Raw genomic sequence first — 72089 nt, 5'->3', positions numbered from 1 at the left:
AATTTGGTCAAATTTCTGTTTGAGAGATCTCAATCTTACTAACTGTTGGCTTTTTCAAAAAACCATCTTTGTAATGTTTTTCAACTTAGCTGTTGTAGTAGAGAGACCATTGATAGAGTAATGCAGAAAACTTTTTAAAAATCAATATACGTACATATATATGATTATGCTTTATAATTTACAAAAAAGCCTTCAAAAATATTTACAGAATCAAAAATTGGTTTGAATACCAAATTAAAACATGATTAGAGAGCTAATATACAAAAAAATTAAAAAAGGTAAATGATAAAAAGGGAGTTAAAAATATTCATAAACATGGTTGTGGTTTTTATTACTAACTTGGGAATAAGCATTAAACTTTGTATATTGTTCTTAAAAATAAAGATTTACTTCAGGTAGTTGCACCCTTGTGTTATCCTTCAATTTTAAAAAAACAAATATATCTTCACAATCAAATTATTTTTTGAATAACGAGTTTAGAGTTTAACATCAAAAAAAGTTTTTATATTAAATATTCTTTCTATTGGTAGATTTTAACCCAGATTTTTAATTGAAAATTTTAACCCAATCATAAATGATTCTGCCTTGTACAATTTTTTGTCTTCTGCATCCTAGAAAAACTTCCACTATAAACAGAAAGTATTAGTTAAACAGAAAAGTTAATTCATGTAATTCAAATCATCAAAATATGTTCTAATTAAAAGAGTTTTTGAATTATTGGAGTTCATTCTTAATATTAAAAGCAGAATGGACCGAAGAATTTGTTCAAGTTAAATGATCTTTTGAATTATAGTAGTTCATATTACTAGAGTTTCCCATTTTTTTCTTGATTATGTAAACACCTAGCAGAATTTTGCATATGGAGTGGATCTTATTTAAGGAATCAAAGTAAAAAAATATTTAAAAAATTCTGTTAAGAATCAAGTTAATAACTAGTTAATATATTAAAAACTTTTATTACAAATCAGCTTTTGTTAGAAATCAGTCTCGCTTGTCTGTCCTCTAAATTTATAAAACAGGTAAATGCTTCTGTTATTAATAGAGAGGCATCGGTTTGAAATTGTTAGCGTTATTGTATTGCATATTTTAAATGGCAATGGATAAAAAAGTATATAATTGAGTTAAACTACATTTATTTAAAACACTTCATTTTTTGTAAAACATTTCTACACTTTAGGCAACTTTGTTGTATAAGTGTTCAATGAGATATATATACATATATATATATATATATATATATATATATATATATATATATATATATATATATATATATATATATATAAATATATACATATATATATATATATATATATATATATATATATATATATATATATATATATATATATATATATATATATATATATATAGATACTAGTATAGAGGCTTAAGGTACTCCGCATGTTATATTTAACAAATTAATTAAAACAGCTGCATTTCTATAAACAGGCTGTTTTCGAGTATTTTAATAATTTTTAAGAATTATAAAATTGTTTCCTTTAATTCTATTATATGAAATTTATTCGAAAATAGTTTTTTAATCTATCAAATAAATTTTAATCTATCAAAATTTCAATAATTCAATAAAGACTCCCACGTATCATGGGATTTTTATTCGGTAAGTATTTGGTTCCTGACTCAGATATAATAAATAATACTTAAGTTAGGAGTAATCCTAAATATGTTAATTAATCCCGTAAAGCAAATCTTCATCATCAAAGTCTTCATCAAAAAAATGCCTACATACGGTAAGGTTTTAAAAGCAAATACCGCACGATGTAAACTTAAACCTTTCATAGAGTACACAGCAAAATAAAAAACGTTCAATAGATATAATCAGAATCAAAATCATTTAATACTCAATATCAGGTATTTAATACCAGTCAATCATTCAATATCATATATTTAATACCATTTAATCATTCAATACTAGAAAATACTATACATACATATATATATATATATATATATATATATATATATATATATATATATATATATATATATATATATATATATATATATATATATTTTTTATATTTATATATATAAATATATATATATTTATATATATATATATATATATATATATATATATATATTTATATATATATATATAAATCTATATATATATTTATATATATATATATATATATATATATATATATATATATAAATATATATATATATATATATTTATATATATATATATATATATATAAATATATATATATATTTATATATATATATAAATATAAATATATATATACTTATATATATATAAATATATATATATTTATATATATATATATAAATATATATATACTTTTATATATATATAAATATATATATAGATATATATATATAAATGCTTGCTACAGGCCTATATACTAGGCCCCGCTTGCTACAGGCCTAGTATATAAATGTATATATATATATATATATATATATATATATATATATATATATATATATATATATATATATATATATATATATATATATATATATATATATATATATAATTACAGTACTGTGAATAAGTTTTAGACCACTTGTATAATTAGACCTTTTTACAATTGTTTTCTTATGTAATTTTTTTAAAGCGTACTTAAGTTTAATAATATATAAGAAAAGTTGAAAGAATATATCACTTTGAATAAATAAACAAAATTGATGAGGAAACATAAGGGATTTGTTTGTTTATTTAATAAAACGATGTGTCATAACAACTGCATCCAAAGCAGGATATTCGAAAAATGCTGTTACAGAAATCATTAAAAAGTTTAGAGAAACTCCCATGAAGATAGAAAGAAAAGTGGTAGACCTCCTAAGCTAACAAAAGATGATAATAAATATTTAAAAACCCTATCTTTAAGAAATACAAAAAAAGGCATTAACCGAGCTGGCAAAAGACATTAACACAGCAACTGGGAAAAAAGTCAGCTCTTCTTTTATTTGACGGCACCTACTTAAATTGGGATTAAGAGGATGTGTTGCAATTTGAAAACCATTATTATGGTGTGGCAATAAAAAAAAACGACTTAAATATGCAAAACAACACAAAGATTGGGCCCAGGAAATGATTAATCGGGTTCTGTACACCGATGAGTCCAAATTCAAAATTTTTGCAACGAGAGAACCAATATGCTTGAAGAAGAATTGAAGAAGCCTATCAGCCTGACTGTTTAAACCCGACTGTTAAACACAGAGGAGGCTCTTTACAAGTTTAAGGCTATTTATCTTTATCTTGAGTAGGTGATTTGATCACAATAGATGGGCAACTCACTGGGGAACGTTATCTGGGCATCCTAAGGCATCATGCTACATCATCCGGAATGAGACTAATAGGTCATAATTTTATTCTGCAGCAGGACAATGACCCAAAACATTGTTTCCGAGTGGAAAAAAATTATTTAAATGAAATGGCAGAGGAAGGAGTACTAGAATTGATGACCTGGTCTTCCCAGAGTCCAGTTTTGAATATAGTTGAGCATATTTGGGATTACCTGGACAGAAAGAAGGTCGAATATGCTCCCCGAAATGCTGAAGAATGTTTTGAAATACTGCAAAGAGAATGGCACAACATACCCCAGGATTTTGTAACTAATTTGTATGAATCTATTACCCGGCAAATATTGGCTGGGATTGAGCCAAAAGTTGGAGATTTTTTATGAAGTTGACATTAAAAAGTTTGTAATTGCTCCATATTTTGTATGGAATACATGTGTTTTAATAAGTTTATAATTTAAAACTACAAACTTAAATATTAGAGAAGAATTCTCCGGGAATTTTAAAAAAAATGTAAGTGGTCTAAAATTTCTTCACAGTACTGTATATTATTATACCTAAATTCCATAGGAGAGGTTTACAAGGAACAGTTTTATTGATTTATTTTTTTATTATTATTTTTATTGTTTTATTGTTTGTTGTATAGTTTGCAAATATTAGAATATATAACTCATTTAAACAAAAACTTAAAGAATTAAATTTAACAACTGATGTTGGTTATATACTTTTAATACATATATTTTTTTTGTATATCTCTTTTTTACGTTCTACGAATCAAAGAACTTTTAAAATTTTATATATATATACAAAGACTTTTATGCAATTTTTTATTTTTTTATTTTTTGGACATATAGTATATATAGTATATATAACAAATTTAAAAATTTTTATCGGACTTTTCAGTAATGAAAAAAATTTGTAATTATCTTGTTTATCTTTTACCAATATTACGAGAAATTATCACGTTTATGTTAGCGGTTTTGGACGACAAGATTTAACAGTCTTCTACGAGTCACCGCGTTCTTTTATTTTATTTATTAATTTAATTTTGTAAATTTATTATTGTTATTTACTTTTTTTATTCTTATCTTGTAAACTTTATATTTTATAACAAAATGTTATTTAAAATGTAATAAAGAAGAAAAAAACAAAAACAAATTATTTATTAGATTAAATGCAAAAAGTGAATCATTGATTTATATTAGGAATAGCAGGGGTCCCGAAATTGAGTCTTGACGAACCCCACAGGTTATAGTTTTTTTTAGATGTTTAATTATTATTGATGATTGATGATCAGTGATTTTGTAGATGATGAACTGATGGTTGATTCATGATGAATATATTGGTTTTAGTTTGCCAAGTAATTTATAAACCAAAGTAAATTGACATTATTTACTCCGTAGTATTTGAGACTTTTGACAAGAATAAGGGGATTTTCGCTGTCAAAAACTTCAGACAAATTAATATAAACCCTTTATGTAAAACATTTATCATTGAACCCATTATTTAATACTAGGTATTCAATAAAATAATGAAACTAATCAAATTCTTCATTAAAACAGTGCAGTTTTTTTGGTTCAGTTTTGTCATTGTGCATTTTTAGAACATTTAGGAAGTATATCGCTTTATAGGTTATCTTGTTATAACTCCACATTTTTTAGTTTTGTAATAAAACGGTTTATATAACATTTTTTGTTTAATTTAGTAGCTGGTAATAGTTTTGGTTGCTATCAAAGTTTTATTATATTTTTTAAAGCAAATAAAATGCGTTGAACTGCTCTAATTATTAGTTCAATCCACTTTAACAAACTAGCTGGTTCCAATTCCTGTACGTTTACTATTCAGTTTTATTTAAGCTGAGTTCTATTTACGTTGATTAAACAGCGTACATCACTATATTATTGTTATAGATTTAGTATTGTAAAAGTAGTAAAACCCAGTAAAAGACTTCAATATACTAAATGAAAAAAATTTACCAATAAAAAGTTATAATGCTTTTGTCAAAGTTTTTTCAGCTTATTTTTATTTTGTTTCTATTTCTTAAAGTACATTTTTTATATTTAAGTCAGGCAGACCTTAGTAAGCTATTATTTGCTTTTGTTGATTTGAGTGTAGTAACCTTTTTTAAAAGGTCTTATTCCATTTTAAATTCAAAAAATTGGGCTTAAATTAGTTTTTCTTTTATCAATATAACTTTTTTTAATTTAGGCGCTCTATTGAGCATAAGCTACTTTGGGTCTGTTGCTTATATAAAAAAAAATGGTGTTGTAGTACATGGAAGCAAAAAGCTTTTAAAAAGCAAACTTAAATAGCAAAAGACCAGCTTGTTGAGCAATTATGAGTAACATTATGTTACTCATAATTGATTAAAGGATTATCAAGTCCACAGAAGCATGCTTCTGTGGACTTGATAATCCTTTACATCTTTGGAATACTTGTAAAGTTTCATTAACTTAGGATTTCATTTTCAACATAATGTTACTCATAATTGATCAGCAAGCTGGTCTTTTGAAATTTGAGTTGATAATTAATCAGAATGATAAAACCTTATATGATTATAATCTGCTTAAGATTGTTTTTAAGACTTTATCACTGAAAATGATAAAAAGAAATTTAACATTCAAAATTTTTTTATTACTTTTTTTTGATTACTCTGGAAATGATTGACTCACAAAGATATATATATATATATATATCTCCAGCAATCATAATCAGAAAGTCTGTCAGCAATCCTCATCCAATTTATGTAATTACATAAACTAAATTAAAATTATTTTTTCATTTTACCGATGACGACAGCTATAACAAAAAGAAGTTTTTTAAAACTAAAATTAATCAAAAACAATATGCCACAACATCGTTGCAACAATTTTCCCACTATATCGATTGAGAAAGCAAAAGTTTTTCAAGTTGATTTTGATAAAGTGATTAGCCGATTTTCAAAAGAAAAAGCAAGAAAAAGAAAACGATTTTAAACATGCATACAATTATTTTGTCTAGATGAATGTAAACATATACGGAAGCGCTAACCATATGACTGAACGCTTAACTTTTTCCATAGACAGACGAGCAACGTTGAATGATATTTTGCATCGGAATGGCCGATGTACTTTTTAGTTTACTTTTCTATTGATTTATTAGTATCAAGCTCGCAAACTTAGATATAAATATCATAATAACTAAATATGCAGCTGCTATCGTTATTATCGTTACTACAACTTGTAACTATATCGTTACTAGTTAATATAGCTAACTAAGTAAGGCTGCTCAACAACAATCAATTAAAATATGCGAACGAGGCCAAAGAGGTTTTGTCATGGGTGCAACAGATTAACGGGGCATCAATAAAAAAAAAGCAAAATAAATAAAGGCCATAATTGCAAAAAAACGTCTTTTTTAGCTATAAAAAGACGTTTTTTTGCAATTATGGCCTTGCGCGTAAATGACCCTTGCCACTGGTCTCTGTTGCGCTATGATCTATTTTTGCTTATTCTGAACTTTAAGTTAAGAATGTTATTCATTTTTCTTTATATTAACTTATTATCAGTTGTTAAAAAAACAAATCATTAAAAAGATGGAGTAGAAGGTTTAACTTGAGTTCAAGTGATACCTGCGTTAATTGCAGAAGTATGTTAAACTCACATAAGTAAATATTGCCTGTGTTAAAAAAAATAAAAATAATTACAGTAAATATTTTTGACAACGCAGTTGATTTTTTTTAATATTTTGTTATGAATAACTAAAAAAAAAAAAAAACTATTGATGAAGATTACCTAAAATGCCATTATAATGAACTCAAGGCTTTATTAACATCTTCAACTATAAAGGCTTATCTATTAAAGAACCAACATACATTGCCAGAAAATCTTATCTTTGTTTCAAAGAATCACGCTACATTATCTAAAGGTTTATTCTGTCCAATATTTTGGACAGATATTGAGATATCTATTTTGGACAGATATTGAATAAGCACCAAAATATATCTGTCCAATATTTTGGACAGATATATTTTGGTGTTTATTCAAGCAATATATTTTATAACAAAGTTTTCCTATCAGTAAGAATAAGCAAGTAATCCATCTGTCTCACTTAAGGCGCCAATCTATCTTATGCAACCCTGCCCTATATATTTTATATTTAATATAAAATAAAAAATTTTGTTATAAAATATTGTTGGTTTTACAAGGGAAATGCATTACGTACAAAAATACCATTTTGAGATAACGAACAAATAAGTTTTTGCGTAGTAGTTAAAATAATAAGTTTTTGGTTAATAGTTGAAACAAAAAACATTAATAACTCCTTAATAACACAGGTCAACAAAAAAAAAAAATTCTGGTACTGAGCAAACAATTTTTTTTTTATATAGCATTTTTTTTTTTAATTTCAGATATGCAACTCATTTTTCACCATCAAGTCAAGTTGTAAAGATATTTGGCTTCAAATCTTTAGCATTTGGGGTGAATACCCTTATATTGTCAAACAAAATTGTTGAAAAGTATGTTAACCTGGGTCTCAAAAGAAGCGTATTTTCATAGAGATTTTAAAAATAATATTCTTTTGTAATAAAAATAAGTACTTTTTGTATTTTTGCTAAGAAACATTGAGTTAAGTTTAGGAGTCTTAAGCATTTTTTTGCATAATTTTTTAGGTAATAAACTTTAAGAAAAAATATTTTTGTTTTTTAAAATTTCTATGAAAACACGCTTCTTTTAAAATCCAGGTTGACATACTTTTAAATAATTTTTTTTGGCAATGTTAGGGATTTTACCTCTAATACTAATGATTCGAACCCTCTTTTATATGATATGAAAGCACTCAATATATATGAGTTAAATGTTTTTAATATTCTTTGTTTTATGTATAAATGCAAGACCCACCTATCACCCGTTTCTTTTCGTAACTTGTATTTACAAAGAGATAGAAATAAATATATTTTAAGAAACGATAATTTAATTCGACAACCATTTTCTCAAACTAATTTTGGAAAATTTTTTATTTCATTTCGCGGACCATTTTTATGGAATAGTATAGTTCTAAATACTTCTAAAGATTTTTCTCAAGAATGTAATTTTGATTCTTTTAAACAAAATCTTAAAAAACTCATTTTTTTTAACTGATAATATACTAATCTACTTTTAAATTTTAAAATTTTTTGAAAATCCCTTATCTATATTAGTATGTGTATATATTTAATGTATATTCTTTTTTATTTATTTTTTTGTTTGTTTTCTTATCCACAAGTAATTAGCAGTTTCTCTGTGACAAGACCTGATGGTCTTCTTTGAGTAATCCGCGTTCTTTATATTTATTTTTAATATTTATTTTCTTAACGATATCTTGACTTGTTAACTTTTATTATTGTAACAAAGTTTTCTTTATTTAAATTTTAATAAATATTGTAATAAAGAACAACAACAAAAAAAAAAAAATAAAAACCCAAATATCTTTACAACTTGACGTGATGGTGATATTTGAAACTAAAATGAAAAATGTTAAACAAAAAACAAATTGTTTGGTCGGCACCAGAAAAAAATATTTTTTTGGTGACCTGAGTAACTGATTTATTTCATTTGTGTGGTACATCAAACGAGAGAGAATTTAAAATACTAAATAGTGGTATAAGTAACTCCATACTGCCAAAATTGGACTGTGGTATACAATCGGTATACAAGGGAAAGTGCATTTCCCTTGTATACCGATGATATTTTATAAAAAAATTTTTATTTTAGTATAAAATATATAGGACAGGTTTGCATAAGATAGAACGGCGCCTAAAGGGAGACAGATGGATTACTTGCTTATTTTACTTATAGTAAAAGTGACACATTTTATTGATAGATTATTTTAAAATAATTAAAAAAACAGCCTTAAATCATTTAAGATTAAATTTTTTTGTTCTTAATGAAGCTCTTTTTGTTTTACCGTGTTTTTACCTATTTTATAATTCACCATAAATGTTAATTTTTTATATTTTTTATTTTTTTTTTAATTTAATATTTTCTTCAAATAAACATACAAAAACGTCTATAATAATATATTTTTTAAGAAGTTAATACATTTTGCAAACAACTATTAAAAAAGTAATGTTTCTATAAGTTTCAAAGTATTTGTTAAAATAAAATGGGACCAAATTTATTAGCATTATAAGTTTACACTAAAGGCACAAAATATTTTAAATAGTTTATTATTAACCGAAACAATATGATTAGTGCAAAATTTTGATTTTGATGGTTTTCTGAGGGTTTGTTTATAACATCACCTTTTCCTTGTAATTTTCTGTTATTTTTATTATACGTGTACATATTATTGTGATAATAAATTACTTATAAAAACTAAAATAATAATTCTTTGTTATCGCATATAGTATAAAGCTGGTTATTTTTTTTATAACCTCCTTAAAGTCACAAACTATATTCAAGACACGTATTTTTAGTTTTTTGTAATATTTGGTTTTTTCAAAAAATTAAAGAGATAATATAAAAGTTTGATAAAATATGACGCATTTTTCAATAGCTGACATATAAATATCTCAGGGTGCCTTGTCCTATATTAAGTTTTTAGGTTATAATACATTATAAAATATACTATACTATGCAGAAATAATATTCTTAAACAATTCTTATAGTTCAAAATATAAATACAAGATCAATAATAATAACAATAGTAATAAGACGTAATAAAAAAAAAAATTCTTTTGTCCTCAAAGTTATAAATAGCACTATAAACAATAAAAAAAGACAATTCATTTAATTAAAAATAATTACTGCTAAAAAAAGGTTTTTATAAAAGTATTTAAATATATTATTAATCATTATCAGTTGAATTTTGCAAATTTTTATTTAAAGCCACAAAAATGATTGGCAAGTCATAATTGGATGATGACTTTATTCAAATGATAAGGTGCATGACGACTGACACAAAATCACCTGACTTTTGTTTTAAAAAAAGTTTATTTAAAAACTTGTTTCAAAATGAAATGTAAAATTTCGTTTTATAGTAAAAAAGTTTTGTTATTTTTATAAGTGGCCATTTAAATAATACGCAAAAGTCTTAGGAGATGATGTGGGCATGGGAAAGTACCATTGATTATCGCTTAACGGATGGGATGATGTTAGCTACAGTGTGTCTTGACAAAAAACATTTCAATTTCAAATTCTTATCATATTGTAATTAACTAGTAATATTATTTAATTGAAATAATATTCAGAAAGTCCATAATGGCAGTAATTATGAGAACTTTGAGCGTTAAAAGTGGTATATTTGAATTATCATTATAAAACAAAAGGTAAATTAAATACCCTTTTGCACTTATGTGTAAAGTAGTGTTTTGTTTTCGATAACCGAATTACTTCTGTTTTTCAAAAAACACAAGTTTGCACTCCAACTGAATTTTCAACAGGTATTCATTGTTTTATGTAAAATGTGCCGGCCATCCAAAGCATTTGAACGCAATTTCAAATCTTTAGCTATACTGTTTTGAGTTTATCTAAAAAAGATAATCTTGAGCGACTATCCAAAAAATTACAATTGAATGCTACAAAAAAAAATAGAATCATTTTAAAAAATGTTATTTAGTCAGTAAGCAGTTTAATATGAATCTACTATTTCTTTTTCTTTCAATCTTGTTACCGAATCTTTTTCATCTGGCTTGCAAAAATACTTTTGGTACAAACGTGGTGTAGTGGTTATAACCAAAACTTCAGTTCTGCATTCAGAACTCTATAGTGTTCTGACTTCAGAACTGAAGTTTTGTGGTTCTAAGCCGGCTCTGGCCATATAGGCGTGTACTTTCTGCAGATATTCCGCGGTGCTCTATGATGAGACCATCAGGACTTCTTTCAGCAATAATATTAAAATATTAAAATTCACGTTTTTACGCTTCTTATCTGGGAAATTCTACTTCATTCGTTAAATGCGCAATTTTTTTTTTAATTTGCTGTCATAGCTTTTGAAATTTATCTTTTCAAACCAAATTTCTGGAACCTTCAAGGTTTGCCAGTTATACGTATAATACTTGAGAAATAAATAATGAAACGAAATCGTCTTAAAGCACATTTGAATGCAAAACATAAAGATCATATTAATTTAAATTTGAATCATTTTTGAAAGTAAAGAAAAATCAAAGTTTATTTTTACTGCTTATAATATTAAAATCAATCGGACTCTCGAATTTAGTTATGAAATTTCATTACCCATCTAAATCTAGAAAAAAAAATCATACGAAAGGAGAGAAATAAAGCCATCAATATCAGCGTTTGTTAAATTCGTTTTGGGAAAAAATGACCACGACATAAACTGCATGTTACTAAGTAACAATACTGTAAGCAGAAGAATTGATGAAAGAAGATGATGAAATATAACTTATCGAAAAATTAAAACACAACATTTTTTAGATGCAACATCTGTTAACAATCAATTCTAAGGCGTATGTGTGTTATTTAGCCATCATTTTTGTTAAAATTATATAATATAGTAATTATAATATAATAAATAAAAATAGTATAATAATTATAAAAATAAATAGTAATATAATAAATAAAGAACATTTATTTAATGATAAGAGAATGACGTATACAAAAAAAACTTGTAAAGTTTTATTGGTTTAAAAATATGAAGTGACTAATGCCGCTATACTAGGGATTGCAATCCCGGGATCCCGGACGTTTTTGGGTCCCGAAAGTCCCGGGATTCTATACACAAAATCCCGGGATTTTCGGGATTATAGCAGGATTGAACTAATTAAATTATTTTGTAAAACAAAATGTTCAAAGTTGGTAACTATACTGAATTATAACGAGTTATATAATGCTACAGAAACACAAACTTCAAATTTAATGTCAATCATAAAGAAAGAAATGTATCTGTTTGAAAATGGTGGAAACCGGGGGCATAATTTGGAATTAGTATACCAATATTTGTTATCTATTCCACCGACGAGCATCGAACCTGAGCGGGCATTTTCTGCAGCTGGGTATTTGGGAAGTAAAATAAGGAGTAGGCTAAATGACCAAACCTTAAATGCTCTACTATTCCTCCGGGCATATTTTCAGACAAAAAAAGAAAGTTTGTAAATAAAATATGCATTTAATATGAATTGTTTTTTTGTTTTATATTTATTTTTTAGCTACCATTTATTTATAAATATAAAATAAAGATTTTCTTTAATTTTTGTCTCTCAATAATAACAAACAACTTATTATGTTATTTTTTACAAAGTAGCTTGTTGCTACAGCAGCTACATCGGTAGCCAAGTTTAAGAAAATTTATGTTTACAAATTTATTTTGAAATTTGATTGTTCAGTTACTTTAGTCAAATACACTTTAAATGTTCAAATGTTATTTACATATCCAATTATTTGATGAAGGTTATTCTGTAAAGTCTGTAATCTTAAAACATAATATGGACGGTACCGTATATATATTTCTGCATTATTTTAAGATCTTTATATACACCTGCTGCCTGTTACACAATTAAAACAATTTAAGGCGCCATAGAAAATTAATTTAAGTCATTAAGGCATAATGAAATTAAATAAAAAATTGATAACATCAAAAAGTATATTCATATATGCAGTATTAAGTTCTGTTTTTTAGCAAATATCTCACATTATATAAAATCCCGGGATCCCGGGATCCCGGGATTTTATTTACTTCAATCCCGAAATCCCGGGATCGTAATTCATGCCCGGGATTGCAATCCCTACGCTGTACTTAATATTGTCTAACATCTAAAAAAGTTATTGACTGTTTGATTTAAAAATCAATTTTCTAATTTAAAAGAAAGCGATTTTCTGATTTGAAAGAAAGCGATTTTCCGACTTGTTGATGCTGTCAATGTTAGTTAATTTATCTGTATTTCAAATATGTATATACCAAAAAGTACTAACAGAAATGCAGAATGATTAAAGTTTAACATTTACTGATGATTTTTACTTCTCAAGAAATAAAGAACTTTCCTCTCCTTTCTTGAGAACTTTCGGGAATCTCGAAAATATAAAGTATGACATATTTGTGCAAAGATGTTGAATAAAAGGTGCAAAATGTATATAAATAAACTTGGAAAACATTTAAGGCAAGAAATTGATAATAAAAATGGAAATTACATATGTATTTAAAAATAGTTATAAAATACGTTATGTAGTTAAAAAAGAATAAATTAGAAAAATGATAACCATTAACTAACAAACACATTAAATAAGAACTTACATTGTAGGGTTTATTTAAGAAGTACGAAAAACTAAAACATAGTTTAAAAATTGAAAACGAATATCAAAATTATTTTGCAAAATTATTAAATGTAGATGTGGAACTATTTTGTTTTAAAAAAGAATTTATGAAAACATAACACATTCAATGTTTTGCTTGATAATCTATTTCTTTTCTTTGTAACAAAAACTCTGGCAGTGGAAAATTTTTGTTTGTTTTTTGTTGATGGAGATTTTAATGCATCCCTAAGAAGTTTTAAATTTTTTGTTCTGGAACCAGTGCTTTGAAAGATATTGCATTCTTGTCTTATTGTGTTACTTGTACTTTTTTTAATTCAATCCTCAATGTTAATTTCTTTAATACTATCTTCAATTGATAAACTAAATTGTACTTTGAGAAATAATTTTACTTTATTATTATATTCTAATTCAGCTTCAGCATTAGCAAAATCGTTGTTGTTTTCCTCCATTTCAGAGGAATTGGAGTACAATCAATTGGAGTACAATCAATTGGAGTTCAATCAATTGGAGTACAATCAATTAGAGTACAATCAATTGGGGTACAATCAATTGGAGTACAATCAATTAGAGTACAATCAATTGGGGTACAATCAATTGGAGTACAATCAATTGGAGTACAATCAATTGAGCATTGTCTCCACAATTTTATAAATTTCTTTTTTTAAATTTATTTCGTTCCAATAAAGTCTTTTTAATAGCATCCTTTGTTCTTAAAAATCATTTTATCATAACTTCAGTGTATTCCAACTTGTTTTGCAATCCAAAAGTAAAGCTAATTACATATCTCTGATTACATCATTTTTTTAATAGGAGATTTTTTGAATATCTTTACAATTTTCCGTATACTTTCAGTTGTATCTTTAATTGAAGTATTTAATTGCAGCACTTCCTGTTCTTGTACATTATTTCCAAATCAAACTCATTTTCTAAAAAAATTATCTTCATCTTCAACAAATTTATTAAAATAAAAAAAAATACTTTCTAAATTATTATTTTATTTACCTAAAAATACTTTCTAAATTATTATTTTCATAAAAACATAAGATGAGAATCTGATTAACTATTATATGTTATATAATATATAACATATAATATAATAAGTATTCATTTGGCAAAAAAGTGTTCAAAATATAAGAATGTGTCTTCAATAGATAAAATGATTTCTTTTAGTTTTTTTTTTAAATAAAGGGTCCATTCGAAGGAAAAATCATATTTGATTTTTCCTTCGAAGGGACCCTTTATTCAAAAAAAAACTAAAAGAAATCGTTTTAAAACTAAAAGAAACCATTTTTGAGGAACTTATCTTTGGAATAGTTTTAAAAAAATTTTCAAAACAATTCTGTTCCAAAGAAAAGTTCTTCAAAATGAAATACTTGACTTTCCAAAATTAGTTTGAAAAAAAGGTTATTGAATTTAATTATTATTTTTTAAGTTGTATTTACTTTCAGTATTATATTTACCTGATGAATATTGAAAGGCTTGGCATGAACAAATTTATCTTTAAAATTGATCATACGAGCAAAATGCTTCTGCTGACGATAAAGTGGTTACAATTTAGACTTATTGGTATTACCCCAGGAATTGTTTGCATAATTTGAATGACAATGAATAAAAAAGAAATATTATTGTGTTAAAATGTGTTTATTCAAAGTATTTCTTGCTTTATAAATTATTCCTATAATTTTAGCAACATTGCTGCACAAAAATTCAATGTAATATTTTCACCTAAGATTTTCATCAACATAGACACCTAAAAGGTTAGTATATATTTCTCTTTTTATTTGCATTTTGTCTATAAAAGGAACGGGTATTTCATTAGGCAATAATTTCTTTTTAGAAGTTGAATGAAAAAGTTTCCATTTTGTTTTATCAACATTAAACGACAACTTATTCATTTTAAATCAGTCACAAATTTTTGTTAACTCAATGTTCATATTTTGAAACAATGTTGTTATGCATTTATTAGATAAAAAGAGATTTATATCATCGCAAACACACCTGTCATTAACGTAAATACGAAAGAGAAGGGGTTCTAGTATAGAGCCTGAGGGACTCCTCAATTTAAATTTAATAAATCGGAAGATACAGTTAAATTACAATCAACAATCTGTTTACGGTTGCTTAAAAACTTTTTAGTAGCATCAAAACGTTTAGTTTGATTACATAGTACTATAACTTTTTTTAATAGAATTTTGTGATCAAAGGCTTTTGATAAGTATATCAAAACTCCCAACGATTATTGGGATTTCTCAAAAGATTTATTAATACTGCAGGTAATTTGGAGTATTGCATGTTCTGTTGAATTTATTTTTTTAAAGTATTTTTTTTTTAAATATACATTTTGATATAGTAAATTTTTCGAAGATAAATGATTGAAAACTACGTTATATAAAATTCTCTTTAAAACATTAGAAAAAACGGGCAATATAGAGATTGGGCGATAATTAGAAACATTGGTTGCATCACCTCCTTTAAAAAACGGTAAGACGGTAGCTAAAAGATTTTTAGGAAAACTTCCCTTTTTTATTGAACAGTGTAAAACTTTAAAAAGAACATTTTTAAAAACATCATAAGAATCGATAATTACGCTACAATTAATAAGATACCAACTGAATTATTAAATGTAAGCATAATTAAAAGGAATTTAAGTACGAAGATATTGAAAGAGCATAACCATTTATTCTGTTTGTCAAGATAGGAATTTGTTGGGCTGGATTAGGACCAACTCATTCAAAAAATTTCTTTAATTAATCTGCTATTATACTTTGATTATAAGAAATTTCATCGTTATTTTTAATAGCAATGTTTTAATCTAAATCATCAGTACCAATCATCGTTTTAATTATTGCATTTCTTTTTGTCTGTATAAATATTTTTATGAAAGCTAGATGTAAAGCATGGTTCAACCATTATTGCGGATAAGCAGGAGACGATCTCCTGAAATTTTGCATTACAAACGCTTCATTGTTCATTAATGCTACAATATCTTTGTCTAAGCATATATCAAAGACTTTTAATTTTCTGTTGTACCTTCAATATATATTAAACACAAATTGTACGAATTTTTAAAATTTACTTATAAATGAACATCTTTTATAAATATTTTATTTTTAAAACAGGTCCGATCATCAATAGACACACTAAACTTTTTTTTTTCCTCTTTTAAATTCTTAAAATTTTTTACTAGCTTCTCTTTCTTAATATCCCAGTGGACACGGCACGTTAATAAAGACGTCTTTTAAACGTTTTGGACGTCTTTCGAACATTCAAAATTTAATGATGGATTTTTATTATCCTTGTGTGCACAGGACATAAAAAGAGCGTCTTTTAAACGTTCAAAACACGTTCATTTTAGGTCATGTGCCCACTGGGATAATGAAACTTCATCATTATTTGTCCTATTTCACTGGGGTTTTGTGGTTGCTTGAACCTTTAGCCATACTATGTCGTATAAAGAGAATTTATCTGCAACTGTTATTTTAGATTTTAATTCATTCAGAGCTGCCCGTTTCACGAATGTTTAAATTGTTGTACTACTCAATTATCGTTTTATTTGTTGGCAAGATGTCGATGGTGATGATGTGTGACAGGTGTTTTCGACTTCAGTTTCTTTCCTTTGGAATTTGCAGACACCTTGTAGTGCTAGTGTAGGTCAGTAGTTGACGAATTTTTGCATAATATTTGTTTGCTGCAAATGTTGCACATAGCATAATCTGTTTTTATTTTTTTTAATAATCTTATCTTTAATACTTTATTTGTTTTGGTCATTTCTGTTGATAAAAAACCAAATATATAAATTAAATATTTAAATGGTAAGAAAAAATCTACGGAAAATTCAGGTTCACTAAATTTATTGTACCAAATATTTTAAGAAAAATATTTTATCTTTTAATGGTAACAAGCATAGTTGCTAAACATAAATAGAACAAAACATATTTATTAATACTTATTATTAATAGCTATTAAATCTTACAAAATACTTATTTTGTTACGCTAAAAATTATATCCCTAATACGTACTATCTAATTTTTTGCAGATAGTGCTGCATTATCGCGTTTATAATTTTTAACTACCGCTTTAAAATTAAGAATTTGTTCCTTTTTTTTCGCACAAGATCTTTATACAAAGTTAAACTCTCCTGACAGTTACTTATAGTTGTTAATAATTACTTTACAATCATTAAAACGTACCAGTTTTTGCATCCATTTAAAACAACCGTGACATCCTAACAACCAATTAAAACAATCGTGATTTTCAATTAAAATATTTAACGCATGCGCAATCTCAACATTCTATATTATTCGGAAAAAAAAGTTTTATTTATATATTTATTTATTTAAATTTATTTTTTATTAATATTATATTAGTTTATTTTAATGTCATGGAATTTATTTCTAACTTAAATGGATATCATGTTTGTTTCCAATGGATGCAAAACCCGCCAAGGCCTACACACATGTATACATATTTTATTTATTTATTTATTTTTTTATTATTTAGATACCCCAAGAAGACCTAACTGTCTTGTCGCAGAGCACCGCGGAAGTGCGTTTAACCAGGAAATATTTATTTAGCTTCAGTTATTCTTTTTTTTATTTTTTTATTATTTTGTTTCTTATCTTTACAATGCTGTGATTCTATATAACTTGATACAAATTAACAATCTTTATAAAATATATAATGTTAAGAGAAAAAAAAATAAAAATCTCACAATTTTATAGAATACAAAAAAAATAACTGCAGGGTATTATTAATATTAAAAGAAGGCGGGAAACTTGCAGAAGACCAGATAGTCTTGTCATCAAGAAACCGCTTGTTTTAGTCATGTTTTTTGTATTTTCGTTTTACATGTTTCTAGTTTCACAAAATATAATGGTAGTTCATTTTATATTGGATTCACATATAATAAAATGTCAGGGGCGGATCTAGGGGACGTCTGGTACGTCTGTGGACGTACCCAAAAATATCAGAAATATAATTTTGGTCAGAGAAAAAAAAGGGTTATGCTCAAATAATAAGTTACTAATAAAATATACTGCATTTCAAATTATATATTTTTTTATATTATATTATATTGCAGTTTTGTTGAATCGGGTTAAAATTATATACTGTTAAATCTATAGCGTAACGGGTTCTTGTTTAAAGCGAGTTGTTTAAGCGAGATTTAAAGTTTACATAAAAATAGTTATGAACCGGAAGTCAAAACAATTTTTGATAAATTTGTTGAAAAACATTAATTGACGCTCCCAATTTTAATTCACTATGAAATGAAAATTGTTGTAAATTTTGGATTTAATTTGTTAAAAAAATTATTATTAGAACTCTTTACTTAAAATAAATTTTGGACGTCCCTTTCGACATACACCTTAAGTAAAATATTTATTAAAATCTTTTGTTATACGATTATCAGGAGGTGAAAAAAATTATAATAACAAATACACAATACAATACACCAATGGACGTTCCCAATTTTATATGATTATATAGTGTATCTTTTTTTAAATTTTAGTGTTCGCAATTTATTTTTTATATATATTATTTATTTGATAAAAAAAATTGTCAAACATTTCCTTCGACATACTCCCTGAAATATATAAAATTTACAAAATTAATAAATGGAATCATAAAATTATCAAATTACCAAATATACATAATGTCGCTCGAAATTGAAATCACGAAGCTTAATAGCGAAGTCAAAACAGCTATGCTGCAAAATGACAAAACAAAATGAATCTCCTGGAAAAAAAAGTTGGAAACAAATGTCAGTTTTTTTAAAGATGCCAATATTGTTGACTCTTTTAAAGATGAGACACTTAAAAGTTATGAAATCTTTATTCCAAAGATTTTCAAAGAAAAACATAATGGCAATTTTCTTGTTTTAAGGTACTGATATTTTTATTATAATGTTTTGTTATTGATACAATGTATTGATTTTTTTAAGTAATAAATATAAAACTAATAAATATAAAACTTAAAAATACACATAATAAATTTAATGAAAATTAAAAATAAAAAATAAATCTATGCTAGTTTCTAGTCAATCATCAACATCTTTATCCAATTTTAGTAAAAATACTTTTTGTGAACCATTTTCTTTACCCTCCAATAATTACGATATTGGTTATTTGGTTTCTAACTATACTAGTTATTCAAATGTTGCAAAAACCTTAAATAATTCTGAACTTCAAAATTTAGTTCAATCTGTTTTTGTTCCTAGTTAGAAATTTATTTTTCTTAAAAATAAAAATGGACGAAGTTTTCAATTTATATGGATAGAAAAATTTCCATGGCTTACATACTCAAATATATTTGATGGAGCTTTCTGTTTACCATGTGTACTTTTTGGGCACAATTTTCCATCTGAATGTAGTTTAGCTAAACGATTATTTAGTAAGCCTTATGATCGCTGGAATGATGCTTCTCGTTACTTTCAGAAACGTGTTTGGCAAAAACAATAAGTTTGTCTGCAGAAATAACGGTTTACATGTAAAAACTGCTCAAGTTTTATTTTTATTATCATCGATTTAGTCTTGTAAAACAGAATCAATAGACATTATATCTCAAAAAATAGTTCAATCACAGATTTCCAAAAATCGACAGTTATTGCAACCTATTATTGAAACAATTATTCTTTGTGGGCGTCTTGGGCTTTCTTTACGTGGGCATAGAGACGACTCTAAGTTTCATCCTGAAAATGGTGAATTTTCTAATCACACTGCAGGAAATTTTATTGAATTGCTACATTTCTGTGTTCAAGCTGGTGATAAAATTCTTGAAGATCATCTCAAGTATCATCAACAAAATGCTTCCTACATATCAGACATCACAAAATCAACTAATAAAGTGTTGTGGAGAAGTTGTTACTTCTCCACAACACTTTATTAGTTATTTATTGCTTTATTAGCAATAATTGGAGAAATTAAAAACTCTAAGTATTTTTCTATTATAGCTGATGAAGCCTCAGACAGTTATAATAAAGAACAACTATCATTAGTAATACAATCATATGATGGTGCTAGGGCAATGTCTGGACACACCATAGGGTTATCATCTCGTGTTTTAAATCTTAATGAAAAAGCTATATATTTTCATTGTTACAGTCATAGACTTAATTTAGCCATTTGTGCATCATGCAATGTTCAATATGTCAAAAATCTTCTGGCGCATGTTAAAGATGTATCATACTTTTTTATTCTTTCACCTACAAGGCAACAAAATTTAGAGGAGCACATTGAAAGAACTGCTCCAGTTGCTGGTAAAAAAAAATTGAAAGATGTTTGCAGAACACGTTGGGTAGAAAAAGTTAATGGTTTGGATACTTTTCAAGAACTTTTTATTCCTTTGGTTTCTTGTCTTGAAGAAATGTCTTTAAATGTTAATAAGAGTTTTAATCACTCAACGTCTTCCAGTGCATCCTCGCTTCTGAAGTTAATAACAAGTTTTGACTTTATTGTTGCTTTATGTATAACAAGAAATGTCTCTGACATTACTCTTCCAGTAACACGAATGTTGCAGTCAAAGAGTAATGATATTTATGATAGTTTAAATCTTATTCGGGCGTTAAAAGATGTTATATCTTCGCTTAGAAGTATAGCTGATCAACACCATCAAATGTGCTATGAACAAGCTCTAAAAATAGCCCATGAGCTAAATGTTACTGAAGCTAAACCAAGAAGTTCATTTATTTCAAAAAACAGAAATAATGCTCCTTCGGAATGTGTTTCTGATTATTTTAAAATAGCAATCACAATTCCTTTGTTAGACCATCTGAGTACTGAGCTAGGCACAAGGTTTGACAACACTACCATAAAATTTTATAAAGCGCTTGTCCTAGTTCCTACTAAAATGATTTCAGAAGTTCGAAGTTCTCATGACACTAGTTGGAAAGAATGTATAGTATCTTTTAGTGAATTTTACAGGGCAGATTTACCAAAATCCACTAGCTTTACCTGGTGAGCTTGACTTATGGGAAGCTTATTGGTAAAATTTTGAAGGTAATGTCCCTTCTAATATTACTGAGACTTTAAAAGCATTAAATTTTCCTGGCTTTGAAAAAAATAAAAATTATTCTACAATTACTTGCTACCTTTCCTTTAATTTCATGTGAATGTGAGTTCACATTTTCTTCGCTTCGGCGCCTGAAAAATTATACGCAAAGCACAATGGTAAAGGAACGCTTAAATGGTTTAGCTTTGATGAATATTCATACAGAGTCAGTAATAGATATCGAAAAAGTTATTGATAAATTTGCAATTAAAAAATCGTAGATTAAGTTTTAAATAAATATTAAAAAATAAAAATAAAAAATTAATATATAAATAATAAAAAATAAAAAAAGTAAAAAAAAAAATTCATTACCGCTAGGTAAAAAGGCTATTTTCATAGCCACACATTTTTATAAAACATAATTTGGCATGAACTAATTATTGGCATACAATGTTTTTGGCTGTTACCTTCAAGTGTATCGATTTTGTTGCGGTTCATTATTTTAAAGTTTTGTTTTATGATTACAAATGTTATGATTTTATTTTTTTTAGATTTGTTTATCAGCAAGGTTGAAAAGAATGAAGATGGGTTTACAATTTTTTTTTAGCTAACTGGAATACTAGAATGTGACACTAAATATATTTTTATATAACTCCATATTGATTGTTTTTTTGTTTTGTTTTTAGGTGCCCTTAGTTGTAACAGTCTTATCACAGAGCGTAACTGAAGAGGATTTACTCGGAAATTCGTGCCTTCTTCTTTAACCAAAGCTTTCTTTGAACCAGGGATATCTTGCTTATGAAACATGCAGCTATTACATCACGGCTGTTTATTATAATATTATAATAGCTAATGTAAAGAATTTTTAAAATAACAAATATAAATTTGAAACAGTAATGTGTAATCGTATAACTTTATAATGGGGTATCAGCCAGGATCCAGGGGGGATGGGCCCCTACACCATAATCTTAAAGTCCTAAATGTACTTAGAACTCAGAACATTTAGAATTAGAGGACCTTTTTTTTTTTTTTTTTTTTTTAGGGCGTACCCAAATAATTTTCTGCATCCGCCCCTGAATGTAATATAAATAATTGATATATGCTAGATTTTGTACACATTAATATATAATTAGGCATAAATAAACTTATTTTTGATTTATATGCTTTCTATATTAATATTTGTTAAAGTTTTCTGGGATTTTCGTTTCAACGTTAATTTTGGTTCTAGTTTCAGTATTAGTTTAGTGTAAGTTCATTTTTTTTTTTTTTTTTAACATCTTCGCTTCCAACAAGGCTGCAGGCAGCCACTAATTAAAGTTGGAAGTTACTGTAAGAGAAAAAATGAAGCTTGTAGAGCAAGATAACGATTGACGGACGATTTAAAAGATTGAAAATTATATGAGTCAGGAAAGCAAGAGGAAGGAAGCGAATTCCAAAGAGCTGATGTTCGAGGAAAAAAACTAGACGAATAAGCGTTTTTGGAGCACTTAGGAACAGTCACAGAAAAAGGATGACACTTAATTGAATGACGAGTAACACGAGAATGAATTTTAGTAGATGGCACAAGAGACGCTAGCTCTTTAGAGCAGTGCCCATTATAGTATTTGTAGAAAAGAGAAAGAGAAGCAACATTACGACGATGTGATAATGGTTGAAGATTGGCTGCAAGAGCAGGTCCAACTATGTTTACAATGCTTTTTTGCACCTTGTCTAAAAAAGAAAGGGCATCATTAGAAGATCCGCCCCAGATATGGCAACAGTATTCCATACAAGGCCGGATTTGAGATTTATAGAGATAGAGAATAGAATCCAGAGTAAGAAACTGGCGAGCTCGATAAAGAGATGCAACCTTAGCAGATGCTAATTTTGCAACCGATTTGATATATGGTTTCCAAGAAAGATTGGAAGTAAGAGTTAATCCTAGAAGATGAAGATTAGGTGACTCATCGAGTACATCACCGTTCATAAATATAGGAAGATCTAAATTATTGCGATAACGATTAGCTAAAAAAAATTGAGTTTTATCTGAATTAAAGTTCACCAGCCACTGTGATCCCGATGCTGTAGCAGAAGTGAGATCCTTTTCAAGCTCAAATGCCCCCTCCAAGCAATCAGAAGGTGTTGGTTTCTTATCACGACAAGAATAAATGGTAGTATCATCAGCAAACAATGCCACCTTAGATGTGAGAATATCTGGAAGATCGTTAATGTAAATTAAAAAGAGTATAGGGCCAAGGATAGAACCTTGAGGAACCCCTGAAGTTACAGAATAAGAAGAAGAGTGTTGTCCATCGAGGACAACTTTTATGCTACGATTGAAAAGGAAGGATTCAATGATCTTTAAGATGTTGCCGGATACACCATAAGAAGAAAGCTTATGGAGAAGACCAGCATGCCAAACTTTATCAAACGCTTTTGAAATGTCAAGAGCGATGGCCTTAACCTCTCCACCTTCATCTAATGCACGATAAAACCTGTCAGTTATTACTGTTAGCAAATCAGCTGTAGAACGAGAAGATCGAAATCCATATTGATTGTCAGAAAGTAAGTTATTAGATTCAAAATGAGAAATGAGGTGTTTGTTAATTAAAGATTCAAAAACCTTGCTTATGATAGGAAGAAGACTTATGGGACGGTAGTTAGACGAATCAGATCGCTCCCCAGAATTTTTGAAGATAGGGATAACAGATGCGGCTTTCCAGCAGGCTGGAAAACAAGACTCTGATAAGCACTTGTTGAATAGTTTTGAGAGTATAGACGACAGCTCCGGAGAGCACTTCTGCAAGACAATAACAGGTATGTTGTCCGGGCCACAAACTGTAGAAGAGTCTAGGCAGGAAATTACTTTAGATACAGATGCTGGAGTGATATGAATGTCAAGCAATGGATCAATCTGTTTGTTGGCAATATCAGGTAGAACGCAACTAGTGGAATCAAGAGATGATATTGATGAAAAGTTTTCAGCAAACAGTTCGGCTTTGTCTTTAGGTGAGGTGACAAATTCTGAACCATACAAGAGAGGTGGAATTATAGATTTGCCCTTATTATTGATATTATTAAAGATTCTCCAGAAGTCACGAGAGCCTAATTTTTGAGATGAGATACGAGATTTCATGACCTGAGAATAGCGGGTTTTGGCGTTAGACATAACCTTTTTACAGTTGTTTGTAGCAGTAATAAACAGACGTCTGTTTTCTGGAGAATTGTTTTGCTGATAAATATGGAAGTAACGGTTTCGATTGGCAATCGCAGCAGCACAGTGTGAGGAAAACCATGGAGGAGAGTGAGGCTTGACCTGGAATCGTCGAGAGGGAATAAAAGATTCCATGCCGGCCTGAATCCACGAAGTTATGTAAGAAGCACATTTGTCGACAGGAAGTTGAAAGATTTCTACCCAAGGGCCATCACGAAGAAAATCACTGAAACAATCCCAGTCAGCTTTACTGTAGTTGTAAGAGGTTCGATAATAGGGGTATTCAGGTGATGAAGAAGAATGAGATATTAGTTTTAAAGAGATCAAACTGTGATCAGAAGCACCTAAGGGTGAATGTGGGGAAACTGAGCACTGACTAGGATCAGAAACAAGACATAAGTCGAGTAGAGAAGGTAAATGATTAGGGTTGTCAGGAAAGCGAGTTGGAAAGTTGACTATTTGAGTTAGGGATTGAGAAAGGCAAAAGTTGTGGGCTTTAATGCCTGCAGAGTCACTGACACTAGAGCCAAGCCATTCAGAGTGGTGAGCATTAAAGTCACCGACAACAACTATATTAGCTGATGGATAAAGAGAGAGGGCTTGGTCAATATGATCAGAAATAACATCAAAAAGGGTGCAGTCTTGAGAAGAAGGAGAGCGATATAGAACAAAGAGAAAGGCAATAGAGTGAAGTGGTGCTAAACGAAAGCACATGAAAGAATAGTCTGTGGATTCAAACCTAGTTTCACGACAAACAGGTGAATTCTTACAAATGTAAATGCCCAGGCCAAGCATGTGACTATTGGAGTCTTTACGAATCAGAGGAAGATAACCATCAACACTAAGATCACAAGATGAGACAGCCGAACTCAAATAAGTCTCACAAAGAGCAAATAGGTCTGGTGAACTTTGCAAGAGATAAGACTCAACAGGAGAAAAGTTACTTCGAAGACCACGAATATAAGTGAATGATAGGTTTAGAGGACTAGGTGATTATGATGGTTTTTTGTGTTTTATAGTTTTTGGTACTTTATTCATTTTTAAATTAGATTGAAGAACTTGACTCAAAGCATAGATAGTACTCAGAACACCGTTTAATAGCCCAAGCAATTGCCTCATTACTACTAATAAACCCTAAGCCGTAACAAAGGGCTCCAAATGTGGCCTCCGCAATGCACACCAAATGTACAAACAAGGACACCATCCATGCGCAATATGGCACTGTTAATACTTTGATATTTTTCAGCTGTTGATGGAATCAGCCTCTCTGAGAGCTACCACAGAGTTCGGGAAACCTGACTACCAGCCGGCCTCAGAACCATAAAACTGAGTTTTAGAGCTGTACCCTCATAAGGAGATAATAGAATGAGTTTCCTAGTCATAAAAACAGTGACACAGGCAAACCCATGCATTGAGTCAAGAAGATCCAGCATTCAACATCCTAAACTGGAAACAATGTATTAAAAATACATCTGCCCAGCCTAATAGATGAAGAAGGGGTGCGAGGCTGGTCAACAGATAGAATCTGTTTACCCCTTAAGTCTTTGCCTAGGAGGCCTTCTACAAGACAGTAGCTGGGTGCATTTAACATCTGCCCAAGATTAGTATTTTTATCGAGACACCATCTCTAGCCTTTACTCAACCAAGAGCCCCAAGGCAGGGGGTGTTTTAAATCGGAGTTGGCATCTCCTAGCCTTTGCCTAAAAAGGCGTATCCTACAAGGCAGCAGGACATGAAGCAGATTGTATATATAATTGTTATCATATAATTGTTTATATCATTCAATTGTTATTCAATCATATAATTGTTCAATCATATAATATTCAATCATATAATTATATAATATTTATTCATATAATTATATAAATCATTCATATAATAAATTATATAAATTATAATATATAATATAAATTATAATAAATTCTAATAAATTATAATAAGTTATATATAAATTATAATAAATTCTAATAAATTCTAATAAATTCTAATAAATATAATATAAATTATAATAAATTATATAAAAAATATAAATTAATATAAATTACAATAAATATATAATATAAATTATATAAATTATAATAAATTATAATATAATATATAATATAAATTATAATAAATTATATAAATTATAATATTTATATAATAAATTATATAAATTATTCATATAATTATATAATTATATAAATCATATAATCATATAATATTCAGTCATATAATTGTTCAATCATATAATATTCAATCATATAATTGTTTATATTTAAAACGAATTTTTTTACTAACTTTTTCAAACAATTTAGGTTATCTAATTTTGTAATTATGGCATTTCTGGATATCAGTTTATTATAAAGATCGGGAGCGCAATATGAAATTGTGAAACGCGATAGTTTTGTTTTTCTAAACGGTATATTAAAGTTTCCTATTTCTCGAGTGTCATATCTATTTCTATTGCTTTTAAACAAATCATTTGAGAAATGTGATTTCAGCATAAAGAATAAGTTTTGATAAATGTTTATTCTATAGACATTTAGTGCATCAAGGAGTTTTAACAAAGGTTCAGCATGAGTGAATTTATCTTTTTTATAGACAATTCTAACGGCATGTTTTTGACGTCGATAAAGTGATTTCAATCGGAATTATTGGTACTTGTCCATGCTATATTATCATATGTATAATAGGTTTGTATAAATGAGAAATAAAGATGTTTTAGATTTTCTTGGTATAACATTGGTCTAGTTTTGTATAGCACACCAATGTTTTTGGTTATTTTAGTATTTAAATAGTCAATGTGTGCTTTCCATGAAATATTTTTGTTAACTAGTAAACCTAGAAATTTAGTTGTTGAGGTTCTTTCATTATTTTTGTTTTCTAGTACTAACAATGGTAATATATTTGGTATTTTTTTTCTTTTTTGATTGGGATGGAATAAGATGTAATTATTTTTTTCTGTGTTAAAAGATAATTTATTAGATTTTAGCCAGATATTAGGTTTTTCAAGTTCAATATTAATTGTTTCAAAGAGTTCTTTAATATACTGAGATGAATAAAAAAAATTAGTATCATCTGCAAACATTACGACATCAAGTTTATTTAACACTTTCGGAGGATCATTAATGTATATTAGGAACAATAAGGGAGCTAGAATGGAACTTTGGGGAACGTCACATTTAATCTTTAGCGTTTTTGAACAGGTATTTTTATCAGTATTTACACATTGCTGTCTGTTTAGCAAAAAAAATTTAAACCAGAGTAATGCAACATTTTTTACGCCATATTTTTCCAATTTTTATAGCAGGATAGCATGATCAACAGTATCGAATGCTTTCGATAGATCTATAAAGATTCCTAGAACGAATTCTTTATTAACAAATGAGTAACTGATGCTATTTAAAAGAACTACGATTGCATGTTCGGTTGCATGTTGCTTTTGAAAGCCCAATTGTTTTGTATTTAAGATGTTGTTGTTTGTTATGTATTTGTAAAATTTATTATAAATTATTTGTTCGAGGAGTTTTAAGAATACAGGAAGAATTGAGATTGGTCTATAACTTATATTCGATGCCGCTTACGTACATATTTTTACATGGCCTTATCTTAATGGTAAAATAACCATAACGTTCATTTAAAACATGCATGATGACCAACACCTTTTCTTAATAAAATAATATTTATTTTGTCAGAATGAGTATTTATGTGCTTAGCTGGTTCGGATAAGGCGCCACATAGACATCTTTACTTCTTTTTCTTTTACATTTTTTGCTCGTATATTTGCTGTGACATCATTCTTCATATGCTTCTCTACGTGACAATCAACACTTACAATATTTATTCACCAAATTCATAAGTACATAATTTACATAAAATAAAAAATATTTTAAATTTCTCTTTTTAATATTCGAAACTTCTTTTAATATTCGAATTTTCATTTTCTCAAAAAATATCAATAATTTTATATTGAAGTCAAATTCCTAAATCTCACTTGTTTTGCAAATTGTCCTGCAGGAAACTTACGAAAAAAAATCCTCAACCATTTCATTGTCAGAGAAATTTAAAATAACTTGCATAGACATACAGTATCGGACAAAACGAGTGCAACCAAATAATGCTAGTTTAGTTTCTTTATATAAAAGTGCTGCATTTTTTCAATTTAGAGAAATAACAATGTAACTGTTTAGAGATAAAGTTCTTCAAATTTTATTCATCGCAAAGTTCATTATTTGTACACGAAAATTAATAAATTAATCAAAAGTATTAAAAAAAGTTGATTTCCTTCTGGACAAAACAAGTGCAACTCGACAAAATGTTGACCAAGCTGTATTTCGCTATCAGTATTTCGTGGCGAATCTTTTGTTGTTGATCACAGCCTTGCATCTTCGAGGCATAGATTCGATCAGGTGATTAATGAAATTTGTGGAATCGCTGCCCAGGCCTTTTGGATTTGCTCAAACAGTTGATCCTTATTACGAACACCTTCACGATTAATTCTGCGGTTGACGATCTCCCACAGGTTCTCGATAGGATTGAGATCCAAAGATTGAGGCGGCCAATCCATCACCGATAGGTGGTTGTCTTGAAACCACTGCTTCACTACTTTTGCAGTGTGTTTCGGATCGTTGTCTTGCTGAAAAATCCATTTTATTGGCATATTTCATTCAGCATGAGGTAACATAACATCTTTCAGGATATTTTTATACATGAAACAGTCCATTATTCCATCGTTTCGATGTATTGGACCTAGACCGTTAGCAGAAAAACACCCCCCCCCCAGACCATTACATTGCCTCCACCATGCTTCACGGTCTTATGGCAGTAACGTAAATCGAGGCGTTTTCCGGCCGGTCGACGTACACGGCAAATGCCATTGCTCCCAATGATCTTGAACTTCGATTCATCACTGAACAGGACAGTTCGCCATTTCTGCACATTCCAGTCAATATGAGATGTAGCAAACAGAAGTCTTTTCTTCTGGTTTTTTAGTGAAATCAGCGGTTTCTTTGCAGGGCGTCGAAAAAACAATCTAGCTTCAACAGCATGTCGTCTGATTGTTTGGTCCGATACAGGCAGCTCTAATTGCTTTTGTATCTCGACTGATGATATCCAGGGATCCTTCTTGACGGATCTGACGATCATAGAATCCTCTCTAGAAGTGGTGGAACGCGGTCTTCCACCTTTGTTATCTGCTGCCAACTTCCCCGTAGAACGATATTTGGAACATAGTCTTAATACGGTCCATTTTTTCACGCGATATTTATCACAAATACTTTTTTGTGACATTCCACTTACGTAATCACCAATAATTTTCTTTCTTAGTTCCAATCCAAGACTGTCGGGAGCCATTTTTGCGCTTGAAGGCATAAAAATAATAAAAATAAATAATCACGCTTCTCAAAACTTACCGTGTTACATTTACCTTGTGATGATACAATAATGCTCTGTGGAACACAACGTCTTGGTTGGATGTGGACTGTGTTGATGTAATGAAACACTTATTGTATTTCACTTTTTGTATTGATGTTCTTCGATAAAACACTTTGATAAAACTCACTTCGATAAACTGTCTTGATAATACTGACTGATTGACTTCCATATACTGACTGAATTACATGTCAATTTACATGTCTCTTATATAGTAAAATGAACCTGTGTGAACCTGTTCTTGAAGATTCTAGATGTTTCTTATCGATTCTTCTGGAAGCTTCTGGATGCGTCTGGATGCTTCTGAATGTTTCTGGATACTTCTGGATGCTACTGGATGCTTCCAGATGCTTCTTCTGGAAATTTCTGGAAGCTTCTGCATGCTTCTGGAAACTTTTGGAAACTTCTGGATACTTCCTTTAATTATTAAAAAACTTCCGTGACGTTGACACGGACCAGACTTAAGAAAACCAAAAAAGTTGCACTTGTTTTGTCCGCTGCAAAATGGCACTTGTCAACGAAATTCTGCCTGTGTGCTGTCACATGTCAGCTGATTGCTCATGTCATGGCATGCTATGACTTCAGACTCCTGAACTGTTTGCTGTGGTTGTATAGTTCGTTTCGTTTTTAAGACATGTAAAATTAGGAACACTTTTTGGCATTGTTCGATGTTGGTTGCAAATGTTTTGTCCAATACTGTATGTCTTTGCAAGTTATTACTACTTACCTAATAGAATTGCATCCCAATGGAATTCCCTTACCTTCTTCTATTATTTCCTCACATTTTGTCAACGAATTTAAAAACAATTACGATAATTTTTGTCGCTCAACTAGATCAAAGTCTACTCTAGCAAGGCCTCGTTAGATGTCCTGTTTATAGAAGCTAACTACTTCTATTATAGATTATTTATAATAATAATGATAGTAATAATAATTATAATAATAATAACAATAATAATTTCTCGAGAAATGAGAAAAATGAAAACATTAAACGGCCACCGATGGCTTCCCTCCCTATCAGCGTCGATATTTCCAAAACATTTTTCCTCCAAAAATGAATCTAGCTTCGGCCGCTAATAGAAAGATGGAAATCTCTGGAGGTGGATTAAAAAATATTTTGCCGCTAAGAATTTATTAAAAGGCCACCTTTAACGGCTGCCGCCTCCCTAAAAAGTCGGCCTTTTGGCAGAAAGTTACTTTGCCGCCGGGCGGCATTATCGACTCTGATCTAAACGTAACACTTTTATTTGAATGGGTTTGCATTTAAAAACAAAGTTCAAAAAAAGTAATACTATTTATTATTATTTAAATTACGGACTTTTAAAAAGGAAGAACATATTTAAAAGATCGAAAATTAAAAATAAATGCAAAAATATATAATAGTCGTAAAATAAGATTTTACATTCTCGTTGCGCTACTATCTTAAGTTATTGCATTTATTTTTGATCCTAAATGAGACTACAAAAAATTAAATAATAAAACAAGTTAAATCTCTGAGGTCAGATCGCTATAGTATAATTATGAACAAAACGACAAATTCCAGTTCGCAGGATTTCTTAACCCAAGGTTAAGAAATCTTAACGCAAAAACTCAATTATACACGAATCTACATAATACAAAAGGCTATACTTAGACAGTTGTAGACAGATGTACAATAGAAAGGAATATGTGTACCTACTTCTTCTACATAAGCTTTAGTTTTTTACTGGACATCTGTCCAATTTTAATAATCTGATACTTACACTTAATCTTTCTAGTTAAATCTTCCATACTTCTCTCAGGCTATTACGGCTCAAAGTGCTCCAACCAGTACACGAACCCTGTGTAATTTAACTTAACTGGCTATCTAACTTTAAAAAACATGATCGCAAACTCAAAATTGCCAAAGTAACAGTAGATGCAGAGCCATCGAAAAAAAATTAGCAGAAGTGACAAGATCAGCGAGTGGTGCACTAGTAAGAGTAATGTCAAAACCACAAGGAGTTTAAGTAGTATCAAATAAAAATCAATAGCAGTGGTATTTACAAGGCTAGAAAAAAGATATATTCTTAACAGTAGAGGCAGTGTTAAGAGAATTTGATGAGAGAACAGTTTTTGAATAGAAAGAAGTAATAGTGCGATTTTTATCTATCCCTTATATTCTTTCCTTTAGTTGTTTGAAACGCTTCGCTACCGCACCAGAAAATTTTCGTTTTAAAAACACTGAAGTTAATCATTGAAAACATTTTTATGTAACATTACTACAATCAAGACAAAGTTTTTTTTAGTTTAGTTTGAAACTAAGAAATGCATAAATAACATGTAAATTGCTCTAAATTATTCGAATACAAACGTTTTTAGAACAAGCCCGTCATCAAGTTCAATACAATGTTTTAATGACTTTTATACAATGAGTTATAATTTTTATAGAAAAGATGGGGTCGAATCGGTGCATTTAAAATCATTTGCGACATTTTTATTTTAAACATTTGTTTAATTTCGTAATAGTTTTCTTTACATATTTAAAAAACGAAATTTCTATAAATATTTTCAAAGTTAATTAGAGGCGCAACAAAAATAAAAACCGTTATTTTTATTAATCGTTATGTTAATAACGATTAATAAAAATATATAATTTTCATATATAAAATATATAGTTTTTGGTTACCCAGTAAAATAATTTTCGTTCAATGTATGTCATACTTTTTAATACAATGATAAGCACTATTATCTCTTCTCCACCACATTGAACTATTTTATCAGAGATAACGGAACAGAACAAATGTCACATAAGATCAAAAACGGAACATTTTTTTCAAAAGATTTTAAAGGGAGGGGAGGTAAAAAAATTTTTTTGCCGAATTTGTCCAAAAAAATTTTTTTTTCCGACTAAGACCTTAATAAAAAAAGTTCTTGTTTGCTGATATTTGTCGACTGGCAACTTAAGATCTAAATTTGCCAACTCATTATCCAATTTTGCAGACTTATATTTAAATAAAACTTTTTAAAGGGCGTTAGAAACCCCCCTTGCTCCTCCCATATCGTACGTCCCTGTTTATATTAACTCCCTTCCTTGAAAGTTGTTAATCCTTGGTCTTGGCCTTGCTTTAACGACAAAAACTACTTAACTTGACTTGAAAGTTGTGTTTGCTAAAGTCGTAGACTTGCAACCGAATAAGTTAAATCATTTAGAGTCTCTCATTAAATTGTTTAAGAACCCCGACTTTGATATAGAAAAGTTTTGCTTTACATTAAAATGTAACCAAGCAACGCTATTGAAGAAAATGATTTACGATAATATTACTAATTGAAATTCTAAGTGATTTTGTAAAACCGTGTTAATCGTAAAGATTTTACGCTCATTATAAAAAATATTTTGAGGTGAAAATTAAAAAAAACAACACATACCTGACAACTTTTATATTATTGAAAATGACTACTAGAACTATTGAGAGATTTGAAACTTCTATCAAGACAAGAGAAGGTGGGGGATTTATGGTTCGAAGGCCAGTTGGAGACAAGATTTCTATAGTAGACCCATTCCTTATGTTAGATCATCTAGGTCCAACTGTTTATGGTCCTGGAGAAGCTGTCGGTGCACCAGATCATCCTCATAGAGGCTTTGAAACAGTAACATACGTGATAGATGGTAAGATAATTGTTGTAAAAAGTATTTTTTACATTCTAGTATTGAATAAGTAAACAAACATTTTTCTATTTTGTCTTTGCTATTTGTCAATTAAATAAGTAAATAACAAAAGCAACATCAAGACTGTCTCTCATTTCCCAAATCATGTAGATTTTGTGGTAAGATGACAATCATAATTTTTTCTACATGTTAGTATCATTCAACTGGGAAACAATTATAAAATGTTTTTTGTATTTCCAGTACATCATTGTCTTAATTGGGTTTTTTAAAAAAAAAGCTGCTTATTTTATTTTTCGAAGCTTTTTATTTCTTCTTAGTGCTTTATTTACATAAGAACAGATTTCCTTTGTTTTAAACCAGCATGCTTTTAAGACTCCTAAATACTTTAATACTAAAATGCTAAATCAATTAAACATTTTATTGATAATTTGAAAAGACAAAAAAAGCAATATTAAAATACCTTGATAATGGTTTAAGGAACTTTTTTAAAATTGAACCCTAATAAATTTTTGTTTGAGGAAGTCAAAAATATCACTCTGAGGACTTGACAGTCTTAAAAGATTCTTTATTTATTCAACTTTATTAAAAAATGTTTTTTTTGAAATTAGTTATTTTTACTTAATAATTTTAATTTTATATTATCTTTGGTCTACTGAAAAAAAAGATTCTTGTATTGTCTTTCTAATACTTGGTCAAACTATTGCAATAATCTAGATCTTTTATTTTATATTTATGAACGGTAATGTATTTGATGAGTCATCTAGCCTTCGTCTTCTAGGATTAACTCTTACTTCCAATCTTTCTTGGAAACCATATATCAAATCCATTGCAAAATAAGTATCTGCTAAGGTTGCATCTGCAAAATTAGTATCATCTAAGTTTGCTAAGGTTGCTTCTCTTTCTCTTTTCTATAAATACTATAATGGGCGCTGCTCTAAAGAGCTAGCATCTCTTGTGCCATTTACTAAAATTCATTCTCGTGTTACTCATTATTTAATTAAGTCTCATCCTTTTACTGTGACTGTTCCTAAGTGCCCTAAATAATTATTTGTCTAGTTTTTTCTCTTCCAGTAACTTCTAACTCTAGTAGTGGTTGCTTGCAGCCTTGTTTAAAGTGAAGATGTTAAACAAAAAATTATATACTCTTGATGTTAAATAGAAAATTATATCTTTTTAAAAAATTTAAAATTTAAGTTTGTAACAAAAAGCATGAAACACCTTTAAAGGCATTTTTAATAACAAACTTCTTTATAGTATTATTTAATGACTGTTGATGTTAATGACTGTATTTTGGTTTGGATTTTTATTGTCATTGGCAATAAAAGGGACAGAAAAAAAAAAAGTAACTAAATTACAAAAAATAAAATTTAATTTTAGGTTATTCTAATTTTTTATTTTCTTTAACAACCTTACTTTTTTTTAAATCTAAATCAGAAATGCTGTTCACACAACCTAATATTGCTTTGGTTGTAAAAATCAGGCATATAACTTTTGAAATGAGCACTCAGCACTTATCATTTCTCTTGAGCCTAAAGAAGTTTTTAACTGGTCCATGAGAGTGCACAAATCTGAATTAATTATCAAGTTAACTTACATCTTCAGTAAACCCGAGCCCCTGAAATCCATCATTAGAAACAGGAGTTGGGAGCATGAGCCATGATAGTCAGAGGTTTTTAGGAGTTAAAGCCATGGAGTTTGAGCCATAGGTTTTCCGAAAAAGCGAGAGTTGTTAAAAAAAAGCCTATTCCTCTGCTCCATTCAGTTTGAATTTTCAATTCCAATTTATTAATTATGTAGTAGATTTCTGAAAAAGCAATTCATAACTAAGTAGCTTTCATAATAGTAGAACTAGCAGCTCAATGATACTTAAAAGAAAATTTTTTTATTTAATAAAACATTTAATTGAAATTTAGATATTTAACGTCGCTGGAGCAATAGCTTGAGCCATAACTTTAAAAAAAGTTTAAGTCCGAGTCTGAGCTATATATTTAAAAAAAAATTAAAAACAAAAAGATTTTTGTTTGAGAAATTTTTTCTATAAAATATAGTACAATTGTATAAAGTTAATATTGACTTGCTCCAGTGATAATTTTGAACCTCATCCTTAGAAACATATTGATAACTTTTAGATAAATCAGTTTTTAAAAAAAAGTAACTTCTTTGTATTTTTGCAATATGTTAATGCAAACCATAGAAATACTTTGGCATAAGCATCATTAAAATCAGTTAAAGGTTTTTCCACCTAATTGCATCAAGGAGATATTTTGTATTTTAATGACGTATGCATGCAATGCCTGCAATAAACAGGCAAAATATTAGCAGCTTGTTGCACATTAGAACTCAAATATATCTGAAAATGATTTTTAAAACTCAAGTGTATCTAAAAAGTATAAAATATGTGTCCATTCACCTAAGAAGTTCAATTTTTATTTTATTTTAAGACAAGCATTTAATTACATACGAGTTAAAAAACAAATATCAATACGTAACAGAAATGTTGAATTATTTTAATGTTTTGAAAAGTGTATGCATTGAAGGAGATGATTTTGTAAGAAATAGTGTGTACATACAAGATAGGGAAGTGATTTTGTTATAAATTGTGTGTACATGCACAGAGGGAGTGTGAGGGGTCATTAAAAGCATAGCAATGCATACAAGGGAGGGGTGTCCTAAATCAGTACTCTATAGATGTCCTCTAAGAAGACAATCGTTTTTATGTTTTATTTTTGTGACAATCAATTTTATGAAGTACTATAAAAATTACTAACATTACATAAAATGAGATTTTAACTAAATATATATATATATATATGTATATATATATATATATATATATATATATATATATATATATATATATATATATATATATATATATATATATATATATATATATATATGTATATATATATATATTTTTTTTTTTTCAAGAATCCTATTATAGAAAAAAAAACACAAATGCCCAATTAGTAATTTAAATTTTATTTGGCTATGATCAGAGTAATAATTTTATTTAATATTGCAGACAAGATGTTGATGTTTATAAAATATATTTTCATTTATCAATTTTTTACTAACTTTATAAAAGTAAATGATAAGCTTTAGTGTTACGTGTTCCTGTTTTTCAATTTTATTAACATAACACATTATAGTTTTTTTTTCAACTTTTTAAGCTTTATCTTACCAGGATTAGTGCATCCAATACTGAAATCATTTTTTAACATCGGTGTTTAGGTACTGAATAATTTCAATGCCAGTATAATACCGGTATTGAATCTTTTTCTCTTAAACATGTGTTTTACGTTAAAGTAAGTGATGTAATACTGTATTTTAAATCAGTGCTGGGCATTAAAAAAAAAATCATGGACATAAACACAAAACAAGTAAATGTTTTGTCTATTAGTTTCATAAAAATAAAACTGGCAATAAGAGTTATATTAAATAAGAGTAAATCTTTAATTTACTCTTTCTAATTCTAATCTATATAAATATTTTGTTTACAAAGAATGGTATTCATTAGAATAAATTAAGTTTGAAGTAGAATCATGCACGAAACAGAAAAACTCAAATTTTAGTTACTAGACAAATAAACTTTAATTTGTTGTAAAATATAAGTTCAAGCAGTATACTGTTTATAAAATAATATTTTAAGTATTAGTAAAAGTTATCAAAAAGTTACAGGATTGCACTACTATTAAATTATTAGAGTTACAGCAATCGTTTAAATGCATTTCATGCACAAAAGTCACGCATGGAAGTTGAAAATTTGTCGATTTCATGTAGTTATTTTTATGAAAATAATGCTTGTTAGCATTTTAAGTAAAATGTTATATCATCATTATTATTATTACTATTATTATATATCTTAAATATTATATCTCTACAACTCGTATTTAATTTTCGATGAGAAATAGCAGTCATCAAGTATTTTGGCTAGAGTAAATTGTTTAGTAAAATATTGTATATTTTTCAAACTACTGCATCATTAGCACACACACACACACACACACACACACACACACACACACACACACACACACACACACACACACACACACACACACACAAAATAAAATGATAAAAATGTATATATTTAATATTCAGGTCACCTAAAATATGAGAAAAAAATATATTTTGGTAGAGTTATTCTTTAAGAAAATCATAATAGTATTGCCTTGGTTTCTAATTGTAAATACAAATAAATAAAAAAATCACGAGAAATGAAAATACCTTGCTTTAATAAATACCTTGCCTAATAGAAGGAAGAAAGATTTTTACTTTTAAATTAAACAAGTTTGATCTTGTTTAATTTAAAATCAATAAATTTTTATAAAAAATCTATTAAACAACTTATCATTTCCTCCTTCCCAAATTCTTGAGAGAGTGTGACTACCGGTATTGGATGCACTAAGCAGGATGCATGGTATCATCATTCTGCATAAAAGTTGAATAAAATAATACTGAGAATGTTGTTGTTAATAATAAATAATTAGCTACTAAAGTTTTTAAATAATTTTTAAAATTTTAAATTGGGGAAAATCTTAATGAATAAGTAAATGTTTAAATTCTGTTACTATTAGTATGTTGAAATTCCATGATTTTGTCTTCAAAATGATAAAATGTTTTTCATTGTAAAATTTAGGAGGTGTATTTCATCAAGATAGCTGTGGAAATAGTGGAAATCTCGGTCCTGGTTGGGTTCAGTGGATGACTGCAGGAAGTGGCGTTGTGCATAGTGAAATGCCAACAGAAGAACTGCTCAAAAATGGAGGAAGAATGGAAGGGTTTCAACTATGGGTAAACTTACCCAAAGTATTAAAAATGTCTCCTCCGCGATATCAAGATACACCTCCGGAGAAACTCCCTCTTGTTCAAATACCAGGTTTTAAAAAATTTTTTAAGATTAAAAAATTTGTTTATTGTGCATAAAATTGTTTTAATTTTATATATCAAATATTTATACTATATACAGTATTGCTATTAATAACAATTTAGCATGTTTTTTTTTTATATCATTGGACTTTGATTGATATTAAATTAATGATTGTTTGACTCTTCTTAAATATAAAAAATCTATATTAATGAGCATTCTATTTTCTTCCAAATAAATATAGATATTCATAAAAGTATTATTTGATGTGTTAATTATTTTGCTTTTTTTGACATGTATCTCATAATCTAAAATAATTATTATGGCAAAATTAGCAATTCACTCTATTATTTCAAACTTCCTTCAAAATTTCATTTGTCTTTGATTAAAACTTTGCACTTATTTGCGAACTATTATATAAAGAAAAAAATCCGGAGTAAGAAAGTGTTGAGCACGATAAAGAGATGCAACTTTAGCAGATGCTAGTTTTGCAATTGATTTGATATTTGGTTTCCAAGAAAGAACTGAAGTGAGAGTTAATGATAAAACATCTATTGATAAAAAATCAGATAAAGAGTTAATGATATAAAACATCAATGAAGTTCACGATTGAATTAGTGAAAAGAATTCATTCAAAAGTTAAGTAATTCAAAAGTTGAGAAATTCAAAAGTTGAAAAAAAAAGTTGTCATTCAAAAAAAAGTTGAGTCATTCAAAAGTTCATTCAAAAGTTCATGATATAAAACATCAGATAAAGAGTTAATGATAAAGCATCTATTGATAAAACATCAGAAAACTAGAAAAAACTGGTGTTTAGCTCATAAAATTTGGTCTGTGAGCATGTGGTACAGCATTCTTTTCAGAGATGAAATAAACGTTGTGGTTGAGCCACATGAAAAAATGGAACCAAATTGTTCTACATATAGAACAAAACATGGTAGTGGTAGTATAGGCATCTGGGCCTGAATGAACTTATGAAGGTGTCGGTTGTTTCAAAATATTTGATGGAAGGCTCAATTTCAAAGGTATTTAGACATTGGATAATTATTTAATGCCTTCTATTGATATTTTCCCAAAAGACATGGGAACTATCTTCCAACAAGATAATGCTTCATACTGCTAAGATTTGCAACCAATTGTTTGAAGAAAACAATATTAAAACCATATCTTGGTCTGCCAATAATCCAGATTTTAATTACATATAGATTTTGTGGTCTGGGTTAAACCATAATCTTGGTAAAATTGAAATAAAAAATCTGGACCAGCTGAAAAAATTAGTAGCAAAATTACTGAATATTGTTCCAAAAGAGATTACTCAGAATTTAGTAAACTCCATGCAGAAACATTTCAATGAATGCTTAAACACAAAAGGGTTGTCAACAAAATGTTAATTCTTTTTTTTTTTTATGTTTTGTAAGTATTTTTTTGTGAAGGTTTGTTAATTTTGTTTTTGTGATTTGTTTATTTTTGCCACATTTTTTTTTTATTCAAATGAACACTTGTTTTAATTTCAATATTTTATTTTTAAATTTTTTTAAATTTTATTATTTTATAATAATTTTATATTGTGATTATTCGATTTATTTCAATAAAAAAACTTGAGAAAAAATCACTTTAAGTTTATAAAATATTTAATTTCAAACTTATATTCATTTTAAAATAACATGATGGATTGTTATTAATAACCAATACTGTAGAACTAACGTCTTGTCACACATAAGCATGCCATACACAAGCCAATACTGTAGAACTAATGTCTTGTCACGCATAAGCATGAACCAATAAGGTTTAAAAAAGTATTGCTCAAAAAAATTTAGTAGTTAAATGTTTTTATACATAATTTTTCTCAAATTTTTTAAACATTTAGTGATGTCCAAAAAAGTTATTTGTGCTTTGTTATTTTCAAAAATATCCCAGAAAAATTAAATCTTTGCTGCTTTATTTTTACAAAAAAAATGTTCAACACTAGAGCGTTTTATTTAGTTTTTTAAAAATAAGTATATTTTCAATAGTAAGCGAAATCGGACTAAATTAGTCTTGCTAATCTCAAGTTAATTTTTCATAGTAAATTTAAAGATTTGTTATTCAATACATGACAATATTTTGATTTAATCGGAAAAATTACTAACACAAGTGAAGTTAAAACAGAATAAAAGCCTAAACATAGATTTTAAAACATATTCTGTATTTATATTAGATTTCTTAGAAAAATTATTTTAAACAGTATAGGGATTTGAGTCTTTGACCAATTAGCTGTTAACTGTCTGAGAACAACAATGATGTGAGCTGCAAGATTATTAAATACAAAACTATTAGCATCATTAGCTACAAGAACATTAGCAATTTGAGCTGCAAAAAAATTAGCAACATGAGCTACAAGAACATTAGCAATCTAAGCCACAAGAACATTAACAACGTGACTACAAGAACGTTAACAACGCAAGTTACATTGCAACAACATGAGTAAAAAATCTTGTTCTGCTACTAACTATATATTCTGACAAACCATTTTACATCCAAAGTCATTTACAATTAGTTGTTTTAATTAACTTTGGAAAACACTGCTGTGGCCAATAACCATTCTGATAATCAACAAAGTTCTGATAGTCAACAAAATACTTAACCCAATGCCAATACTGATTTTGCAAATTAATAAACTGTTTAAAAGCATTTTTGTTTCCTTAATTCCTTGCATTTTTAATTCCTTAATTAGCTTAAACTTTTTTTGGCTGTCGATGTCGCCATTTTTGATCCATGCAAACCACTTCTGACATGGTTGCTTTGTTAGACACAGTCTTTGTAAATATTCTCTAAAATTTGATAAATTGTTGCTGTTTAAAGTTTTTAAAAAATGCTGTTATTACTTTGCTGTTGCTATTTACTACAAGATTATTATGATTACAAGTTTTATTATGTTTTAATTAAAATTTAAAAACAACTAGTTAGAAAAAATGCAAAGCTAAGTAAATATGATTTGGTTATTGATTTGGCTTTACTTTTTGACAATTATTAAAGTTAGAATTTTTAAAATAGAACTAGGAACTAGTTTATAAAATACAATAAGCTACAATTGCACTGTAATCTTTTAAAATTAGCTTATGCTCCATATTTCTACTTCACCTTTAGTTTGATCATAGAGTTTTGGTGTTTATTAAAAAGTTAAAATTATTACATTCTTAATGAGTTACTAAATTTTTTGTTAAAAAAATACTTAAATGGCCAAGGTTTATTTTGTGCCAGGATCTGATTATTTAGTCAAATCAATTTGTCATTTATCAAAAAAATAATATCAATCAGCTAGAAAATTGATAAATTTTTTTTAGTAAAAGTATTATTATTTCAAGAATTAATAACAATTAAATTAGCACTAACATTGAAATCCCAGATACCTATGCTATTGCCCATTAATTAGTGCTAAAAAGTTTGCAGTTATTATTGTATTAGACTGAATAAGAATGAAATAAAATTATTACTTTTCCTTTTAACTACAAGTAGTTACAACATCAAGTGTTACATAATAGCTTAGTTTTTTAAGTTACATAGTATCATAAACAACATTGAAAATTACCCAAAATGCCTTGAAATTTAGCATCTAAAGACTATCAGTAAAAGATAATCAGGAGAAAAAAAAACCTTGTTATTTATATTCTAAATCTTAATTAATTTTATTAAGATCTGTTAATATTATCTGTTAATATTATCTAAAATAATCTAAAGAAAATCAGTAAAAAAAAATAGCGTTATACATTGTATAGATGTAACGTGCTATGTGTGTTGGTCCTTATTATTGGTTGATATAGTTTTTTCAAAAATAAAAAACTATTTGACAGGTACATACTACTTACAAATCAATTAGCAAAAACAATTTAGGAATGTGATAATAAAAATAATTACAAAACAAAACTATATAGAGTAGTGTCTCTCCAGAGAGATTTTGTTTATTTGTACATAAAAGTGCTATAAAACAATTGCTTATTGTGCAATAGTAAGTATATAATTTATTAATTTTAGAAAATAGTTTTATATTCCTTAACATCTGATTGAAATATGTGTTATTTTTAAATAAAATTAGTTTCATTCATTTGATTGAAATATGTGTTATGTTTATTAAATAAAATTAGTTTCATTCATTTTATTATATTATTTGAAACAAGGTTCTATTGAACTCAGAATGCTGCATATTTCTGTAGCATTAAAAACATTCAGGGATTATCAGTCATATATCTTTTAACAAGCTAGCTTTTTCTCTTTTTGTAATTGTTTCTTCAAATGATAACTTTTTAAATCTCCATTTTTAGCTCTAAATCAGGGTCTATTTTCTGATTTAAAGATCATATTTCATGATTTATGTAAAGTAAACATTGATAAAGGGGAAGTTATAGGTAATTTATGAAATTATCGGTGCCATATAATGGATGCTTAGTAATATAGATTGGCATAATTATGATTTGATTTCTAGTTTAACTTTTGTCTTAAACAAAATTTACTTGCTTCAGCTTGACCAAGTTTATGATCTGAGTTGCTACCAAAAAAATAATATTTTTTATGTTTGTATTTAAATATGTTATTCAAATTACTGAACTAAAACTAGTTTAAAGTTGTTTTATTTTTTTAAAGTTTCTTTATTAAATACTGAAAGTTCTGTAAAGGCTGTAAGTTCACACTTATAATTAAATTTTAAAAAATTAAAAAAAGTTAAAAAAACTTTTTTCTTTTTAAAGTGCTTTCTTTGCTATAAACATAGTTAGATATGAAGAATTTAAAATATAACAATGCCATTTCTAATACACTTTTATCATTGTTTGTTTATATTTATTTAAGACCTTTTTTTTTTATAACACTGACTTTTACCTATTTTCTTTTCTTTTTCATTTGGTCTTGAAAATTTTGATTATTAGTTTATTTTTTTTTAGATGGGAAAGGTTCTGTGAAGGTAATTGCTGGTGAATATCTTGGTGTAACAGCAGCCATTGAAACCAAAATACCAATTATGTTTCTTGATATTACCTTAAACAAAGGAGCGTCTGTTGATGTTCCTATTCCTAACAAATATAATGCATTTGTTTATGTGTGGAGAGGAGAAGGAATGTTAGGAAATGAAAAGCAGCATGCCGTTCATGGGCAGGTACATTTTGCTTTTTTTTTATATGTATTTATATATTCAAAAAACCATTCTTCAAACACATATATATTGATATATATATATATATATATATATATATATATATATATATATATATATATATATATATATATATATATATATATATATATATATATATATATATATATATATATATATATATTATATGTATGTATGTATGTATGTATGTATTTGAATAATGGTTTTTGTACAATCATTGATGTCGTTGTCTAGCTATGTTTTCAAGTGATAATTTGTGATATTAGAATAATATAGAAAATTAAATTTTTTAAACATGAAAATTGGGAGATAAAACTTTATAATTCTCATGTACCGATATGCTATTTAGTCTTATACAAACCTATATTACTTAATTAAAAGTATTGGTTGGTATAAGACAATAAAAAAAATCTTTGTAACTCATAGTCTGTCCACTATGAGTTACAAAGCGTTTTTAGTTTATTTATTTCTTATAGTTTCTATAGAAATTTTTCAAAATCCTAAAGAATTTTTTTTGGATGGGTTTACTTTGACTATTAGACTTTTAAGTTAAGATCCGCCTTTTGAATTTTTGAAAGCCATTTCTAAAGTTATGTTTCGTTAATTTATATCACAAACCAATTCTGACAACTAATATTACTTAAGTTTTTATTTATTTACATTTTAGGTTGCAAAATTAAGTGACACTGGAGACGTATTTTATTTGGAAGCGTCTGCCAATTATAATATGCATGTCTTAGTACTTGCCGGTCAGCCTATAAATGAACCCATTGTACGCAATGGTCCTTTTGTGATGAACACCCAAGAAGAAATCATCCAAGCTTTTTCGGACTACAAAAGTGGAAAACTTGGTGGAACAATTGAAGGAGCAGATGAGCGCTATGCTAAGACAAAAGCTGCTGTTGAAAAGAGCAAATCCACCGGCAATTGGGATAAACAGTAAATAAGAAAGCAACGTTCAACAATAAAAACTTTTGTTTGTTTCATGAAAATAAATTTTCTTAACTTTTATAAAAAAATTATTAACTTTTGTTTTATATGTAATGTCTCGTAATTCTGAAGTATAAGAATAATAAAGTTTATAAATCTTTTTATTTATTTTTACGTATTTTTAAATTAATTTTTTTTTATTTTACGTATTTTTTAAGTTAATTTATTTTGACGTAATTAAGTTGTAAATATAAACTTTTTTAAACTTATTTATTCAGAATAGAATTTGTGCCAGATATTCAAATTTTTTGTATTTAAAATCTATTTTTTTTTTAAATAAATATTGTGGAGTCTTAGACGATTACGTATTATTAATTGCAAAATTTATAGACATTTTTTCACTGCTTATTTTAAACCAAAATTTTAACATTACTTTAGGCTGGTAGCAAATGAAATTAATATAACAAGTATCCCACCTTTTCTTGGTAAAAAAAAATCCCTTGAAAATATATTTTTTTAAATTTTGAGTAAAAAATAAAGTTCCGCATTATTGTTTCAAATTATAAAAAAAAAAGTTTATTTAATAAAAAGGTTTTTTTTTTCAAAAAAAAAAAAAAAAAATGGTTATAAGCCAACGTGAAAATTTTACCAACTTAACCCAAAAGCCTTTTTTCAATAAACAGCCTATAGATCCTGAAAATAGCTTTGGTCCATCAAATACACCACAATTATATTAGCCTGATAACAGCTTTTTTATATAAAGAAAGTTTTTTAGATTTTTATCAGTGAAGAGGAGATAAATAATTTTACCTTCCAGATTTAAGTCATTTTTTTTAAACGCTTAAAGATACTTTTTACTTATTTTGAGAAAAACGCAATTCAAAAAATATCGATAGAAGAAACTCTTTAAAAAACTTTTTTTTTAAACTAATGATTTTTATGAATGTTTTCGTAATTTTTCAAAAATATTCAATAAAGTTTGTAGGCAACTATTTTTTACCTTAAAGCGTTTTGAAAAACGGCTATAGAGATGTTCATTAATATGGTTATCAGGTGGTGGAGTTATGCTAATAATTTCATCAGTCAAATTTCGCATTGTTTTTCGGTGTTCTTATCTTTTCAATCAAAAAAGTTTTCTCTGTTAAAAACTTTTTTGATTGATAAGATAAGAACATCTTAAATGCGAAAACCATTTCCCACTGTTTTAGTAGGAAATGGTTTTCCCATTAAAACAGTGGAAAAACCATTTTCCCACTGCTTATCCACTGTTAAATTGAATGTTTGAAAATGTTACCACTGCATTTTTAAAGTATAGTTTCCAAACTTTCAAACTCATTTTTTTGTAAGAATAAAACCATATTAACCTCGTGCTTAATTTAATTTGTTTGAATTTAGTAAATTGATTTACAGTAAAATTTTGTTACGGGTCGAAGAAAGTCAGGTTATAAACTTTTAAAAAGAGTACTTCATGGAAATCAATTTAAAGTTGCTCCACCAGAAACAATAAAGAATCCAATTTCTACTTTAGAAATCATTATAAATGAAGCTCCATGTTCAGCAGGTGGTTTAAAATTGAAAAATAATAATGTGAAGGATTTGATTATATCTTATTTGCTAATAGACTTTAATATTTTGCCAGAAACAATATGTTTGTATTCAGTTTGCCCAGAATGTAATCAAATTGGATTATGTACTCAGAGATTAACATCAGAAAAGAAAGGATAATAAAGCAAGGATTAAGAAAGATTAAGAAAGGATTAAGAAAGGAAAATAAACTGAGACTTTCCTGTACTTATTGTCAATGCTTTGGCATGTCCATCAGACAAAACCTTGCAGTTTATAGGCCATTATTGCAGTTTTGCTTCATTGTGGTGAGTCAGACACTAAAGCTCAAAGACATCTATATTGTCCAAGAACCAATGATAGTTGGTGCAAATGATTCAAACTTAATGAAGTGAAAAGGTTGTCACTGTCACTGCCTGTTGCTATTAGAGATGATTTAAAACCAATTTTTATGGAGCCAAGTACTGGTAGTTTATTGATTAAATGTTTGCATGAAATGACCCAGAATGTCAATTAGTCACTTAATGCAATGATTTGGTCTTGATGCTCTAAAAGTTAATATTGCAGTCAAAATATAATTAAAATTGGTGTTTGTTCAACAATTATTCATTTTAATGATGGTTTTAATAGGCTTCACAATGTATTTAAACTTTTAAACACTCCTCCTTGAACTTCATTTTGGATAAAAATGGTCCAAAACGAGATTTTGGATAAATGATCCAAAACGAAATTTATGTAGAATAAAAGCTAACAAGAAGCCAAGTAGTTTTTCTGTAAAATGCTAACAAGAAGCCAAGTAGTTTCTGTAAAATGCAAAGAAAAGTTTTAGAAGCTAAAAGAAAAGGTTTTGTTGATGAACAGACAAACACAAATCGTTGTGAGTCTTATATGACTGGAGCATATTGATTTTTTATGTGTGATGTTATTGTGATACTTGTTATTATCTATTTAGTATCTTATTTTTGTTTTTCTCAGTTTTTGATTTTTGCCTAATTTTAGTCACCGTTTCCAGAATAAAGTTTCCTAGACTTTACAATTTTACCTAAACATTTCCCAAGTTATTCGTGTAGGTTTGATCTACAACATAAACTAAAATGGTTTTTACTTAGTATTTTTTGAAATTTTACTCTTAGAACTAACGTAACTATAGTCAATTTTTGATGTAGATGGTCTTTTATCTATAAAATATAAACTACTCAATAAATTTTATTTTAGTTTAAATTGTTCTTCAAAGTAATACAAAACTTTTTGTAAAATTTTATTCAATGAGTAAAATGGTTGAAAAGTTATTAAGGAAACAGTATTTAGGGTATTTCGGATCCCAACATAGTTTATTAAGCCCTTAAAAAAATTGTTTTCAATTTTTTCAAAGGTTTTTTTCTTTTTTAATATCTGGACATCCTATTATATGCAATAAAAAGTGTTTTAAGGTCAAACATTAGTTACACAAGTTTGATGGAATACCTTAACAAAAATGGATTGATAAAATATTTGTAATACTGAATCTGTACATGTATATTCAATCATCGCCCCATCACAACAGCAACATGAGTATTTTCACTGTGACCATATATTTTTAAAAAAGCCAAGGTATTGTTTACTTGAAAGTAACTTTGCATTCTAATTTCAGATAACGAAATAAGGTTTTTAAAGGTAGTCTAAAGCTGATGTTAATAAGTTTTAGGTCAGATATTGAGGTAAATTTTAATTGATTGAGTCGATTGATTTTTTTTTTAAATAATCGATTTTAGATTGTAATGATTTTTTTTTTAATTTAATATTATCATAATTAGTATGATCATTTTTTTGATAACGGTATGCTTCTGCTTCTTTAGTTGATAATGTGATGTTGGTAGGATAAATACGTTTATGGTAATCTTTATAGATCTCTGTCCTCCATTAATACATACAATAGTATTATAAAGATCTTATTATTTAAAGGTGCATACTTCGGGAACTACCATAGATCGAAGGCACAATAAACAATATTCTACTTGCTTTCAAGCTATTAATAATATAACTAATATTCTAATAAAACTAAAACACGGTATTCAAACTTTTCTAGAGTATGTAGCAAGGCCCCAAGAAATAAAAAAAATTGAAGGTTTAAAAGATTTAAATGGGTCATTGCTGTTTAAATGGGAAACAAAATCGCATATTCTCGAATCTGAAAAAATTCTTTGCAATAATAGAAATATAAGGTAATTAAAAAATATATAGAAAAATAAATAAATAAAATACCTAAATCTAATGCAATTTTAAAGTAAAGTTATAGTTAGGTGGATAGATAGATATATAGTTAGGTTTATAGATAAATTTATAAATAGATTTGTAAAATAAATTGTGAGATTTTCGATGTAGTTGAATTAAATATTTTTTTCCATTCTAAATGTCAAAAGTTTCTTTAATTAGGGGTTACTTCACCAAGATCAATGAAAAAAAAAAGCGAATCACATTGAATGTGGTGAGTACTACGAGGTGCCTAGTGGAGCACAACTAGGATAAGAGGCTAAATTAGGACAAAGCACAAGACAAGCTTTGAAACGCTAGAAGCAGGGGAGGTTACGGTGAAAGCAAGATCAACAGCTGTACTTGTCAATGCAAACTCTGACTTTGATGATAAATTTATTGTTTCACCTTCTACTGGTGCTGGACCATCAAAAGTAGTCATTTTCAGGACCCCAGTCAGAAAGAAGCCAAGATATAAACAAATGTCCTGCAACAAAACATCAACAAACTAAATGTTTAACAAAATCAATGGTCTAGGTATGATAAAGAATAGAAGGAGTTCGTCGCTCCAACGATGCAGTGAATGACAAGTATTGATTAAGTATTAATGCCATCTTGCCTTTTGATATAGTTAACAACGATAACTTTAGGCACTTTGAGAAAGTATGCACAAAAGGACAGTGTAAGCCAATTTGTTCAAGGAGAGTTTCTCGTACCGAAATTCATAATTTATACAATACAATAAAGTCACCCGTTAATAAAAGATTTAATAAAGACAAAACTGATTTGGATGGAGTATAATTCACAAATGATTTGTGGACCAACAAGATCACCAACGCAGCATAGATTGCCAAAACTGCGCACTACATTAACTCGGATTTTCAAAAGAGGCGTTTCTTGGTCACAACATTTTGCAGGCTTCATTAAAGACCTAAACTTGGGATCAAATGTGTGCACAATAATAACATGTAATGATGGAATAAATATGAATAAATCTGGAAAATATTTTATTTTAAATTATATGTTCTGAGGTACTGATCATAAGATAAATTTGATAGTGCTACCTCGAAATTTGAGTTGTGGAGAGATTTGGGTGATAAGATAACAGGACTTAAAGTCATTTAACACCATTAAATATAAATACGACACAGAGCTTTCCAAAAGAAATATGGGAGTTAAAAGAAAGTAAATTTTTACCATCTATTAAATGGATATTTAATAGAGTGAACAATTTTTTAAACATAAAAAATACTCTTAAATATTTTTTATGTTTGAAGATTGCGGTTGGCGTAACGTTTTTTCCATTCGCCTTCGGTTAAACCGATAAATGATTTATTATGGTTATTTTGTGAGAAAACAATGCATTAATAAATAATATAATGGTTATAATAATTTTAAAAAACCTAATGTTGATGACAAAGACTAAATAGTTAAATAAAGAGATCCTCACCATGTCCCTGGTAGCATTGCGCGCAACTTATTTGTTCGCGCATCAGATTTGTTTATCAAGGTTCATGTTTAAGAGTCAAAAAGTTGAGAGAGGGTTGTAACCACAAAAATTAGCTTCTTCAATTGTAGAGGTCCACTTGGCCATGGAAAGGTGAATAACATTAAAAAAAATACCCGTGGCTTTCCTCTGCTCTCTTCTCTCTCCTCTATAATGGTTTGTTTCTAACTAATACTCTCTAAATACTTTACTATACACTACTTGACTTAAACCCATTCTCTCATTTGTTTAAACTCTATGAAAAGGAAATCTCTAATACAAAACAGAGCTGGGAACCAGAGTTAGAGCCCAGAGTCTTTTGCTTTCTCTGATTAAACCATAAATTTTTTTGTCATAAAGTGTAGAAAGAGCTTTCAAACAATATATTTATATAAAATATATAAATTTTCTATATATATATATGCATATATATATATATATACATTTATATATATATATATATATATATATATATATATATATATATATATATATATATATATATATATATATATATATGTATATATATATATATATATATATATATATATATATATATATATATATATATATATGTATATATATATATATATATATATATATATATATATATATATATATATATATATATATATATATATATATATATATATATATATATATATATATAAAGAGAGAGAGAGTTTTTAAACTATGGGTAATATTCTTCTTGGTCAATATTTTTAGCTGCCATTTTGAAAACAACAAAAGCAACAATTTTTTTTCGTACAGCTATGTAATTGTAAATATATGATTGATTGATAGGAGATACAAGAATAAGATGTAAGATAGAATAAAATATAAGATAGAATAAGGTATGAGATATAATAAGATATGATGATCGGAGATAAAATAAGATGCTTTCAAATTTGCTTATTTAGGAGATAGAACAATGCAATATGGCATGCAACATCGTGTTAAAAGTTTCATATGTTTTCAATGTAATTAAAATAGGACAACATAATGCTAAATTATTTAAAAATTTTAAAATCTCAATTTTTCCAAAAATTGGAGATAGAACAGAATAATTTTACCGCTGCCATATAGCAGAAGGTCTTATTAGTGAAAAATAGTTTAATAAAAATTGAAAAACGGTGTTTTTTTTGTTTTTTTAAATTAGTGAGTTACTGTTTGTTTGTGAAAAATTTGTGACTTATTGTTTATTTTGAATAAGTGACTTTGTGGTTACGCTAAATTAAATTGTGAGCAACGACTTACTTAAACATTTAGTATATATTATAAAAACAATAAAGTTTTGCTTTCTTTGCAATCCAATAAAATCTTTTCATGTTTTTAGGTGCACAATCTAGCCCAATGTCTAGGTGCAAAATCTTTGGGTTGTGTACCTAGATATTTGGGTACACAACCCAAAGTTGTTTAGGTGCACAACCATGTCTAATATGTGAGAGATTTTTCATGGTTATTATTTTGTTGCTTTAAATAAGCAATACGCATTAACGTTAGTCGATTAGGTTCTAATTAACCAAAACAAAATTTCAGAAATTATGTTCTACAAATGATCTAAAATTAAAGAATCTCAGGGCATTGAGAGAGCCTCAATGTGGACAGAGTTAATACAGTTTTGACCAAAATCACATTGGCTTTCTTAGTTCATGTTCGTTTTACAACATATTAAAAATAAAGCATTAAACATTGTTTGAAAGTTAAACATAGTTGATATTACAGGATATATATATATATATATGTGTGTGTGTGTGTGTGTGTGTGTGTGTGTGTGTGTGTGTGTGTGTGTGTGTGTGTGTGTGTGTGTGTGTGTGTGTGTGTGTAATGTAGTATCAACTATGCAACCGTAAGGCACAAGATTCATCAGATGAATTATTTTCTTGGTAAGAATTAACAACAAAAAAAGTTGTTTAGCAGATCATTTTAACGATAATAACATAAAAAGTTGTATTTATGTTGACATATTATTAAACTTTAAATATACAAAAATAGAGACTAAAATGTGTCACCAAAACTAGATGCCACATTTTTACAACGAATAAAAAGGTTGTTTTTTATTTTTACTAAGGCATTGTAAAATTGTTCTGCAAATTACTATATAACTCGTCTATTGAAAATAGGGATTCCCGCTAAATGAAAATGCAATTAGTTGCTCGCCATAATTGCAAAAAAGTTGCAGAAATTGTAAGTTCAAATGCTCTACTAATATAACTAAGATTGAGCGTCAAGTGATGTCTGATAACTATTGGACTTTAGATGATGACGGTAAAAAGCATTTATATTCAAAAACTACCGACAATCTGGAGAAAAAACAGAACCTGGTGAAAATTCAAGAAGAAAAACATCTTATTATTATAGATCATTTTTAATACATAATATAGAATTTGTAAATCCTATCATCTTTCAACATTGAATATTAGTAGCCAAAAATATTTTATTTTCATAAATTCAATAAATGCTTAACTACTGGAACACAATTGCAAGCAAAATTGAGGAAACATGTGAAAAAAGCGGCCCTACTGCAGTTTCTCCCCCCCCCCCTCCTCTTTTTTTTTTTATTGCTGAATATAATAGAGAATTTTGGGCTGATTAAGAATCGTATAAAAACATAGGTCTGAAAATTAACAAAAAGTGGTCTAATTCGCTGTTGAAGTTTAAAAAATTACACTTAAAAGCGCTAATATTCGCCATTTTTTTAAAACGTTTAACATCAAAGTTTACATTTTAAAATCAATCGCTTAGAAAATCTTTTTTTAATTACGCAACCCGGTTTTTATTGTCGTCAAAATTAAATTATATTTAAATTAAATTAAATGTTTTTATTAATATATTTTATATATCTTTAATTAATTTTTTAAAATTAATTTAAGATATTGCTTTTTAAATGTACATTCATCGACTGAAAAATAGGGATTGGCGCTATTGAATGTACATACATCGACTGACAAATAGGGATTGGCACAACCAAATGCACATACATCGACTGACAAATATTAAATTTATAACCGAGTATGAAAAAATGGCAAATATTAGCGTTTTTTAGTGTAATTTTTTAAACTTCAACAGCAAATTAGAGCATTTTTTGTTGATTTTCAGACCTATGTTTTTATACGATTCTTAATCAGCATAAAATTCTCTATCATAATCAGCCTTAAAAAAAAAAAAAAGGGGGGGGGGGAGAAACTGCAGTAGCGCCAAAAAAGCTTACTTCAAGATTCTAAACAAGTCGTTCGAGACCATATAAACCTTTTCCCAATAAGTAAGGCTCATTATTGCAGGAATAAGATGCATCAAGAATTCATGGAAGGATCACTCAATATTGGTAAGCTGTATTATTTTTTAAAAATATATTGTAATGAAAATGAAAATACACCAGTAAAAGAACATATATATCTTTATATCTTTAATCACGGGTTCAATATAGAATTCCACAAACTGAAGAAAGATTTATGTGACACATACTATAAATTTTGCAAGCAATAAGCAAATAGATAGTTATAATAAGCACATAACTTCAAGGAATGATACCTAAACCGATTGTGAAAAAGATCGTCATAATACTAATCCTAAAACTGCAATTATTTATATTGATCTTGAAAATGTTTTAGTTTTGTCTCGAACTAATGTTTAAAACTTTTATATATAAACTAATTACAAACTACAAACGGAAAATTTCAATTTATAACTTAACCGGTCATTGTTCGCTTAACAGGAAAAGATATTGTATCCTTTGGCACGAAGCCATGGCTAGTCGTAAAGGAAATTATCTAGCCAGTGCTGTAATGTGTTTGCTTCAAAAAATCATGGACGACGATGATATTAATAAGCTCATACTTTGATGCTAAAATAAAACTATTGAGGTTTTGTGTACAATGGGAATAGTTTCATGTCAGTAGCTTTGCGTGAATTTATTATACAACATCCACAAATATAAGTTATTGAGCAGATGTTCTGAGACCCAGGTCACTCCAGTATCCAAGAATGTGACAACACTCATTATCAAATTGAAAATCTTTCTTTACTGGAGAAATATTTAATCCAATTGCATTAGATAGAGCAATTAAAAATCTTGATTATCGATTAACAAGGGTTAAAAATTTTATTTATTGAAATGGACTGCTATACATGTTAAAATTTCGTTTTTAAATAGTTATTCACAAGTTTGTATAATTAAGTCTATCAAATGAATAGCAGCATCAAGCATTGTTGTTAAAGCATTAAAAACAAATATACCGATTGCTGTTTGCTTATGTGCTCCTTATCAGTCTGTTATATCTGTTGAAAAGCCAATGATAATATTTCCATACATTCATACATGCCTGCCGTTGATATTGCATTTTACAAAGGATTAATAAAGTGAACATTTACAAAACATTAGCCAAGTGAACATTTTTTATGGAGATTTTCTGTTATTTATTTAGTATTGATATATAACACATATAATTATTTTTATTTTGAAATGTTAATAAAATTCTTTGTTTAACTTCTTACTTTTTATAGTTTTTAAATAATGGTTTAACTCTATTAGTAAATACAAAGGTATAAATAAAATAAATCAAATAAATTAAATCTGACGTCTTAGTCTTGTTCAGGGCCGACGCAAAGAAATGTCAAACAAAGGTAACTTGTAGGAACAGTGCCGTAGCTAGTGGAGCCCACCTCTCAAAAATGAGTCTCATTAGAGCCCTAAAATAAATGAGAAAAAACTTGCGTTTTTAGGTATCACAAAATAAAACTTTATTTTTTAAAAAGGGTCCCCTTAAGTTTGCTGGACCCCCTCCATCCCTTCCCTCTATTGTGCCTAACGGTGTTTGGTGTCTAAAGGTGGTACCTAACTACTACATTGCGTAAGAGTAATGACTAGCTAAAATAAAATAGATCAATTTCTAACATGTCGTCGTTAATAAATATATTTAATATATAATAACATTTTTGTATTTTACAAAAAACCAAAGTTATTTTGTTATATCTCCAAAAGAGGCTGAAAAAATAAGGGTGTTGGCGTAATTTTTTAAAGTTTCGTTTCTTTAAAAATGATCAACGAAAGAATCTTAAATTTGAAGAAAAACTTTAACTCCAACATAATTTTTTTTATTTAGCAGCAAACAAACTCAAACTTTGATATCGGTTTTCTCAGTTTGCAAAAACATAGACTTAAAAAAAAATAATTCTAACGTCGCGATAAATAAGTACTTGATAAAAACTGAAATTCAAAAAAATACAAAGATATGTTAAGAGGTTATTTCTAAATAATTTGAATAGCTTTATGAAATTTTGATTAATTCTCCTTTTATTTTAATAAATTTCTAAATAAGATTAAATCTCTGCTCTTATTAAAAAAAAAGACAAAGAGGTTTTTAATGCGGTTCAAAGAACCGCAAGGTTCTTTTAAAGAGATTAACAGCCTTTGAAGTTCTGTCAAGAACTTCAAAGGCTGTTAATCTCTTTAAAAGGTAACTTTAAATATATCAAAAGGTTTTTTGAAAAACTATTTTGGATTCACTAAAGAAGCTTGTTTTCAGGTTCTTCGAAAAAAATTTTCCAATTGGTTCTTTGATGAACCTGTACGGTTCCCAGCAAACATTCTATAGCGGAATTTCAGTGAACCTAAAAAGGCATTTTGAGCGAAACACTGTATTTTTGCTCATCGGTTACTTATTTGACCATTAGTGGTATCCAGCAAAAACGGCTAGCCAATGATTTGCTACTAGTAACATGTCGTAAAGTTATCTGCTTTCCATATATAGCGGCTGCCACTAATGGTCCATTAAGTAACCAATGAGCAAAACTCCAATGAACCTCTAAAAAAATGCTTATATAGGTATATCAAATATATCACCGCAAATCCACTAAAACAATAATTAATGGGTCACTACACTAGAGGAAGAGTTACGAACCCTACGAAGTTCTTCAAAGAATCGTTCAGCTTAAGAGCACATGTCAAATGTTTTGGTTGAGCCTTTAAATAAAGAATCTTCCAAAGAGTTTTTCAGAAAAATTTTAAGAAAATTTTCAAAAACATGTAAAAAAGGGTTCAAAATAGAAAAATAAAAACTATAGCTGAAATTAAATGCTTTACAATTATAGGTGTTGTTAAACCATTTTAGTTTGTATCAAATGGTGTTACGCTCATAATTTACTAATTTAAATCAAAAATCTTAAACAGATAGCGTTTTTATAAGCGTTAGTGCTGCCTTAAATGAAAAAGTAAAAAAAATTGTTTTTAAGTTTTGAAAGTCTTTTTGAAAAAAATGTTATAGTACTTATTTCCAAGAGATTATTTGTTTCTTAGAAATTATGTTTCTCCGGAGTATGTATTTTTTAGGAAAGCAATACTGCGGGAATACTTATATCCTATTCCGAGAGCGGCTTTCAGGCTGCTATACCGGAGTTGCTCAGGTTAGCCAATCGGATCCGTTTAAAAAACAATAACCCGAATAACAATCCGGTTCAAATTCAATGATTTATCCTTTAATCAAAACTAAAATTCGTTTAAAATCCGACATTAATTAGGCAACACCTACTACAGTACTAAAGCTGTACGTAACTACATTAAAATGGCAAGAATACCTGTTTATAGCCCATCGAGGGCTGAAGTAGATAAAAGTGATTTTTCCGAAAATCAGCTTTCTTGTATAAATTCATTAACCAACGAATTTGCAGTGTCTATTTCATTTGACCCTTCAATAATTCTTTACTCCTCTCCTGCTGAACGTGTATCAAAGTATTGTCTTTGACACAGGTAATTATCTGTCATTCCTAATATACCTAAGTAATTTATTTATGCGTCACTTGGTACTGTACTTGCTTATCAGTTGAAAATTTTTATTTATGTATTTGTTGTTTATTTAAAAATATTTGCATATAGGTTACCACTCAATAAAAAAAAACAAGACTAAGGCTTTGAAGAGTGGTCAGAATAATAAGCAAAGAATATCAAATTTCCTTCAAAATATGTAAAAAATAAAAAGCCTCTCAAAATTTTAAAATTTGTTTCCTGCTCAATTTATTTATTGTCAATAGTTATAATTTATTTATGAAGTAAAGTTATTGCAAGCAATTATAGTATAATTCTTATATATTATTTATAGTATAATTCTACAAACAAAAATGAACTAGAATGAGCATTATTCATACTCATTTTCGTTTTTTTTTGTTCATTTGTTGTTGTTTTTTTGTTTATTTGTTGTTTTTTCGATAAGTAAAAACCAGTGAAAATGTAAATAACATCGATAAAAAAACTGTAAAGAAAAGTAAAATTTTTTTTTTTTACTGTTCAAATAATTTTTTGTAGGTACTTTAAACGTCAACAGACGTGAAGGTTTTCAGAATGAAAATAAAGATAATGAAGGTAATTTCAATTTCAATAAAGATTATTTTACAGATCTAATTTCCGACAACTTTCTCAGTGTTTGGGAGTCATTTTATGAAAGTGAACAGATAAAAGATGTAGATTTGTTAGAGGAAGATTCATCAAAGAATGAAGTGTTGCAATCTTTGAGTAATAATCTAAGTTTAAATGCAGATAATTACCTTACCGACATACTTTTTAATAGTCAGAAATGTTTAACTGAAGATAAAAACTTTTTTCTTGATAATGTCTCATCTAGCAAAGAGTTTTTGCTATCTGATTTTAATAGCTCTTCTGAAATTTACTTTAACGAATATTCTAATGATTCATTAAACGGAATTAACATTTATAAACATGATTGGGACCATTTATTTCACACTTGTTACAATGTGTCAGGTTTGAATGAAACAAGTAAATCTTTACAAGATACGTTTCCATCAATTAAATCAAAGCGTGGCAGAAAACGTATATATCAATCTTTAAATGAATTAGAAAGAGAGGAAATGAAACGTGAAAGAAACAACAAAGCATGTCAAAAGTTTAGGCGTTCACGAAAGTTCTGCCAAAAAACCTTATTTGAAAAAGAATCAATTTTATTACAAAGGAATTTAAACCTAAAAGAACAATTGTTGGCTTTAACCAAACAGGTGATGTTGTTAAAAGAAAAATTATTTCATCAAAATCTTACCAAAACAGATAATTAATTTGGTTTAATCAAAAAGAAAAAATTGCTTTTATACATCTGTTTACTTAGTGAACAAAATTTTTGTTAAGCATACTCAACATTTTAATAGTAATTTACTTTTTGTGTTTGGGTTTATCTTTATATCTGACTTTATATCTGACTATATATATATATATATATATATATATATATATATATATATATATATATATATATATATATATATATATATATATATATATATATATATATATATATATATATATTATATCTGTATGTGTGTGCGTGTGAATTGTTGTATGTAGCTGTAATATCAAATATTTATCAAAACCTTTTGAGGTATGGATAAATATTTGTTTGCAAAATATATTTTTAATGTAAAAACCTGTTTTGTAACAACAAAAATGTTGATGTTTAATTTTTTTTTTTCTAAATTGCTATAATGCGTGTCAGTTTTCAAAACTATTAAACTGCTTAACGAGGTATAATGCACTCTGATGATTCTGCTTAGTAATGAACGTCAAATAGTGGTTTTATTAAAAACTTTATTAAAAATTCTAATTTTTTATTTTAATGAAATAAGGTTTACCTCTTTAAATATGTAATTTTTAATCATAATAGCATTATCAACAGTAGCGGAAAAATTATTCTTTTACAAAAATATTTTATCAAAATTTAATTTTTTATCAACATGCTTATTTGATAAAAGTTCTACTTAATGTCGTAAACTTTTTTGCGATTATTTTTTTTCTTTTTTACGATTATTTTTTCCGTTGTATCCTAATTTTATTGAGTGAAAACATCACATTTTTAATGGAAAAATGTTCTAAAATCAGATAAAAGACAAATTTCAGAATACTAATTGTAACCGATAATAAATTCTAGTTCTTTAATACATTTTACCGAAATTCGCATAACTAAGTTGTTCGAAAATATATACATTTTTTGTTGGAAAATAAACAGAAAAATTGACCTGACGGTAGCGAAAATTTGATTTGAAATCTACGAAATAAAAGGAAAATAATGAAACAGCAAAAGCGTAAAGTAAAACTTTACAATGCTATCTACGCTGTTTTTAAGTTAGAAGCAAGGAGTAAAAAGCGCGGAACATCTGACTACTTAGATAAGTTACTTGTACAGCAGAGCTAAAAAGACCCTTTTTAGTCCTCAAATAACCTACAAAATGGTTTAAATGCACCAGTACCTAGTTAAACTTTATAAAGCAGGTTTTAAAGCAAACGCCCCAAAATGGTTTCATTATTCAGTAATAAAAAATATCTACCCAAGGATTACTTGAGCTAAAAAATTTTATCGTACAATTTGAAAGAATGTATTTTGGTCAAAGTATGTAACAGCCGCTACGCATTATTTAGAGTACTTGCTCAGAACCAAGAGGTTTGAGGTTTGATGCTGGTTCTGGCTTGATAGGCAATATTTGTGATAAAAGAAGTGTAAATTTCCTAGTTAAATGCTATTTCGCTGTGCTCAGTAATATGATATGGTCTCTTGTTTTCAAGAAACTAGAATACGAAGAACTTGAAATTGCAATTAAAACATTTAAAAAAATAGAGGTCTATATATCCGGGGAATCCTCCTCCCAACTAACTACAGACCAATATCAATTCTTCACGTATTATTAAAACTCCTTGAATAAATAATTTACAACCGTCTGTATAAGTACCTACTCACAAAACAAAATCCTAAGTGAAAGCCAATATCGTTTTCAAAAACAGGACTCAAAAGATGGCATACTATAACTCACTAATAAAATTAGTGAATTGTTCAATAAAAAAAAATTCGTTTAAGGTGTCTTTATAGACTTATCAAAAGCGTTTGATACAGTAGACTACAAAAGCCTTTTTAAAAAGTTGGAAAAATATGGACTAAAAAATCAAACACTGCAGTTGTTCAAAAGTCACTTGTAAAAGAGACAACAGTGTATTGTTACAGATAAAAATGACCACACAAAGTTGTTTAAAATAATATGTGGTGTCCCTCAAGGTTCGATTCTTGCTCTTGTTTTGTTTCTTACTTATATAAATGACCTTCCAAAAGTATCTATTAAACTTGAACTTATAATGTTTGCAGAGGATACAAATTTATTTTACTCCCCGAAAAGCATCCATGATTTGAATAAAAATATAAACATAGAACTTAAAAAACTAAATATATGTTTTAGGGCTAATCAGTTGTCACTAAACACTGAAAAAACAATATACACTTTATTTCACTCAAAACAACTACCAAAAAGAAACACATTACCAATAACTCTACCCTTGCTAAAAATATAAAATATAACCATTAAAAGAATTCAGGAAACTAAACTTTTAGGAGTTCTAATAGATGAAAACATACCTTGGAATGCTCACATAAATGCATTAAATACTAAAATATCAAAAGAAAATAGGTCTACTTTATAAAGCAACGCCTAAGCTGTCGCAAAATAATTTAAAACTTCTATACTTTATATATTTTACATATACTAATATAGCTTGGGCGAGTACGCATATAACCAATTTAAAATTATTATACCAACGACAAAAACACGCCTTAAGACTAATTTACCATAAAGACAAATCTAAGCACACTGAACCCCTCTTTAAAGAAATGAAGGTGCCTAATATTTATCAAATTGGCATATACCAAAATTTATTATTCATGCTAAAATTTAGTTAGGTCAGGTACCATATTATTTTATGAACAACTTTTTTTAAAATAACTAATAATAAACATAACACAAGAGAAGCTGGAAATTTTATTACACCATTCGATTTATATTACACGATTTATACAACAAACTAATAGCTAAAAATAAATGAACTTGTAATCTAGATTATCAAAACTCCTTGAAAATAAAAGTTAAAAGATCTGATCCTGAATTTAAAGAAATACTCAGAATTTTTCTGACAGACTGAAAATTAAATTAAATACTCATCAACCAAAAAAGTTTATGTATATTCTATAAATCCATTTTTAAAATTTTTAGTTCCCATTATAGTTTAAAGGTTCTCGATTATAAGACTTCTCCGAGTCTTCTACGAGTTTTCCTTCAATTACATAATCTTATTAAATTTATAATACATTTTCTTTTAGCGACAACCACGAGCAAGTCCTTAATAGCTCTGTGGTGCGACGAACTTTCATATATTTTTTAAATGCTTGTATTAACAGCCAGCACTTTGTTTTATAAACCACAAACTTTTAAATTCATTATTTCGATCCACTGTCTAGCAAGCACGCGCTAACAGTATTTTTAACTTTCATTTATTGTAAATATTAGGTAACCAAAAAAGTTCGTGCGGTTTTTGGTAATTGAATTGTTTTTAGCATTTTTTACAACACCCACATCGCACAAGGCAAGTAGCTTTGTTGCGTAATAGAACGCGTGTGTCACGCGCAGTTGCTGCATATATAGTGTAGGCTTGTAACGAGCTTACAGGAAAGGTTTTGTGTAAAGAAAGGATGGCAACCCAACCAACGATTATTCGATCTTGCTTACTTTACGAGTTCAAACTTGGAAGGAATGCAACACAAGCGGCCAAAAACATCTGCACAGCATTTGGAGAAGGTACAGTAAGTGAACGCACAGCACAGAAGTGGTTTCAGCGATTCTCTTCGGGAGATGAGTCCATCGAAGACCTGCCGCGTTCTGGACGCCCATTGTTAGTTGATGAGGATGAACTGAAGGAGTCTGACTCCAGCCAAACTTGCCAAGAACTTGCAGTGAGGTTTGCTGTGAGTGTTGAAACCATCCGCCTGCATCTGCATGCGATTGGGAAAGCGTGGAAGCTGAGTCGGTGGGTTCCGCACAAATTGTCGACAACAAGAAGCAACGGCTTACGATTTGCACATCACTCTTATCACGCCACAATGTTGAGCCTTTTCTTGATCGTTTATTGACATGCGACAAAAAATGGATTGTGTACAACAATACCAAGCGTTGCTACCATTGGTTGTCCCCCGATGACCCCATCCCAAAGACACCCAAGCCCAATCTCCACGAGCGGAAGGTTTTGCTCTGCATTTGGTGGACTACAGCAGGTGTGGTGCATTACGAGCTGCTCCCAACAGGCCAAACCATTACTGGACTGGTCTACTCAGCACAGCTGCAACGAGTTCACGACCTGTTGCTTGTAAAGCAGCCTGCACTGGTGCACAGGAGAGGAGTTCTGCTTCTCCACGACAACGCGAGACCGCACACCGCTCGCGTGACTCAGGACAAGCTCCAAAGCCTTGGTTGGGAGAGTTTGCCTTATCCACCATACTCGCCAGACCTCTCCCCTACTGATTTCCATTTTTTCCTTTCCCTGGGAAATCATTTAAAAGGACAGCAGTTCCGAGACCAGGACGCGGTTGAAATGGAGTTGAAAGCTTTTATAGACTCAAAGGACCGAAAATTTTTTAGAAGTGGAATAAATAAGCTTGTTTTACGTTGGGAAAAGGTTTTAGATGCTAATGGTGACTATTTTGATGAATAAATGTACTTACTTTTGTCGTTTTGTGTGTTTTTATTATATACGGAAAAACCGCACGAACTTTTTTGGTTACCTGATATATGTGGCGTAAATGACATTTTTGTGTGATTTTGTACATATATATCGTAAATTGTTAACACTTTTTATTGAATAAAATAATAATGTTTGTTGAAAAAAAAAAAATGCAATAAGCAATGTTGCTTAGAAATCTTTTAAAAAAAAAACTTAGTTAATAGTTTGTTTTTTAGTTAAAATTTTTTTGATTAATACTTGCATGCAAAATTTAACTTTATTTAATTCTTGGCTTCGCTATTAAGTAACCTAGTTTACAAACAAGTGAAAATTTCATTTTTTAACATCGTGCCTGCTAAGCCATTACGACATTGTTGGCAATAACATCACAACACTGTTGCGACCATCTTCTTTTAAAAGCACTTAAAAGCCTGCGGCATAATGTAATAGAGGCAAAGCGAAGAACGACGAAGAGTTATTTTATACTACTTCTTTGACTTAATTTTAATGTAAATTTAATTTTCATTCTTATTTTATGGTCGGTACAAAATGTCAAATAAAAACTTTAAAGTAAAATATGGAATTACTTCCATGTTTGACAACTGGTCATGTATCTATAAAAGCTGCATTTGCAAACTCTCACTTATATTATTCAAGCTTTCAGAGATACAGAGATTTAGAGGAATCCATGAGCAACCTTGTTCTTCATACAGGTTAACCGTTGTCAACTGTTGATAATAAGTATTTTATCAGAATGCTAGCTTTGTTTGGTAACAAGTACAAACTGCCAATTAGAAATAGTACCGCCTAAATTGAATCATTTAAAGTAAAGATAAGTAAATAATATTTTAAACAAAGCTGAATTTTGCAATTTAACAATAGATGGATGGACATAACAAGACTCGCATTCATACGCCGGCGCCACTATACACTTTGCTGATAAAAGTTTTTATTTGAAATCAACTCGCATTGCATTAAAGCATAGCTCAAAAGCTCATACTAGCTTATAAATAAAGTAGCAAATTGAGTTAATTCTAAATGAATAGAGAACAAATGATAAAACACTTTCAACAAATAGTGACATTGTCGCAAATATCAAACATTGTCTAGAAGATCGAATTAATAAATTATGCATACCATGTTTTTTATCATATATTAAATTTAATTGTTAAAAATGTTCTTGTAAAAGAGAATGAGTTATCAACTGAAGAAAACCATAGTGACTTCACAATTTTAAAGAAATGTAGGAAACTGGTTGACTTATTTAAACAAAGTAAGCTTTCTGTTCAGTTTCTGTCAGTTGTGTTGAATTAAATAATATGAAAATTGCAACCCGGAAAATAAATGCTCAATTAACAAATTAAAACCAAATGTGCTTACTCGGTGAAGTTCGACATTTTTAATGTTGCAGTCAGTTTAAACTTAACAAATCAATCAAAGACGTTATAATTAAGTAAGTATAATCAATAAAGATATTGAAGATTTGTTATTAAAAAGCTGGCAACTGGAAATCATTGGCATGCTAATTAATTTATTAGAGCCAATATCTGATTTTACACAAATTTTGAGCGGATAACAATATACCACTTGCTCAATTATATTACCGGCTGTTTATAAATTAAGTGATTATTTTGCAAACTTTAAAAGTGAATCAAATTCACTTTTAAAGTTTGCAAAAAACAACTTTAACAGCTACATATTTAGATCTTTGATTTCTTACTAATAAATTCATATTGAACTTAACAAAGAAAGTTGTTCTACAATAAAGTTCATTCTTTAGTTGTTCACTTGAGCTATGAATTGCAGCTCACACTAACAGGTCTTGAGTTGTCTAGCCAAGAGTTGTCATTTATTCAAATATCTCCGTCAAAAATTTAAATTTAATTTAAAAAAGTTATTTATTAGAAATATATCTCAATTCTTATGATTTTCTTCTTGTATTTTATGTAAATAATTTGGTTGAAAATTAACTTCAAACAGTTTATTTTAAATTTTAGATGGTCTCACTCATTGCAAATCGAAAGTATTATTAGAATTTTACAGTTTAATGAAAAAAGCAGCATTTTTAATTAAAAATTGATAGCGAAAAGAGATCCAAGTATAAAACTTTTTCGTAAAAAGTGTTTTTAACTTTATCGAATATATATAATTTTTTGGGAAGATTAAACATATAATTATTATACACATAATTATAAAAAACGCGAAAACCGATTAAAGAATATTGTCATCCAAGGAATAAGCAAATGAACCTCATCCGACCCCAATAACTAAAAGTAACAAAATAAACTGAAATTAATGTAGTTCTCGATCTTATCGGTGCTGACAAAGACAAGTGCCTCGCTTTCTTCCGCTTTACTCCTTGTAAATCTAAACAAAATAACCTAAACAAAATAGAGCCACTAGTGATCACACTTCCTAACAATATTGACCACAACCACGTATTAAAACTGTCTAGCTTGTTCTTTCGAGTTACAGTGAATTGAGCCAACTATACCACAATCTTTATCAACCCTGGATTAACATCAGTCAAAGAGAACTTAGCATAGCAACTACGCACTGAATGCAAAAAAACAAAACGCGTATCTACCGGCCAGATCAACAATATTGTTAGTAATACGAAGCAACAAGATCAAAGAAAGTACCAAATTCAGATAGACAATAATCAACTAATGTCTTTGGTTGACAACACCAATAAACAACCAAGCACTCTTTTGCAAACCATCTTTCAATACCCAGTACACTCTTGAACCCAACTCAACAAATAATAAATCACCAGAAAATTCAACAACCACAATAGGCAACCTTTTCCAATAAGACAAAATCCACAGTCACAACAACCAACACAACCAAAAGAGAACCCATGAAAACTCATCTACTGGGTCAATAACCCTTGCTTACTTAATAGGCAAAAAATTGACGAACTAAATTACATCAATAGATACTTTACTTCAACCACACATAATTTTGGTTACCGAAACTTGGTTCACCAACACGTCCGATACAAAAATGACTGGGTACCGATAAAAACAGAGTCAAAAGAGGAGAAGAATCTACACACAAAAAAGCGTTGGCTGTTACAACAAAATTACGCAACTTAATCGCACCACTATTGAGCAAGTATAGATCAAACCATAATTTCACGACGAATCTCTACCGCCCTCATGATATAAGCAACTCAACGCTCGATGAAATAATAATCTTAATAAGCAATGTCTCTAACAAGTGGAACTCAATTGGCTGCTCGACCTTATTTGCATAACGGCGACTTCAATTTTAGCAATACCGTGTATTTAAATGTCAACATAGGAAAAGGTATCGCAGCTGTCATTTAGCACCGTCTCAAAGGTAAAAGCGGAAATCACTTCTATCTTCTTAAAAAGGATGCAAGTCGAACTTCTCAAACGGTGGATTTCGACTAATTGAAAGACTTGTGCTCAGACAAATTACTACCACCTGAACAAAAATTAATTCATCAGTTCAACAGTTCCGGAATAGAAAAGATTGCGTCACAAACCTACTCGAAACTTGCAACACCCTGACTGAAGCTGCCCGCAAAGGTTACCTAACCAATATCACATTAACAGGTTTTGTGAAAGCTTTCGACAAAGTTCCACACCAACGTCTGCTACACAAGCTGAATTTTTACAAAGCTTCCGACAACTTAACAAATGGATCGAAGGCTAGCTAACCAACCACCTACAGCGTGTAACCATTGATAACAATAAATTTGTTTGAAAAACAGTGTCTATCAATGTGCCACAAGATTACTACATCATTATAAAATGTTTGTAGATGGCTTTAAAATATTTGAAGTTATCAAATCAAACCATAAAATCATAAACCTCTTGGCCAACATCAACGAAGCAGTGAAGTGGTTGCACACATAGCTCATGTTTTCTAATATCGATAAGTGCAAAAGTCACGCACATAGGGCACAGCAACACCAAAAAATTGACTGTAGTTTACACTATGAATAACTTTGCAGGCCAACTGCATCAGCTGTCATGCACAACAGCTGAACAACACCTAGGTGTTTTTTCTTAAACTTCAGACCCTAACATTCTGAAGTATCTGAAATAAGTCTTCACGGGTGCATCAACTGGCAACCGAATTCATGGCAGGCTCAAGAAAGTATTTTGAGGTCAAAACCTCGAAAGGTTTTCTTGATTCACCATTTCTGGCTCAAGATATAGCTAAACTATATTCAGAGACTATCAAGACGTGACAATGCTAACCGAACGACAAAAAAGTAGGGCTGTATCGGATTTAATTTTTCCGAATCCGGCGGGAGCCGGATTTGCCAGATTTCTACTAAAAAATCTGGTTGCAACAGGAGTCGGAGCCAGATTTCGAAACAAAATTGCAAGAGCCAAAATCATGTACATTCCTACTTGATATTGATTGTGGTCAACAATGTTGACTGTTTTAAATACTAAGTAACAACTGTTTTCTGTTAAACTTCATTGTTGTTATTAAAATAGAAGGACACAACTTCACATAACATAGCATAACAAAATAATTGATAAACGAGTGAAACTTTTAATTTGAAAGTGAAGTAAAGTAATTTAAATTTCAGTTATTTTTCTAAAATGTCTTTGATTAGTTTCGAATTGTACATTAGAAATATTAAGCAAGCTACATTATCTGGCAGGAGTGAACTACGATGATCATTGAGGACCTCCCAAGCAAAACTGAACAAACATTCTGATGGTAAACTTGTCGGTGGGGCACCCAAATAAATGCGAGCTACTGTCGTCAGAGCTGGCAATCGTTTTATGCCTTGGAAAAAAAGTTTCATAGAACTTTTATAAACATTTCAGACGTAAGGCCTATAAAAGTTCTATAGAATTCTATAAAATTTCTATTAAATCACTTTTAATTTCTATAAAAATTCCTATACAAAGTTTTTTCTACTTTTTTAGCAATTTTTATAGAAATTAATAGACATTCAATAGTGTATGTGTCAAAAGTTTATAGATATTCTATAGAAGTTTTTTTCCTCGGTGTTGTCTCTCCACCACTGTAGTTGGTCAGCATGTCTATTTATTTCTGGTTCTGCCAGATACTGGCTTAGCTGAGTGTTAATGCTTGTTGGTAAATGTTGTTCATGCCCTGTGCCACCAGCGGACGTAGACTGAACAATTTCATCAATACATTGTCAGAGTAACAATGATGATGTAGAAGAATTATCCAGCCGGGCTTGTTTTGCTTGATTTTCTTCAGTTTTGTCAATCTGCTGCTCAGCATGCTCAAATTGACTTCCATCTTGCTTTTGCAGCTGTCAGTGTTGCCTGTAATGAGAAGAATCGTGGGTCAACCTGTGTCACCACTGTATAAAGAGGTTTTTCCTCAATGCTTTTAAAACGCTCATCAAATGACTTAAGTAGGGTTGACTTCATAGTCTTTACAGCTGCATCATTTCAGAATACATGTGACTTCCCTGTTGTTTAAAATTAGCCTTAGCTAATTAAATTATTAAGAAATCTAAATACAGATACCAAAACAAACATGGAGTTCATAGAATATAGAGTTACAAAAAACATTGATTTGTATAAATAAAATATTAAGTATACATCTAAACACAGGCAAAAAAAATGTAATAAATATCTGACCATATTTAGAAATCAAGCTAAAATTATGCCGGATATGCTAACTTTTTGCCGGAGCCAGATTTGGGCCGTATTTCTGGACATAAAAATGGCCGGATTTCAGCTGGAGCAGGAGCTGGAGCCGAAATCCGGTACAGTCATATAAAAAAGGAGACCTTATCAAGCAATACGAAATCATCCGCAAAATCAACAAAGTTAACAATTCAGTCCCTCAGCTTCAATCACACACCGAGTCTTTAAAGTACAGTCTTTGACCGCGTGGACACACGAAACAGCTGAAAGCACAACTTGTACAAAACTACGCAGAAAGAAACAACTTTATAACCAACCGTGTTGTCAAACCATGGTACGCTTTAACCTTAAATACGGTGGACTCAAAGAACCTGAACAATTTCAAACACGAACTTTCTTAGCTCCGGCGTCTTAACTTTAGCTTAAATCTAAAACTGTATTTTCATCACAGTTGGCTTTGAGTGCCACTTTTTGTCAATAACATTTATATGCGTTTAAATATATAAAAATTTATCATTAGGAAACAAAATGGTTTCTTTTTCTTAAAAGAGAGAAAATTTAAGAGAAAAAGCAAAATGTTTTAGAACTAAAATGTTTTAAAAAGAAGTCCAACGAAATGAAATGTCTTATTTTCAAAATTTAGTTTTAAAAAATTGTTGCCGAAGTATTGTTTCTTAAATTGTATTTACTTTTGTCTTTTAATCTATATAAATTGTGGAATGAAACTGGAGAGTTTGTTTTACATTTAAACATAAAACAAAATATATTAAAAAGATTGAACTGATATATATTAAAAAATTTTATTTTAAATTAAAGATATTTGGCATAAGTAAATTTGTCTAAAATTGATAAGACAAGCAACATGCTTCTGTTAATGATAAAGAAGTTTCAGCTTAGATTTATTGGCTTTACACAAAGCAATTTTTGTTAATTTAAATGATAACGGATAAATGAGAAGTATAACTGAGTTATAATAAAGTTTATTTAATGCACCTCTCAATTTAAACAATATTTCTATATTTCTATACTTGTAGCAACATAAATACACAAGAGTTCAATGTGGTATTTCCAACTAAGTTTTGCATTACCAGTTTTTCATCAACATAGATACCGAAAAAGTTTGTATTAGTTTATCTTTTTATTTGAACTTTATCAATCAAAAGTAAAGGTATTTTACAAGGTAGTAGTTTTATTTTAGAATTGGAATAAAGAGTGACTACTTTTTTTCTTCAACATTTAGTGTAAAGCTTATTTATAATAAACTATTCAGAAAGTTTTGCGAATAATACTCGTATTGTTGGTGTGCATCTATCAGATAAAAAAAGGTTAGTGTCATTAGAAATCATTGAATTTGAAGTTTTATAAAGATTATTAATGTGAATTCGAAAAAGAAGAGGTTTGAGTACTCCAAAGGTTATATTTAATAAATTGACAGGGTCATTACTATAAACTGTTTTTGGTTGCTTAAAGATTGGTGAAATTCCTTAAAAGGTTATTAGAAAGAGATTACCGACAAAGTTATCGGAAAATCATCTATTTTATTTGTCACCAAAGAAATTTTGTAAAATAATTTTGTATTGGAGTGGTCCTTGCAATCAAAAGAATTCAACTTTTAAGTAAAAACCATAGCAATTGGAGTTAAGGGTATATTAAAACCAAAACAACCGATTTCAATAGTATTTAAAACCAAAGCATATGGTATCAACGGTAAAAATGATAGTAATTAAAAGCTCACGGCAAGGCTTTAAACCAAGTGATTTATAAAAAACTTTTTATATTCAGTTAGGAGAAAAGTTTTCCCTGACCAATTTAAATAGCAATTGTTAAACAAATTATTTAAGAAGGAAATTTGACAAATGTTAATAGTTATCGCTCTTGAGTTAACACGTAGTATTACTAAGACGTTTGAAAAACCTAAATACAGTAGACCCTGGATAAGTCGGGCTTTAAGTCGAACAAATTTTCAATGACCTTTGAAATTTCTCTATCAACTTACTATAAAATCATCCGCTTAAGCCGTACACTGGTTATGTCGAACCATTAGCTAACTAATACTATTTTTTGGGGTCACTTCTAGGCTTTTAATTAATTTTAAATGCATATTATTAACAAAACTTCCAATACTTTAATAAAAATTCCAAACTTTGAACGCTCGAAAATAAAAAAATCTTTGCATCAAATATATTTAAAAATTCATATACCCCTCAAGAGTCCGAGTTAACGGGATACTTCTATATATATATATATATTATATTATATAGTATAGTATACATTATTATATAGTATATGTATATATATATATATATATATATATATATATATATATATATATATATATATATATATATATATATATATATATAAATATATATATATATATATATATATATATATATATATATATATATATATATATATATATATATATATGTACATACTATATAATAATGTATGTATATATATACTACATAATAACACAATGTAACAACATTTTTGTTGATGTTAATTTTTTAATGTTTCATATATAATTTTGGTATGCTGATTTCAGTGGTCCCATTGGTTTTGCTCTATCATCAAGATTTCCTGAGAAAAAGCATAAAGTATATTTTGGAGTTTTCGTATATGTGTAATGCATTTAGAACATTAAATATATATATATATATATATATATATATATATATATGTAAATTATGTTTTTTACAAATAGAGTGCTCAACGTTCTTAAAGAACAGAGCAATAATGGCTCGTGGATTTGTTATTCTATCCGGCAAGCCATTGTCAGTCGCTTTGTATATTTTGTGTTTTTTATCTAAAATCCGACTTTTAATATTACTTTTCCTGATTCTAGTTTTTTAGGTTTTCAGTTGTCACTTCCTTTGTTATAGTTTATGTTTATTTGTGTTGATTTAAAGCATTTTTTTAATAAATATTAGCACATTTTGGGTACAATTATTCTAACAAATGCTACTGAGAGAATGAGTTAACTATATTCTTTTGTTTATTTTCAGTTTTACTAATTACAATTGTTATACGAAGTGGTGAATATGTCTAGTAGATCCTGCAAGCTTTGTCCTGACTAATTCTGTTATGTTTGTGGTTACTATATTAGTCCAACACAAACTAAACATAAGATTGTTAGTGGTATAAAATTCTTTACTGCATATCATGCTTATTTTGGCATGGCTATGGGAGATCAGGACAAATCGTGGGTACCACACTACAGTTGTGGCAGCTGCAGATCAACTCTGGAAGGATGGCTGTGTGGAATACGAAAGTCTGTGCCCCTTGCAATTCCGAGAATATGAAGAGAACCAACAAACCATCATGATGATTTTTATTTCTGCATGGTTGACATTTCAAAGTATTAAAAGCTGAAGGATTGGCTGACTCTAGTTTATCCAAGTATACCCTCTTTTATTGGACCAGTTCCACACAGTGATAAACTGCCTGTTCCTAACCCACCTCAATCCGAAGAAGCAGTTGCACATCATTCTGATGTAGACACAACGTATGAACTCCATGATGACTGTGATTTCAGAGAACCAAATGATTTACCTCATTTCCCCAACCAACAAGAACTTGATGACTTAGTACGAGATTTAGGTCTCACTAAATCAAATGCAGAACTTCTGACATCACGTTCTAAAGAATGGAATTTATTAGATCCAAGCTGCAGAACCTCGAAATACCGAAAAAGATATGAAACATTCGCATCCTTTTATGTAGTATCAGAATCACTGTGCTACTGTCTTCACGTTCGTGGTCTTTTTAATGACCTTGGCATTGTTCACAATCCTGAAGAGTGGAAGTTATTCATTGACTGTTCAACAAGAAGTCTAAGGGCAGTTTTGCTCCCTAACGGATATCGATTTCCTTGGATTCCAGTAGTTCATTCCGTTCACCTAAAGGAAGATTACACAAACGTGAAGTTGTTGCTTGAGAAAATCAACGACGACAGTTAAAAATGGGATGTATGTGGA

The 72089-nt window shown here is 28.6% G+C and overlaps 1 protein-coding gene, 1 long non-coding RNA gene and 1 other non-coding gene across 3 annotated transcripts; all 3 read left to right on the top strand.

Moving 5' to 3' along the window:
* The first annotated feature begins 18789 nt into the window (after positions 1-18789).
* Positions 18790-22406, top strand: LOC136086673 (uncharacterized). Its single transcript, XR_010641508.1, has 2 exons — positions 18790-19406; positions 22196-22406. It is a non-coding gene; the product is annotated as an uncharacterized LOC136086673 (long non-coding RNA).
* Positions 22407-33403: 10997 nt separating this feature from the next.
* On the top strand, positions 33404-45042 carry LOC100202256 (uncharacterized). The gene is made up of 4 exons (XM_065808906.1): positions 33404-33742; positions 38385-38624; positions 43525-43736; positions 44422-45042. The coding sequence occupies exons 1-4, from the start codon at positions 33526-33528 to the stop codon at positions 44695-44697; spliced, it is 945 nt and encodes a 314-aa protein (XP_065664978.1). The 5' UTR covers positions 33404-33525; the 3' UTR covers positions 44698-45042.
* An 11413-nt stretch (positions 45043-56455) lies between these two features.
* LOC124814036 (uncharacterized) lies at positions 56456-57889 on the top strand. Its single transcript, XR_010641507.1, has 2 exons — positions 56456-56707; positions 57260-57889. It is a non-coding gene; the product is annotated as an uncharacterized LOC124814036 (transcript).
* Positions 57890-72089: the final 14200 nt, after the last annotated feature.

The sequence above is a fragment of the Hydra vulgaris genome, chromosome 11 (assembly GCF_038396675.1).
Source record: "Hydra vulgaris chromosome 11, alternate assembly HydraT2T_AEP".
NCBI classification, from domain to species: Eukaryota; Metazoa; Cnidaria; class Hydrozoa; order Anthoathecata; family Hydridae; genus Hydra; species Hydra vulgaris.
Note: the sequence above shows the minus strand (reverse complement) of the source record. Positions and strands in the feature narration are given on the sequence as shown.

Excerpts from the sequence above, each read along its gene's own strand:
- LOC100202256 (XM_065808906.1), top strand. The coding sequence starts at position 33,526 with ATGACTACTAGAACTATTGAGAGATTTGAAACTTCTATCAAGACAAGA. Across the intron at positions 33,743-38,384 it reads AGTAACATACGTGATAGATG|GAGGTGTATTTCATCAAGAT; the intron begins GTAAGATAATTG and ends TGTAAAATTTAG. Across the intron at positions 43,737-44,421 it reads AGCATGCCGTTCATGGGCAG|GTTGCAAAATTAAGTGACAC; the intron begins GTACATTTTGCT and ends TTTACATTTTAG.